At 46.5% G+C, this 72,089-nt stretch overlaps 3 protein-coding genes, 1 non-coding gene and 1 pseudogene across 4 annotated transcripts; 3 read left to right on the top strand and 2 right to left on the bottom strand.

The window, feature by feature from the left end:
* Window positions 1-4,224: 4,224 nt before the first annotated feature.
* On the top strand, window positions 4,225-5,217 carry LOC103634805 (16.9 kDa class I heat shock protein 1). Its single transcript, XM_008657394.3, has one exon. The coding sequence runs from the start codon at window positions 4,373-4,375 to the stop codon at window positions 4,838-4,840; it is 468 nt and encodes a 155-aa protein (XP_008655616.1). The 5' UTR covers window positions 4,225-4,372; the 3' UTR covers window positions 4,841-5,217.
* Window positions 5,218-45,105: 39,888 nt separating this feature from the next.
* Window positions 45,106-45,177, bottom strand: TRNAD-GUC (transfer RNA aspartic acid (anticodon GUC)). The gene has a single exon. It is a non-coding gene; the product is annotated as a tRNA-Asp (tRNA).
* Window positions 45,178-45,288: 111 nt separating this feature from the next.
* LOC103636759 (16.9 kDa class I heat shock protein 1-like) lies at window positions 45,289-46,784 on the top strand (annotated as a pseudogene).
* A 2,021-nt stretch (window positions 46,785-48,805) lies between these two features.
* Window positions 48,806-54,271, bottom strand: LOC103636757 (RNA-binding protein CP29B, chloroplastic). The gene is given in 8 exon segments (XM_008659087.2): window positions 48,806-49,002; window positions 49,005-49,281; window positions 52,113-52,165; window positions 52,407-52,445; window positions 52,637-52,711; window positions 52,784-52,891; window positions 53,252-53,467; window positions 54,142-54,271. Coding segments are annotated over 8 exon segments (1,095 nt in total).
* A 3,527-nt stretch (window positions 54,272-57,798) lies between these two features.
* On the top strand, window positions 57,799-58,665 carry LOC100284548 (calmodulin-related protein 2, touch-induced). The gene has a single exon (NM_001157443.2). It carries the CDS (start codon window positions 57,925-57,927, stop codon window positions 58,540-58,542), a length of 618 nt encoding a protein of 205 aa, NP_001150915.2. The 5' UTR covers window positions 57,799-57,924; the 3' UTR covers window positions 58,543-58,665.
* Window positions 58,666-72,089: the final 13,424 nt, after the last annotated feature.

Raw genomic sequence — 72,089 nt, 5'->3', positions numbered from 1 at the left:
GATGGGAGGGGAGCTCACCTCGGGGTTCAAATCCGGTGATCACCGTCTCCAAAACCTAGGGCACCACGGGGAGAGAGAGAGGTGGAGGACAGGAGGTTGCTGCGTGGGAAAATCAAATGAGAGAAAGGGAGAGAAGGGAGGGGGCGCAAGGGAGACACGGGCGCTAGGGGCGCGCCGGGCTGGGCCGGACAGGGCAGGGTCGGACCGGGCTGGGCTGGGTCGAGGGCCGGGACAGAAGCCCACCACACACGCGACCACAGATCGGACTCCAATCGCGAACCGAAATCCGAAACGAGGCGAGACGAACACGCGATTAAACACGACATCAGACAAAAGAAATATGCTTCAGCATGATGCAACACCCATGACAACTTAGGTTTTTGTTTACACGTAATACGGACACCAGTCGCTACACTGCTTTGAAATTGGGAAGAAGGAGCGAAACGGGAAGAGAAAAAGAGAGTAACACTTGAATTTGGTGAGTAAAAAGAAGAAAAAAATTCTACCCCCAAATTCAGGGCGTTACATCATCGAAATAAATGTTCCCACACTTGCTACAAGGGTATCTAACGTCGATACCGGTCTCCGACCTACCAAAAGCACGATCGAGAAATTTGTGTCCCTTGGCAACTCACTCACTAGAGGGAGCCCCTCTCTTCTTCTAACCTTCATACATCCATCGATGGTTCTCAACCATATTAGATGCGAAATATTAACTTAAATGAGTCATGCACAAACCGTCTGTTATTATGAAAAAATCATGTCCCTTTATCTATAGAAAAGGATAGGTACTAAACTCACCCAAGGGTGATCGACAGAGCATGGACTTATGATGACAAACCATGAGTCCAAATGAATTTCGGTAACATAACCCCCTTATTCTACATTTGCACGCCTAAAAATGTTGCAATAGAGAATAATGAGGTTATGCTGTTGAAATTTCGTTCGAGCTCATGGCTTATCACAAATACATGCTCTGTCGGACACTGTTCAATAAAAAGGGTAATTTTAGACAAACACACCTCATATGTGATATGTGTCGTATGTGTGTCGATCAAAAAGGATAACACACATCTTCCGTTTCTTAACACTACGATATAATCATTAATCGATGTCTTATAATAGCTAAGAGCATTTCTAACAACATCCAATTATTTAACCTCCAGTATCTTTAAATTAGTAGCTCCCTAACACTATTTGAGATCTAAACTAAAACCATTCTTGAACAGCTCCCCAAAAAAATTAAACTTCCATCTGGTATGGCGCATGCAGCAACGCACGGTGAATTTGTTGCATTTGTCCCAACCGTGCATGCATAGGGTGGAAAACGAAAAAAAAGCAGCGATAGGGGCATTCTCAGTTTCTCACGCTCCCGCTGGCGTATATTTGCATTGGGAGCATTAGAATCTGTTGGACATAGTTTTTTATATTATTTCCCAAAATAAGGTTTTAGGATTACTGATTAGAAGCTGTTGGACATAGTTTTTTATATTATTTCCCAAAATAAGGTTTTAGGATTACTGATTAGAAGCTGTTGCATATGCTCCAATTAGAGCAATAATTAACTACCAATGATATTTTAAACTTTCTCGGTTCATTTTATTTCTCACGTTTTAGTTCAAAAAATAAATTAATGAACGACAAATATTCGATAATGGAGATAATACTAATTATCGTAATTATCTTAATAAAGTTGGTGTAAAAGACCTACTAATGTCTTATTTTTTATGGTTTATTAATTACCATCAAAAATAACAAATTTAAATAATTTAAACAGTTGACTACAGGCTAAAAATAATCTAATTAAATACATTAATCATATATAAGCTATCGGAAATAAGTAATAAACAATCATACATTTTTCTGTACAATATTTTGCATATAACAACTTCAACAAATACATATAGAGACTATGCAAGTGCCCTTACTTGATCTTGAGGAGGGGACAACGATGTTGAAGGAGCGCAGTGGGGGTACCTAGCGGCAGGAGCGCCCACTACGGTCAATGGAGGAGTGTCAGCGGTAGGACGTGACTGCGGTGGGGGCCGACAGGCGCCAATGGAGCCGGGGCGACTGAGCGTAGGCCTGGGCAAAAAGAACCGGAATCGAGGAACCGAACCGAAATAACCGAGAACCGGAACCGAACTAACCGAACCGAAGGAACCGTTATGAAATTCGGTTTTGGTTTTTTAGAACCGAAATAAATGAGATATTTTCGGTTCTGCACTCCAAAGAACCGAAAAACCCAAAAGTATTAGATTCAATTTGTTACATGTGTTTGTAACTTCGGATGTTGTGTTATCGACTTATGTTGAACCTCTAATCATCCATGTATTATCTATGAAATTATGGTCATTGTGCACTTGTCGTTGTTTGTGGGGAGATGTTGAAATTTCTCACAAAAGTTATCGTTATTTAGAATTTTAGAGTGGCTGTTACAGTTCGATTAGAACCGAGGAACCGAACCGAAGAACCGAATGCCCAGTCCTAACTGAGCGACTGGCAGCGGCGGTAGCGCGGGGGCATGCGGACAGCCGGACAGCGGCGAGCCGGCGACGGGCAGGGCAAAGGGCGCGCCAGCGAGAGAGGCCAAATGACAGCTGAAACGACGTCCGTGAATAGGAACTCCCCATATTTTTTATGGCTGTTAGAAAGACCATCGGACATCTGTTAAATTAATGTTAAGACCCAACAGCTGCCCTAAAAGCCATCGGAAGTAATATGACTGTCCAATTTTGCTTCTTTGTGTATAGATGTATATTTAGGTCGGACCTGATGGACTGGTCCGAAGCACGAAAAAAAACACGAGTTAGGTATAGCACTGTCTGAAATATTTTAGTGTCGAGCCGGGTTTGAACCGAGGTCGCAATCCATGGGCGGGCACGAGCACGGCCCGTTTAAGACAGACACAGAATGACTCAGGGCCCCTTTGGCAGGGCTCTGGCTTCTCCAAAAACGGCTTTGGCTCTGGCTCACGAGGTGAAACCACTTCTTTAGATGAGCCAAAGTCATTCTGAAAAATCATTTGACAAAACGGCTTATAGGTTGTTTTTCAGAAAGACCCTTGTATAGTTTATCTCTCCTGTACGTGGCTAGGGATTGAGGGCAGGACCAAAAAAATAATTTGGACTGGTGGGAGGGCTATTGTGCAAAAAAGACGTGAGCTGAAGCCGGGTGAGCCACTTTTTTTGGCTCATGCCCTCTAGTTCATTTTGGAAAAGCACTTCACTCGTGAAGCCATTTGAAAAAGAGGTGTTTGGCACAACTTTTGCATGAGCCAGAGCCGAAGCTAAAAAATAAGCCCTACCAAAGGGGCCCTCATATAGAGACATGGAAAGGTCCATATATTTATTAAAACACACTTCATTCCACAATTTCATATACTTGATAAAGAACATAAAGCTAGAGATAATGCTAGTTAGATGTTTTTGTAGCTTTGAATTAAAGTATGTGATGTAAATTTACTTTTGTTATGAACATTAGATAATGAACTAAATTTACGAACTTTGTATAGAGCTGATTATACTCTTTTTCCTTCTAACAAAATGATTTGTAAACGAGGTAGTCATTGCACAGCTCTGGTAACTTAATACAAATATTAAGTTTAGTTTTGGTCAAATTTATTTGTCTTATCTTGATTTGTTTTATTAAATTTATTTTGAATTTAGGGTTCTGATGTGAATTTCGAGCCAAAAATTGAATTTTTGGTCCTGATATGAATTTCAGGCTTTTATAATTTCAGGCCGCCCGAAATAAGCCCGACACGTTTAGTCAATTACGTGACGGACCGTGGGCCAGCCCGACGCAGCCCAAAATTCAAACAATACGAACCTTTTTGGGCTTGGGCCAGGCCGGGCTCGGCCCGAATGTACACATGTACCTCTGTGTGTATGTGTACGTATGTATACATGTGTAATGAAAGCTAATATATCACACTCACAATATATATGAGTACTACAAAGTTTCCAAAGACCCTCGGATGGATAATTCAGAATTTAATCGAAACGAAAGAAAAGCAATCGTGTGAATCGTCCAGCTCCAGGAAGATTTCTCTGGAATGGAAGTGGGCCCTTCGTAGTTCTCGAAGCAATAATTGGACAGCACGCACTACAGCAGTGGAGAATTGGAGATAGCTCGAGACGTCTCAGGAATGGGTTGTGGATGGAGGATCGGTCCTATAAATAACCTGCCACGCACAGATTGCTGCAACCCACACCACCAAGGAGAAATTGCAAAGCTCTATACCTGACCTGCCACTAGCGAAGCATACTTCGTCGACGTCGAGCACACTCTTGCAATTAATCCACCGAGTTCGGTTTAGTGTTTTACTCTCAGACGTACGCATAAATATAGCATAGCATCGACAATAATAATGTCGCTCGTGAGTCGGCGCAGCAGCAACGTGTTGGACCCCTTCTCCCTCGACCTCTGGTGGGACCCCTTCGACATGTTCCGCTCCATCGTCCCGTCGGCGGCCTCCTCCGGGGGTTCCGAGACCGCCGCCTTCGCCAACGCCCGCGTGGACTGGAAGGAGACGCCCGAGGCGCACGTGTTCAAGGCCGACCTCCCCGGCGTCAAGAAGGAGGAGGTCAAGGTCGAGGTGGAGGACGGCAACGTGCTCGTCATCAGCGGCAAGCGCAGCAGGGAGGAGGAGGACAAGAACGACAAGTGGCACCGCGTCGAGCGCAGCAGCGGCCAGTTCGTGCGGCGCTTCCGCCTGCCTGAGAACGCCAAGGTGGACGAGGTGAAGGCGGGCCTCGAGAACGGCGTGCTCACGGTCACCGTGCCTAAGACGGAGGTGAAGAAGCCCGAGGTGAAGGCTATCGAGATCTCTGGTTGAGCGTCCGTTGGACGTCGATTGGAGCCCCGTTGTACTGCTACTGGTCCGTGGATGTCCTGCATGTTGCGCTTGTTAAGGATAAAATGATTTCGTCCACGTCAGCAATCCGGAGGAAGAAACACACTTAATATCAAAGGTGGAGATTAACAAGATCGACGGTCATTAGTTAATAGGATTAGTGTTAATAATATTCCTTTATGTAAATCCTGTTTCCGAACAGGCACCTTTTCCCTCTCTCCTACGACGAGGAAACCGTCTTTAGCGAACGGACAAGTTTTCTGTCGTTTCACTATGTATAAATACACACCATCATTGAATGAAAAAGTTACGCATCATTTGCTTCAGTCCCTTCTTTTTCTAACACGTTATCAGCACCCGCTCTCGCCACCCGCTCTCGCCAGAAGAAGAACAGACGAACAGGGAAAGAAGAACGGAAAATGCAAACACAAACTCAACCTCCGGGCTATGAAGAACTTGCACATGATGGAACTAATTATCCCGCATGGGCAACAGATATCAAAATTGTTCTTGCCTCCAAAGGAATTCTAAATGCAATCTCTGCACCTCAACTAAATGAGGAACCTATTGATGATAAAACCAAGTTTACTGCATTATTACTCTTAAGGCAATCCATACATCCAGATCTTAAAAGAGAATATCTGTTAGAGGAAAACCCTCAAACATTATGGAATGCACTTAAAGAACGTTATGAACACCAAAAGGAATTGGTACTTCCAACAGCTGAACATGAATGGAATCACCTGCGCTTACAAGATTTTAAATCTATCGGTGAATACAATCATGCAGTTCATAACATATGCACTAAACTACGTTTTTGTGAAAAAGAACCATCTGATGAGGAGAAAATTCGCAAAACACTAAATACGATGCATCCTGCGGACAGAGTTCTTTGTAACCAATATCGCAAGGAAAACCACATAGTTTATGCCAAGCTTATTCACTCATTAGATCAGGCAGAAAGAAATGATGAACTTCTATTAAAGAACCATCATATGCGCCCGATTGGTGCAACCCCTCTGCCTGAAGTCCATAATGTTCAGAATAAAGCTTCAAGACATAAAAAGACTTTTGCATTTCCACCTGGAAATCAAAAGAACTCAACTAGTGGTCAACATCGTAATCGTGTTTTTCACAAAAACCATAAACAACATGTACACAAGAAAGTCCGTGGAGATAAACAATCCCATGGAAATAAGCCAAAACATTGTTACAAGTGTGGTTGTAATACTCACTTTGCGGCTACTTGTCGTACACCAAAGCACTTGGTTGATCTTTATATGAAATATTCCAAAGAGAGCAAGAACAAGAAGACACGATATGAAGCACACTTCAATCAGGCAAATGAGGAAAATAAGCAGGATGGTTGCTCGCTTGAGATTCCTAAGGAGTCACCGACCAACAATGTTCCTACTCAGCCAGAAAATCTTCTCGACGACATGATCGTTGATTACAATGTCAACGACATGATTTGAGACTTTTAGATCACATATCTAATAAGATCTCATGCCCAGTTTGTGTAAACATTTGTGTTGTAATAACTAAGATGTTTTTAGTATAGTATATTTATTGTAAGAACATATAAGTATTGTATTGTTACACTTTGTTGCATGTAATATTTTATATACATGTATGTATATTTAGTATATGAAATGAATAAAGAATTATATTCAAAATTCTTGTTCTTTATATAGATGTCAACCGAAGACAATCCAACAGAAGAGGAATTATGTCTTGTGGATAGTTGCACCACAAACACTATACTCACAGAAATAAAATATTTTCAAACTATCAAAAGAAAAGAAGGAAATGTTTTAACAATAGCCGGTAGAGATGCTTTGATAGTTGGTTCTGGACGAGCCATTATCACTCTACCAATGGGCACGCAGATTATAATCGAGGATGCATTATTGTACCCCGATTCAACGCGTACCTTGTTGAGTTATAAAGATATCCGTAAGAATGGTATTCATGTGGAAACACATGCCGAAAATAAAGAAGAATTTCTTATACTTACCAAACTAACTGGATATGGCAAACAAATATGCGAAAAAATTCCATCTCTAGATTCTGGATTGTATTATACATACATCAAACCTATAAAACATATTACATATAAAGTAATCTTTCAAAATGTCGATGCCTTCAAAATTTGGCATGATCGACTTGGGCATCCTGGCATAGGGATGATGAGAAAGATTATAAGCAATTCTATCGGTCATGATTTAAACGAAGCAAAATTTCCCCAATCTTCGGATTATGTATGCACTGCCTGCGCTACTGGGAAATTAATTTTGAGGCCATCAAATCTTAAAATCAGAACCGAACCACTTCAATTCCTTGAAAGAATTCAAGGTGATATTTGTGGACCAATCGAACCTAGTTCAGGACCATTCAGATACTTTATGGTTTTGATTGACGCATCTACAAGATGGTCACATGTGTGCTTATTATCCACACGAAACCATGCATTTGCTAAAATAATGTCTCAAATCATTAGACTCAAAGCAAATCACCCTGAACATAGGATTAAATCAATTCGATTGGATAATGCAGCTGAATTTTCCTCCCATGCTTTCAATGATTATTGCATGGCTTTGGGAATTGACGTACAACATTCCATTCCATATGTCCATACTCAAAATGGTTTGGCTGAATCATTGATTAAGAGAATCAAACTAATTGCTCGTCCATTACTGATAAATTGCTCTTTGCCTTCGTCATGTTGGGGTCATGCGGTTTTACACGCTGCTGACTTAATCCAACTACGACCAACTGCATATCATGATTATTCTCCCATACAATTAGTACGAGGTGATCCACCAAGAATTTCCCACCTGCGTAAATTCGGTTGTGCTGTATACATACCGATCTCACCACCACAGCAAACCGCTATGGGCCCCCACAGAAAAATAGGGATCTATGTGGGTTATCAATCTCCGTCGATTATTAAATACTTAGAACCTCTAACAGGGGATCTATTTACAGCCCGGTTTGCTGATTCAATATTTAATGAGGAACATTTCCCGGCATTAGGGGGAGAATTAGTGTACCAAAAAGAATGCCGCGAAATAAATTGGGATACAAATAGAATCTCTTCCTCAGATCCACGTACAAATGAAACTGAACTTCAAGTTCAAAAGATAATTGGTTTGCAAAATTTTGCAAATCAACTGCCAGATGCATTTACTGATTATAAAGGAGTTATTAAATCTTTAATTCCTGCAAGGAATGCTACTGCCCGAGTGGAGGTACCAAAGAAAACCACCTCAACCCCTAATACAGGCAAGAGGGGGAGAGACATGGCTACAAAGCAAAATCAATCTGTTGAAAAACAGAGAAAGATAGTAAATGCACGTCAATCTAAAATTAGTAAAAGTGGAATAAATCCACAGCCCTTTTCAAGTGCACATATTAATGAACAAGGGCCATCGGAAAACACAAGGATCATTGATAAGGGAAATCTTGATGAATCTTTGAAAATAAATGAACTTGCCACAAACTACATCGAAACTGGAAAATCATATGATAGAAAGTCTACTATTGTCGACATATATTTTTCTGAACAAATTGCTGATATTATAAATGATCCAGATCCTAAATCCATGGTTGAGTGCAAAAAGCGCTCGGACTGGAATCAGTGGAAAGAAGCAATACAAACAGAAATTGCCTCGCTTTATAAAAGAAAAGTATTCTCGGAAGTCATGTCAACACCTCGTGGTGTCTTCCCTGTTGGATACAAATGGGTCTTCATTCGAAAACGAAATGAGAAAAATGAAGTGGTGAGATACAAAGCAAGGCTAGTAGCACAAGGTTTTTCTCAAAAACCTGGAATAGATTATACAGAAACCTATTCCCCAGTGATGAGTGGCATCACTTTCCGATATTTAATATCTCTGGCAGTACAAAATCGTCTATCTATGCAGTTGATGGACGTCGTGACCGCATACCTATATGGGTCATTAGATTCAGATATATACATGAAGGTTCCGGATGGAATAAATGTACCGGATCCAAAGGCAAATCGTAACATGTATTGTGTAAAATTGCAAAAGTCATTGTATGGCTTAAAACAATCAGGGCGTATGTGGTACAAACGCTTAAGTATTTTCCTTTCTAAAAAGGGATACACTAATAATGATGATTGTCCATGTGTTTTCATTAAGAAATCCACATCAGGTTTTTGCATCATATCAGTATATGTTGATGACCTTAACATCATTGGAAGTGATATTGATATAAATGAAGCACGTCATCATCTAAAGACGGAATTTGAAATGAAAGATTTGGGTAAAACCAAATTTTGCTTGGGTTTACAACTTGAGCATTTGCCCTCTGGCATATTCGTATATCAAGAAGCCTATGTCCAAAAAATATTGGAGAAATTTAATATGGATAATTCATATCCCTCCAAAACTCCTATGGTTGTGAGATCTCTTGACATGGAGAAAGACCCATTCCGACCTAGAGAGGAGAAAGAAGAGATTTTGGGTTCAAATTACCCATATCTAAGTGCAATTGGTGCGCTTATGTATTTAGCAAATAGTACCCGGCCGGACATTGCATTTGCAGTGAATCTACTTGCAAGATACAGCGCTGCTCCTACTAAACGTCATTGGGCAGGAGTAAAACATATCCTTAGATATCTCAATGGTACAAGAGATTTTGGTCTTTTTTACGCAAGAGGCCAAGACTCGACTTTAATTGGATATACAGATGCTGGCTATCTTTCAGATCCTCACAATGCCAGATCTCAAACAGGCTTTGTTTATTTATATGGTGGAACAGCTATCTCTTGGAAATCAACCAAACAAACTTTGGTAGCCACTTCCACAAATCATTCTGAAATAATTGCTTTATATGAAGCTTCCAAAGAATGTGTATGGCTTCGTAGAATGATTAATCATATACTACAATCTTGTGGTATAGGTTCAATAGAATCACCTACCATTATCTATGAAGATAATGCAGCTTGTGTTATTCAGATGGAAACTGGTTATATTAAGAGCAATATCACTAAGCATATAGCTCCAAAATTATTTTTCCCTCATGAATTACAAAAGGATGGAGAAATAAATATTTTGCAGACTAAATCATGCGACAATCTCGCAGATTTATTCACTAAGTCCCTACCTTACTCCACATTTTCAAAATATGTTGAAGGTATAGGTATGAGAAGACTTAGAGACCTGCAAAATTCAGGAGGAGTAACTCTCACTGATACATAACAAGTTCACATCATATTGCACTCTTTTCTTTATGTGGTTTTTCTCTCACAAAGAGTTTTTATCATATAAAGTTTTTAATGAGACAATATTAATACAAGCGTATACCATATCACTCTTAATTTTCCCACAGGGTTTTTGTAAGGTGATATGAGGTATAGTAGAAATTTTAAAATGCAGGATTTTCATTTGATGGACTCAATCAAGGGGGAGTGTTAAGGATAAAATGATTTCGTCCACGTCAGCAATCCGGAGGAAGAAACACACTTAATATCAAAGGTGGAGATTAACAAGATCGACGGTCATTAGTTAATAGGATTAGTGTTAATAATATTCCTTTATGTAAATCCTGTTTCCGAACAGGCACCTTTTCCCTCTCTCCTACGACGAGGAAACCGTCTTTAGCGAACGGACAAGTTTTCTGTCGTTTCACTATGTATAAATACACACCATCATTGAATGAAAAAGTTACGCATCATTTGCTTCAGTCCCTTCTTTTTCTAACAGCGCTGCAGCGGAGGATGTTCGCTGCGTCTTCTACGCATTTGCTCTGTTTGTGCTGTGGTCGTCTTCCCCGTATATGGTTTGTGTATTGTCCCTTATCGATAATAATAAATAAAATCAGGCTTTACGTCTATTTACTGTTGTTAAGTATAGAAAAATGTGAAGTTTTAGGTGGACTAAAACAACTCTATCTTGATCCTTCAGGTTGGATCGGTCAAGTCTTCTCTTCTGTCTTCTTGACTCCTGCCCTTTTCATCACATTTATCCATACGATCCTATTCTTGCATCTGAACGTTCGTTCCTATTCTCTTCGAAGCCCTCGAGCCAGTTCATCACAATGTCCTGCTCCTGTTCCTGATGTCTCGCCCGCACGATCCCACCCTCCTTCCCGGTGCAGCGGTGCTTGTCTTGCGCGTCATCGTTGCCATGTTGGGTAGCTCAACAAACTCGGTCTCGTTCGTCATGATAATTTAACCCATCTCCAGTGATCAACGAACTTAGCAAACCAGCAAACCTTAGCTGAAAGCTGGAGACGTCGACCTAGGACCTGTTTGTTTCAGCTCATATATTATATAATCTAGATTATAATCTAAATTATAATCTAGATATATTATAATCTACATATAATTATTTGGTAGTCTAGATTATACAAATGTAGATTATTCATAAAGAGAGCAGTACCCTTGTTTGTTTATTTGAGGTGAGGAAAGAATAACGGCATATATTGTCGGTGTTTTGGGTCCGACCGCACACCCGGGGTTGCCCCTCAAGGTGTTTTAGGAGTAGGACGGTGTCGCCGACTGTAGCTAAATAGTTCGTGCCAGATGCACGAGGAACGATGGACAGTGTTTACAGGTTCGGGTCGCTTTGAGATGCGTAACACCCTACGTCCTGGCGAGTATGCTTTATGTGATGGGTTACAAAAGAGTTCCCTAAGGCTAGAATGTGGAAAACTGGGGTGGGTGGCTGAGTAGTGAGTTCGATCGTCTTGAAGGGGTGCCCCTAGGCCTTATATATTCGACCGTGAGGCAATACAAGCTGATATGATAACAATGTGCACCTAAAAGATAGTGAACTGTTTGAGCCTATCTTCCTATGATTTTCCCGACTTATCCTCGCCTGGTTCCGTTGTACGGGGCTCCAGCGCGGGAAAGTCGGATCTTCTGTTGTGGTCACTTGCTCGACGTTGTGGAGCCATCCGGGCTTGCACCGACCCGGCCTTACGTCGATCTGCTTTACTGATTGTTCCTCCCCAGGCCCATGAAGGAGTGACCTTACGATCTATCGGGCCCTTGGGCTTTTCGTGAGGTCTTTTATCCTTCTAGTGGACCCGGAGGATATCTGTCCCCCACAAGCCCCCGATCTTTGGGTTGATTTTGAGATAATCGGCCCAAAGATCCTAGGTCCAACTTGCGAGCTTCGTTTACGATAAGAAATGCTTCTCGGGCAGTTTGGTAAAAACAATTTCTTACTGTCTCCTTCTGTTTTGCTTCACTCGAAATCTGGAGTTTTGCCTCATACTCATGCCTTGGAGATCGGCATTTCGTATTACAGGACCTTGAATTTCATTGGGTGCACCGGATGGGTGTAGCCCCCCGAGCTTCGAGTGGATTTTGGATAATAATCCACTCGAAGGTCTTCATCAGAAATCATTTTTATTTCCCACTTGCACTTTGGTTGGAGGTCAGCCTTGTCTTTAATCTTGCCTTATGCCTTAGAAGTCGGCATTATCTTGGCTTAAAATGGTGATCCATGGGATGCACCGAAGGTGCACCCAATGGGTGTAGCCCCCGAGCTTTGAGTGGATTTTTGAAAACAATCCTCTCGAAGGTCTTTATTTCATGTCCTTTTGCCGAGAGTCATATTTTCTTTTTTTCGAATGCCTTAGAAGTCAGCATTATGTCATCGATATTATGCTTTAGAGGTCAGCATGTGTTTTGTCTTTTGCAGCCGAGCTCGTGATCCGTCCATATCTTGCTAGGTGGTGCAATTTATTTGCTCTGCAACTGATTGGACATTTGATGGACCTTCCCTGGCTAGTCTTCACGTCGCTTCTGTCGGTCAGATTTTGTACTTCACCGGCTATATTTGGCTTTCCTTTGATCCTTACTGATATCTCATTTTTGTCTTGAGGTATTCATTGCATGCCCTGCACAGATGTGATAGTTTTGAAAAATATACTGATAATTCCTGGGCGTCCCCCCCAATGGGTGTGGGCAAGGGACGGCTTGGTACGCTGAGTGTTTTAGCCGGCTGCTTCTGAGTAGTAATGTGATGTGACGGCGGGTGTAATCATATCGCCCGCGCGGTTGACTGGAGTCCAAATGGGTGTTGCGTTGCGTGAAACGGTGTCAGCTGTCTGACGCATCTTCAGACGGGTTGAAGTGTATATTGAATATTTTGCGACTGTTCAGTGACCGTGGTAGGAGGTGAGCGGTTGCCTTCTTCTTCTATAAATAGTGCCTCTGCCTCTCTGGTTTTTTCACATCTCTTGTTGTTCTCCACTGCTTGCTTTCTTCCTCTCCTTCCATTTCCACCATGGGCAAGAGCAACAAACGCAAGCGTGAGCCGACTCCTCCCTCGGAGGATTTCGGCGACTCGGAATACTCGGAGGAGGAGTTCTCCTCCGAGTCCGAGGGGACTCTGGCTCCCATCTCTCCCCCAGCGTCGTCTGACGACTCAGACGACTCATAGGGGCTTGCCGCGGAGGTCTGGACTTATATCCGGGCCGTCGAGCGCTCCGGGCTCGCGGGCTCGGATGAGTCGGAGTACTCCTCGGACGAGGAGGACTCGTCCGAGGAGGACAGTGGCGGCGAAGACGACGACGACGACGATGATGATGATGGTGACGGCGGTGATGACAGTGACGGCGACGGCAGGGGCGGCAGGGGCGGCAACGGCGGCAGCAGGGGTGGCGACGGCGGCAGCAGCAGGGGCGACAACCGCGGCGGCAGTAGGGGCGGCAACGGCGGCAGCAGCAGCAAGGGCAGCAACAGGGCTAGCGGCTAGATGCCACTGGTTCTTAGATATTAGTATAGATTAGAAGTAGTATAGTGAAATAATGTAGTATAGTTAGTAGTAGAATGTAGTATAGTAGTGGTAGAAATGTAGTGTAGTAGTAGAATGTAGTATAGTAGTGGTAGAAATGTAGTGTAGTAGTAGAATGTAGTATAGTAGTAGCAATAGGGAAGTATCAACTCATAATGAGTTGATTTGTAATTTCTGAAACTTCCCTTAATGAAGGATGTTGTTCTTCTGTCTGTTATGTTTGTGGCATAACATAGAGTTCTTGAATCATTCCTCCGCTCGCCTTGTTTGCGAAGTTGATTCCTTTGGAATAGTAATTAAATAACTCGGGCATCGTATCGACACTTTTAGGGGTGATGGCCGAGATATTATTGTCAATATTTACGCATTTGAAATGGCGTCCGAGTGATGACGAAGCCGTGTCTGCGTCGGAATGACTGATGATCGCGTCGGCGCTTTTAGAGGTAACGGCCGAGTGACTTATGACGACGTCAGCGTTTTAGAGATAACCGCCGAGCGACTGAAGACGACGTCGGCGTTTTAGAGGTAACTGCCGAGTGACTTGAAGACGACGTCGGAGTTTTGGAGATAACTGCCAAGCGACTGGTGGTAACATCGGTGTTTTAGAAATAACAGCCGAGTTAGAACGGGCTGCGTTGGCCACTTTGAGGACAATAGCCGAGTGATGATGTGGCATACTGGTGTTTTAGAAGTAACCGCCGGGTGATGACATGGCATGCTGGCGTTTTTAGAAGCAACTGCCGGGTGACTGGGCGCTTTTTGGAAACGGTATCTGACTCAGGAATATCCCATAAGTGTTGCGCTTTCAACCGCCTCTGCTTTTCGCGCCCTAGTTCTTGCTTTCCTGCCTTCAGATCCTTTCTGTCCTTTTGAAATTTGTCTCCCGTTCGGTTCGCTAGTGGAGTTGAGATGGCGCCCAAGCGAAAGGCCTCGAGTTCATCCGCTGCGGTGATTCCCCCCATCGACCCCAACAGCCAGTTGCCTTTTGCAGGTAACCACATGTCTGTCGTTTCTGAACCCGACCTTCTCCACCTCGTGTCCATCGGGGTTCTTCCTCTGAAGGAGCTCTGTTCTTGGTGGATTTGCCATGGGGTCACTGTTCCAATAAAGGATACCCACGAATCTGTGATTTACGTTCCTTTTCTTCTTCGCGGTCTCGCTCTTCCTATTTCTCCCTTTTTCTGCGGCCTCCTTGATTTCTATCGTCTTAATTTGACCCATCTGAATCCCAATTCCATTCTGCAAATTTCCATTTACGTTCATTTATGCGAAGCTTTTCTTGGAGTGCTGCCACATTTTGGATTGTGGAAGTACTTGTATCACTGTCGCCCTGGGATGGCCGGGGGGCAGCATCAGCTGGTTGGGGGTGCTAGTTTGGAGATGCGTCGTGGGAGGAAGGCTGAATATCTTGAAATCCCTCTCAAGGATAGTATCAAGGGATGGCGCTTGGAATGGTTTATTGTTGAGAACCACGGAAAATCTCTCCCCCCACGGTCAGGGAGACAGCCGGATGTTCGCACTTCGAGTTGGACCGAGTCTCCTACAGACCAGGAGGTGGCTGAGGCAGTGGCTTTGCTGGCTGAAGTTGGACTGATGAAGGAGAGGGGTTTGACTGCAGAGGCTGTGGTTGCTGATTTTATTTTCAAAAACATCCAACCGTTGAAGGATAGGGCATACCCAACCTACTTGTACCGAGGTTTAGCTGACTCGACCCGGGTCACCAATAGAAGAATTCCCGCTGTAGACTTGGTGAGCCGGCTTGAAATGATACTTAGAGGTAAGGTGTCCAATGTTGGTGCCCCTATCGCATACTCGGCCTGGAACCTGCCTCCTTCCAAGGCTTTTACCCATTTTGTGTCGAATCCTCCAGTTACTGACAGCGGTTTGGGCCTTAGAGTACGACCCTCTGTCGAAGAAGTTAGTGCTTTGGTTGCTTCGATTGGAGAAATTCCCGATGATGAACGGCAAGTCCACTTTGAGGTGCCTTTGGATCCTAGTGATGCAGAAATAAATGCTATGCTTGATATGTTGGCTGAAGACTCTTCTGATGCTGCTCCTGCTGGGACATTGGCAGTGGTGCCTCTCCCGGAAGCTGGTACAACCTTGGATGTTCAGAGGCCTATCAGTGTTCGCCCGAGACGTCCTTGCCGAGCCAATCAACTTGATCCTTTTGCTGATGAGCAGAAAAAGAAAAAGAGACGTCTTCGGCGAGTATCTAGTTTGGATCGGGACGCTGGTCCTTCGGTTCCTGCTGCTGAGGAAGTTCCCGTGCCTGAGTTTACTGACGCTGACCCCAATGGGTGTGCTCCATCTGTTGCTGACCCCAATGGGGGTGCTTCATCTGTCGCTGATCCCAATAGGGGTGTTACCTGTGTTGCTGATGAAAACGACAGGGAGGAAGAAAATGAGGTCCCTCTAACTCGGAAGAACAGTCGGCAGTATGTCGCCAGTGGGGAAAGTAGTGGAGTTCTTTCTCCTGCTTTGTCTACCCTCATTGGTCTACAAGAATTGTCCCTGGCGAACTTTGATCAGACTCTTGAAGATATGGTTCCAGAGGATCTGTTATCAGAGCCGGCGGATGATGGTGTGATGGAGGTTTGTGCTGATGTGTTCGACGCTGGGTTGGGGTCATCTCGGGCAGCGTCCCGCGCCTCATCGACCTTAGAGCGCGGTCTTGAGGGTCAGGAGACTGACTTGGATCGTCTTGGTCTTATGGAAATAACTGAAGGACCCTCAGCCTTGGAGGTGGCTACTGCAGAGAACTTGGTCCTCGAGGATGGTGTTGACACTTACCCAGCCCCCGAGGGTGTTGTCGGGGATGACTCGGCTCGGGTGGGAAGCGCAAGTCATTGCCCAGCCCCCGAGGGTACTGCCGAAGATGATCCGGCTCAAGTGGGTAGCACAAACTATGGCCCAGCCCCCGAGGGTGTCCAAGCGGGGTCTCCTTCTTGTACCTCCATGGATGTTCATGCGGGATCTCCTCCACACTCTGGTTGTATGGTGGTAGCCCAAGCTTTGATCCAGGGAGTCGCTTTAGAGGCTAGCGTTCCCACTGACCAAGTTTTGGGCTCTGTTGATGGGGCTGAGTTGGTTCCTGCTGGTTCATTGCGAGCTGCTTCGGGTGGCGACCCTGCGCCGAGTCATCAATTGATCTCCCACAATTTGGGAGTCCCTTCGTTCTTCTCCAACCTCCAGGTATTGTGATATATTATAGCCTGGCTTTTACACCGTACGGACTGCTGTCATTACATTCAACTGTTTTTCATATCAGGCCTTAGTGGACGGCATGGCTAGTTAGCTGAGGTTGCAAGGTGCTTCCGTTCCAGAAGGAGCTTCGTCTCTGGCATGTTGGAATCCGGTGTTGCTTCAACATCGTGTTTCTGATTTAGAAGCAACAAATGCTGGTTAGCGCTTTTTTGCTTCTCTTCGTCTACCTTATCAAACTGCTTTACATTTTGACCCTTTTTGCTTGATTGTCTCTCGCCAGGTATGGTTCGGCAAATTTCCGTTCTTGAAGAAAAACATTCTCAAGGTCAGGCCGAAATGGTCCGGCGGTGTTCTGATTTTGAGGAAAAGTATTCTCAAAGCCAGACTGAGCTGGCCCAGGTCTCTGCTGCTTTAAATGACGCTAAGACGCTGAATTCTACTCTTCGCGCTCAGCTTGATTCTGAAAAGGTGACTTATGAAACTGTGTCTTGTATTGCTGTGTTCTTATTGCTTGCTTGATGTTTGAAGGAGTTGATTCTTGTTTGTAGGAAGAAAAACGTGCCCTTTTTGCCTCTCGTGACAATCTTGACAGACTGTATCGTGATTCTAGCAACTCGTTGACCATCCTGGAGAGGAGTCATCGCTTCACTATGGAAGAGTTAGACAACCATCGCTGTACGCTGCAGGAATCCATGGATGACGTGATCCGTCTCCGGCAGTTGATATCGGCTAAGGATGCTGTTATCAAAGAAATCCGTGCTTCCAAGAAATCCATCACCCAGGAGCTAGAGACCGCTTAGTTGGCTGCCAAAGTTGCTGAAGAAACTTCCATTACTCTGAGGGCCCAGCGCGATAGAGCCATGGATAAAGCCATCCGCGCGGGGCGAATCTTGATGAGGAGACCCGGCGTGGTTGTCCCTGATGATATAAGGGCTGACGTGAACGCTGCTCCTGATTCCTCAAGTCGCCCTTCTTCGTCGGTTGCTCCTGAGAAAGACATTGCAAATGAAAGGGAATTAGGCTTACACCTAGTCCCTAATTAATTTTGGTGGTTGAATTGCCCAACACAAATAATTGGACTAACTAGTTTACTCAAGTGTATAGATTATACAGGTATAAAAGGTTCACACTCAGCCAATAAAAAGATCAAGTTTTGGATTCAACAAAGGAGCAAAGAGTCAACCGAAGGCACCTCTGGTCTGGAGGCACCGGACTGTCCGGTGTACACCGGACAGTGTCCGGTGCACCAGAGGACTCCAACTCGAACTCGCTACCTTCGGGAATTTTTCAGGCCAGCGCGCTATAATTCACCGGACTGTCCGGTGTACACCGGACAGTGTCCGGTGCGCCAAGGAAGAGCGGCCTCAGGAACTCGCCGGCTTCGGGAATCTCCAACGGCTAGTCCGCTATAATTCACCGGACATGTCCGGTGTGCACCGGACTGTCCGGTGCAACTCCGGAGCAACGGCTATTCGGCGCCAACGGCTACCTGCGACGCATTTATTGCGCGCTCTGCGCCCGCAGAAGACAGGCGCGCCCATACTGGCGCACCGGACAAGGAACAGTGCATGTCCGGTGTGCACCGGACATCCAGGCGGGCCTACAAGTCAGGAGCTCCAACGGTCAGAATCCAACGGCAGTGATGACGTGGCGGGGGCACCGGACATGTCCGGTGTGCACCGGACTGTCCGGTGCGCCATCAAACATACAACCTCCCAACGACCACTTTTGGTGGTTGGGGCTATAAATACCCCAACCACCCCCACATTCATTGCATCCAAGTTTTCCACTTCTCAACCACTTACAAGAGCTAGGCATTCAATTCTAGACACACCGAAGAGATCAAATCCTCTCCAATTCCACAAAAGGCTTAGTGATTAGCGAGAGAGATTTGCCGTGTTCTTTTGAGCTCTTGCGCTTGGATTGCTTCTTTTCTTTCTCATTTGCTCTTGTGATCAACACTCAATTGTAATCAAGGCAAGAGGCACCAATTGTGTGGTGGCCCTTGCGGGGAAGTTTTATTCCCGGCTTTGATTTGAGAAGAGAAGCTCACTCGGTCCGAGGGACCGTTTGAGAGAGGGAAGGGTTGAAAGAGACCCGGCCTTTGTGGCCTCCTCAACAGGGAGTAGGTTTGCGAGAACCGAACCTCGGTAAAACAAATCCGCGTGTCACACTCTTCATTTGCTTGCGATTTGTTTTGCGCCCTCTCTCGCGGACTCGTTTACATTTCTAACCCTAACCCGGCTTGTAGTTGTGATTATTTTTGAGAATTTCAGTTTTGCCCTATTCACCCCCCCTCTAGGCGACTTTCAATTGGTATCAGAGGACGGTGCTTCATTAGAGCCTAACCGCTCGAAGTGATGTCGGGAGATCACGCCAAGAAGGAGATGGAGACCGGCGAAAAGCCCACTACAAGCCACGGGAGCACTTCATCGGAAGAGTCCCACACCAAGAGGAAGGAGAAGAAGAAGAGCTCCTCCAACAAAGGGAAGGAGAAGAAATCTTCTTCTCACCACAAAGAGAAGAAGGAGAGATCTTCCTCTCACAAGCCACATCGGAGTGGGGACAAGCACAAGAGGATGAGGAAAGTGGTCTACTACGAGACCGACACTTCATCAACATCGACCTCCGGCTCCGATGCGCCCTCCGTAACTTCTAAATGCCAAGAGCGTAAGAAGTTTAGTAAGATCCCCTTACACTATCCTCGTACATCTAGGCATACTCCATTACTTTCCGTTCCATTAGGCAAACCGCCAACCTTTGACGGTGAAGATTATGCTAGGTGGAGTGATTTAATGAAATTTCATCTAACCTCACTCCACAAAAGTATATGGAATGTTGTTGAGTTTGGAGCACAGGTACCATCCGTAGGTGATGAGGATTATGATGAGGACGAAGTGGCCCAAATCGAGCACTTCAACTCCCAAGCCACAACCATACTCTTGGCCTCTCTAAATAGAGAGGAATACAACAAGGTGCAAGGGTTGAAGAATGCAAAGGAAATTTGGGACCTCCTCAAGACCGCGCACGAGGGTGATGAACTAACAAAGATCACCAAGCGGGAAACGATCGAGGGGGAGCTCGGTCGCTTTCGACTTCGCCAAGGGGAAGAGCCACAAGACATGTACAACCGGCTCAAGACTTTGGTGAACCAAGTGCGCAACCTCGGGAGCAAGAAGTGGGATGACCACGAGGTGGTTAAGGTTATTCTTAGATCACTCATTTTCCTTAACCCCACTCAAGTTCAATTAATTCGTGGTAATCCTAGATACACTCAAATGACCCCCGAGGAAGTTATCGGGAATTTTGTGAGCTTTGAATGTATGATCAAGGGCTCCAAAAAGATCAACGAGCTTGATGAACCCTCCACGTCCGAAGCACAACCGGTGGCATTTAAGGCGACGGAGGAGAAGAAGGAGGAGTCTACACCGAGTAGACAACCAATTGACGCCTCCAAGCTCGACAATGAGGAAATGGCTTTAATCATCAAAAGCTTTCGCCAAATCCTCAAGCAACGGAAGGGGAAGGATTACAAATCCCGTTCCAAGAAGGTTTGCTACAAGTGTGGTAAGCCCGGTCACTTTATAGCTAAATGTCCATTATCAAGTGACAGTGACAGGGACAACGACAAGAAGGGCAAGAGAAGAGAAAAGAAGAGGTACCACAAGAGGAGGGGCGGCGATGCCCACGTGTGCCGCGAGTGGGACTCCGACGAGAGCTCCACCAAGTCCTCCTCCGACGAGGACGCCGCCAACATCGCCGTCACCAAGGCGCTTCTCTTCCCCAACGTCGGCCACAAGTGCCTCATGGCAAAGGACGGCAAAAGGAAGAAGGTAAAATCAAGATCCTCCACTAAATATGAAACCTCTAGTGATGAGGATAATGCTAGTGATGAGGAGGATAACTTGCTTACCCTTTTTGCCAATCTTAACATGGAACAAAAGGAAAAATTAAATGAATTGATTAGTGCTATTCATGAAAAAGATGACCTTTTGGATTCCCAAGAGGATTTTCTAATTAAAGAAAACAAGAAACATGTTAAGGTTAAAAATGCTTATGCTCTAGAAGTAGAAAAATGTCAAAAACTATCTAGTGAGCTAAGCACTTGTCATGACACCATTAACAACCTTAGAAATGAAAATGCTACATTAATTGCTAAGGTTGATTCTCATGTTTGTATTGATTCAATTCCCGATCTTAGAAATGATAATGATGATTTGCTTGCTAAGATTAAGGAATTGAATGATTCTCTTGCTAGCCTTAGAGTAGAAAATGAAAATTTGATTGCTAAGGCTAAAGATTTTGATGTTTGCAATTCTATTATTTCCGACCTTAGAACTAAGAATGATATGTTACATGCTAAGGTTGTTGAATTAAAATCTTGCAAACCCTCTACATCTAATGTTGAGCATGTTTCTATTTGTACTAGATGTAGAGATGTTGATATCAATGCTATTCATGATCACATGTCTTTAATTAAACAACAAAATGATCATATAGCATTATTAGATGCTAAAATTGCCGAGCATAACTTGGAAAATGAAAAGTTTAAATTTGCTAGAAGTATGCTCTATAATGGGAGACGCCCGGGCATCAAGGATGGCATTGGCTTCCAAAGGGGAGACAATGTCAAACTTAATGCCCCTCCTAAAAATTTGTCTAACTTTGTTAAGGGCAAAGCTCCCATGCCTCAGGATAACGAGGGTTACATTTTGTACCCTGCCGGTTATCCCGAGAGCAAAATTAGGAGAATTCACTCTAGGAAGTCTCACTCTGGTCCTAATCATGCTTTTATGTATAAGGGTGAGACATCTAGCTCTAGGCAACCAACCCGTGCCAAGTTGCCTGGAAAGAAAACTCCTAATGCATCAAATGATCATGCTATTTCATTCAAAACTTTTGATGCATCATATGTGCTTACTAACAAATCCGGCAAGGTAGTTGCCAAGTTTGTTGGGGGCAAACACAAGGGCTCCAAGACTTGTGTTTGGGTACCCAAAGTTCTTGTGTCTAATGCCAAAGGACCCAAAACCGTTTGGGTACCTAAAGTCAAGAACTAAAATTGTTTTGTAGGTTTATGCATCCGAGGGCTCAAGTTGGATACTCGACAGCGGGTGCACAAACCACATGACAGGGGAGAAGAAGATGTTCTCCTCATATGAGAAAAACCAAGATCCCCAAAGAGCGATCACATTCGGGGATGGAAATCAAGGTTTGGTCAAAGTTTGGGTAAAATTGCTATTTCACCTGACCATTCCATTTCCAATGTTTTTCTTGTTGATTCATTAGATTACAATTTGCTTTCCGTTTCTCAATTATGTCAAATGGGCTACAACTGTCTATTTACTGATGTAGGTGTTACTGTCTTTAGAAGAAATGATGATTCAATAGCATTTAAGGGAGTGTTAGAGGGTCAGCTGTACTTGGTAGATTTTGATAGAGCTGAACTCGACACCTGCTTAATTGCTAAGACTAACATGGGTTGGCTCTGGCACCGCCGACTAGCCCATGTTGGGATGAAGAATCTTCATAAGCTTCTAAAGGGAGAACACATTTTAGGATTAACAAATGTTCATTTTGAGAAAGACAGGATTTGTAGCGCATGCCAAGCCGGGAAGCAAGTTGGAACCCAACATCCACACAAGAACATCATGACGACCGACAGGCCGCTTGAGCTACTCCACATGGATCTATTCGGCCCGATTGCTTACATAAGCATCGGCGGGAGTAAATATTGTCTTGTAATAGTGGATGATTATTCTCGCTTCACTTGGGTGTTCTTTTTGCAGGAAAAATCTCATACCCAAGAGACCTTAAAGGGATTCTTGAGACGGGCTCAAAATGAGTTCGGCTTAAGGATCAAGAAAATTAGAAGCGACAACGGGACGGAGTTCAAGAACTCTCAAATTGAAGGCTTCCTTGAGGAGGAGGGCATCAAGCATGAGTTCTCTTCTCCCTACACCCCACAACAAAATGGTGTAGTGGAGAGGAAGAATCGAACTCTATTGGACATGGCAAGAACCATGCTTGATGAGTACAAGACTTCGGATCAGTTTTGGGCCGAGGCGGTCAACACCGCTTGCTACGCCATCAACCGGTTGTATCTACACCGAATCCTCAAGAAGACATCATATGAACTCCTAACCGGTAAAAAGCCCAATATTTCATATTTTAGAGTTTTTGGTAGCAAATGCTTTATTCTTGTTAAGAAAAGTAGAAAATCTAAATTTGCTCCTAAAACTGTAGAAGGCTTTTTACTAGGATATGACTCAAACACAAGGGCATATAGAGTCTTTAACAAGTCCTCAGGACTAGTTGAAGTTTCTTGTGACGTTGTGTTTGATGAGACTAACGGCTCTCAAATAGAGCAAGTTGATCTTGATGAGATAGGTGAAGAACAGGCTCCATGCATAGCGTTAAGGAACATGTCCATTGGGGATGTGTGTCCTAAGGAATCCGAAGAGCCTCCACAAGCACAAGATCAACCATCCTCCTCCACTCAAGCATCTCCACCAACTCAAAATGAGGATGAGGCTCAAGTTGATGAAGTAGAAGATCAAGCAAATGAGCCACCTCAAGATGACGGCAATGATCAAGGGGGAGATGCAAATGATCAAGACAAGGAGGATGAAGAGCAAAGGCCGCCACACCCAAGAGTCCACCAAGCAATCCAACGAGATCACCCCGTCGACACCATCCTCGGCGACATTCATAAGGGGGTAACTACTAGATCTCGTATTGCACATTTTTGTGAACATTACTCTTTTGTTTCCTCTATTGAGCCACACAGGGTAGAGGAAGCACTACAAGATTCGGATTGGGTGGTGGCAATGCAAGAGGAGCTCAACAACTTCACTAGGAATAAGGTATGGCATTTGGTTCCGCGTCCTAATCAAAATGTTGTAGGAACCAAATGGGTCTTCCGCAACAAGCAAGATGAGCATGGTGTGGTGACAAGGAACAAAGCTCGACTTGTGGCCAAGGGATACTCCCAAGTCGAAGGTTTGGATTTCGGTGAAACCTATGCACCCATAGCTAGGCTTGAGTCAATTCGCATATTATTAGCCTATGCTACTTACCATGGCTTTAAGCTTTATCAAATGGACGTGAAAAGTGCCTTCCTCAATGGACCAATCAAGGAAGAGGTCTATGTTGAGCAACCTCCCGGCTTTGAAGACAGTGAGTATCCTAACCATGTCTATAAGCTCTCTAAGGCGCTTTATGGGCTCAAGCAAGCCCCAAGAGCATGGTATGAATGCCTTAGAGATTTTCTTATTGCTAATGGCTTCAAGGTCGGAAAGGCCGATCCTACACTCTTTACTAAAACTCTTGAAAATGACTTGTTTGTATGCCAAATTTATGTTGATGATATTATATTTGGGTCTACTAACAAGTCTACATGTGAAGAGTTTAGTAGGATCATGACACAAAAGTTCGAGATGTCTATGATGGGGGAGTTGAAGTATTTCTTAGGATTCCAAGTGAAGCAACTCCAAGAGGGCACCTTCATTAGCCAAACGAAGTACACTCAAGACATTCTAAACAAGTTTGGGATGAAGGATGCCAAGACCATCAAGACACCCATGGGAACCAATGGGCATCTCGACCTCGACACGGGAGGTAAGTCCGTGGATCAAAAGGTATACCGGTCGATGATAGGTTCTTTACTCTATTTATGTGCATCTCGACCAGATATTATGCTTTCCGTATGCATGTGTGCAAGATTCCAAGCCGACCCTAAGGAAGCTCACCTTACGGCCGTAAAATGAATCTTGAGATATTTGGCTTATACTCCTAAGTTTGGGCTTTGGTATCCTAGGGGATCCACATTTGATTTGATTGGTTATTCGGATGCCGATTGGGCGGGGTGCAAAATCAATAGGAAGAGCACATCAGGGACCTGCCAGTTCTTGGGAAGATCCTTGGTGTCTTGGGCTTCAAAGAAGCAAAATTCGGTCGCTCTTTCCACCGCCGAAGCCGAGTATATTGCCGCAGGCCATTGTTGCACGCAATTGCTTTGGATGAGGCAAACCCTGCGGGACTACGGTTACAAATTAACCAAAGTCCCTTTGCTATGTGATAATGAGAGTGCAATCAAGATGGCGGATAATCCCGTCGAGCATAGTCGCACTAAACACATAGCCATTCGGTATCATTTTCTTAGGGATCACCAACAAAAGGGAGATATCGAGATTTCGTACATTAATACTAAAGATCAATTAGCCGATATCTTTACCAAGCCTCTTGATGAACAATTTTTAACAAACTTAGGCATGAGCTCAATATTCTTGATTCTAGGAACTTCTTTTGTTAAATTGTACACATTGCTCTTCTATATACCTTTGATCATGTCTCTTTCATATGCTATGACTAATATGTTTTTCAAATCTATTTCAAACCAAGTCATAGGTGTATTGAAAGGGAATTGGAGTCTTCGACGAAGACAAAGGCTTCCACTCCGTAACTCATCCTTCGCCGTCGCTCCAAGAGACTCTCCATCTTTGAGGGAGAGAGCAAAAGGACGTCGTCTTTGGTATAATCTTAACTCATTTATTTATAACCAAAGGGGATGATAGCACTTCGAGGGCTCTAATGCTTCCGTTTTTGGCGATCCATGCCAAAGGGGGAGAACGTAAGGGCCCAAAGCAAAAGGACCGCACCACCACCAATTTCAAAAACTTCGTGTTTCCAAGAATATTATCAATTAGTATCCTATTGTGTTCAAAAGGGGGAGAAAGTAGTATTTCAAAAAAAAGGATATATCAAAACCCTCTTGAACACTAAGAGGAGGATCTCATTTAGGGGGAGTTTTGTTTAGTCAAAGGAAAAGCACTTGAAACAGGGGGAGAAAATTTCAAATCTTGAAAATGCTTCTCAAAATCTTATTCATTTGCCTTTGACCATTTGCAAAAGAACTTTGAAAAAGATTTACAAAAGAGTTTGCAAAAACAAAACATGTGGTGCAAGCATGGTCCAAAATGTTAAATAAGAAAGAAACGATCCATGCATATCTTGTAAGTATTTAGATTGGCTCAATTCCAAGCAACATTTACACTTACATTATGCAAACTAGTTCAGTTATGCACTTCTATATTTGCTTTGGTTTGTGTTGGCATCAATCATCAAAAAGGGGGAGATTGAAAGGGAATTAGGCTTACACCTAGTCCCTAATTAATTTTGGTGGTTGAATTGCCCAACACAAATAATTGGACTAACTAGTTTACTCAAGTGTATAGATTATACAGGTATAAAAGGTTCACACTCAGCCAATAAAAAGATCAAGTTTTGGATTCAACAAAGGAGCAAAGAGTCAACCGAAGGCACCTCTGGTCTGGAGGCACCGGACTGTCCGGTGTACACCGGACAGTGTCCGGTGCACCAGAGGACTCCAACTCGAACTCGCTACCTTCGGGAATTTCTCAGGCTAGCGCGCTATAATTCACCGGACTGTCCGGTGTACACCGGACAGTGTCCGCTGCGCCAAGGAAGAGCGGCCTCAGGAACTCGCCGGCTTCGGGAATCTCCAACGGCTAGTCCGCTATAATTCACCGGACATGTCCGGTGTGCACCGGACTGTCCGGTGCAACTCCGGAGCAACGGCTATTCGGCGCCAACGGCTACCTGCGACGCATTTATTGCGCGCTCTGCGCGCGCAGAAGACAGGCGCGCCCATACTGGCGCACCGGACAAGGAACAGTGCATGTCCGGTGTGCACCGGACATCCAGGCGGGCCTACAAGTCAGGAGCTCCAACGGTCAGAATCCAACGGCAGTGATGACGTGGCGGGGGCACCGGACATGTCCGGTGTGCACCGGACTGTCCGGTGCGCCATCAAACAGACAGCCTCCCAACGGCCACTTTTGGTGGTTGGGGCTATAAATACCCCAACCACCCCCACATTCATTGCATCCAAGTTTTCCACTTCTCAACCACTTACAAGAGCTAGGCATTCAATTCTAGACACACCGAAGAGATCAAATCCTCTCCAATTCCACAAAAGGCTTAGTGATTAGTGAGAGAGATTTGCCATGTTCTTTTGAGCTCTTGCGCTTGGATTGCTTCTTTTCTTTCTCATTTGCTCTTGTGATCAACACTCAATTGTAATCAAGGCAAGAGGCACCAATTGTGTGGTGGCCCTTGCGGGGAAGTTTTATTCCCGGCTTTGATTTGAGAAGAGAAGCTCACTCGGTCCGAGGGACCGTTTGAGAGAGGGAAGGGTTGAAAGAGACCCGGCCTTTGTGGCCTCCTCAACGGGGAGTAGGTTTGCGAGAACCGAACCTCGGTAAAACAAATCCGCGTGTCACACTCTTCATTTGCTTGCGATTTGTTTTGCGCCCTCTCTCGCGGACTCGTTTACATTTCTAACCCTAACCCGGCTTGTAGTTGTGATTATTTTTGAGAATTTCAGTTTCGCCCTATTCACCCCCCCTCTAGGCGACTTTCACAAAATAGAGAAATATTTGCGTGCTTTGAGCGCGGGGTTATCACGATCGGATATTTTGTTAGAAGACTTCAGTTCGGTATTTGAATGATACTATTGCTCTCCTGTTGTTTTAGAATTCAGCAGTACGTGAATTTGCTAGAGTAAAATGCTGTGTGATGATTCTGAAACTCATCTATGGGATATAGAGGTCACCCCTATTCATGAGTAATCGTAAGCATGTGGGATCGCCTTAAGTCGCTGGTGACTTAAATCGATTGCTTCTGTCAATAGGGCATAGTGGTTGCCCCAAGGTAAGTAAGCGTGAGCATGTTGCACTGTTTTAAGTCGTTGCCGACTTAAGCCGATTGCTCCGTTAGCAGGGCATAGTGGTCACCCTGAGGTAAGTAAGCGTGAGCATGTTGCACCGTTTTAAGTCGTTGCCGACTTAAGCCGATTGCTCCGTTAGCAGGGCATAGTGGTCACCCCGAGTTAAGTAAGTGTGAGCATGTTGCACCGTTTTAAGTCGTTGCCGACTTAAGCCGATTGCTCCGTTAGCAGGGCATAGTGGTCACCCCGAGTTAAGTAAGAATGTCAGTCGATCATGAACAAACTGAGTATTCCTGAAGCCTTTCTTTATTGATGACATATTTCCCGCTTTACAGAGTACATTATCGTCCCGATAGCTTTTGAAATACGACTAGGGGTAAAACTTCCTGAGGTGCTCTATATTCCAGGAGTTCCCAATTTCTGTGCCGTCCATTTGAGTGAGGCGATATGATCCCGGTCGAGTGACTTCTGCTAATATGAATGGTCCTTCCCATGAGGGCGACAACTTGTGTCGTCCCTCCCCCGTTAGAATTCGGCGGAGGACGAGATCTCCCACTAAAAAGGCTCGTTGTCGCACGGCTTTGTCGTGATAGCGTCTTAGAGTTTGCTGGTATCGTGCTGATTGAATTACTGTGTTCAGCCGTTCTTCTTCGAGTACATCAATGTCCTCCAGCCTAGTAGCTTCGGCTTCTGCTATGCTTTCGAAGATCAACCTCGGCGCCCCAAACTTGAGATCAGCGGGTAGCACCGCCTCTGACCCATAGACCATGAAGAAAGGGATGTTTCCGTGCAGAGCTCGGCTAGGTTGGGTTCTTAGGCTCCAAACGACGTAGGGCAATTCCCTTATCCATTTTCCTGCAAACTTTTCATTTTTATCGAAGACCTTTTTTCTGAGTGCCTCCAATATCATCCCGTTAGCTCGTTCAACCTGCCCGTTGGCTCTTGGGTGCGCTACCGAAGCATACTTGATCTGAATGCCTTTTTGCTCACAAAAATCGAAGAACTCTGAACTTGTGAAGTTGGATCCTAGGTCGGTTATGATGTTGTTCGGTATCCCGAACCTGAATATTATGTCTTGTATGAATTCCACGGCCTTGGCTGAGGTTAAAGAAGCAATGGGTTTGAACTCTATCCATTTAATGAATTTTTCGACTGCTACCAGTACATGAGTGTATCCTCCTTGAGCTTTCTTGAAGGGTCCAATCATATCCAGTCCCCAGCATGCGAAGGGCCAAGTTACTGGTATGGTCTGCAGTTGCTGTGCTGGTAGATGTTGTTGCTTTGACAAGTATTGGCAAGCTTCGCACCTCTGAACTAACTCGGCTGCGTCACTTTTCGCTGTTGGCCAATAGAATCCTGACCTGAAGACCTTCCCGACTAGCGTCTTGGATGCTGTGTGTATTCCACATTGCCCAGCGTGGACCTCATCTAGAAGTCGCTTCCCAGTAGATGACAGAATGCACTTCATGAGGACGCCCGATGCACCCCTTCTATATAATGTCTCCCCAATGAGTGTGTAGTGGGCTGACTGTCTGGTGATGCGCTCGGCTGCGTTTTTGTCATCTGGTTCCTCTTCATTCTTTATATATCTGATGATCGGCCTTCTCCAGTCATCGAGTCTGACTCTGGTTGATCCACGATATTACACTCTTCTGCCTGATCCATTGAGATGCTCGGTTGTGGTATTTCTTGCACAAAGACTCCAGGTGGGACCTGAGTTCGACTAGATCCTAGCTTGGACAGTATATCGGCTGCTGTGTTCCGATCTCTTTCTACGTGATGAAATTCCAGACCTTCAAATTTATCTTCTAGTTTTCGGACGGCAGTGCAGTACTTTCCCATTGAATCGCTTGAACAATCTCATTCTTTGTTTATCTGGCTTATGACCACCAACGAATCTCCGTACACCATCAGTCTCTTGATGCCTAGTGATATAGCAATGTTCAGTCCATGAATTAGGGCTTCATACTCGGCTGCATTGTTGGAGGCTGGAAATAACAACTGGAGGGCATATATGAGGTGCTCGCCTCCAGGTGCGGTGAAGAGAATTACCGCGCCTGCTCCCTGCAGCCTCAGCGAGCCATCAAAATACATCTGCCATACTTCTGCAGTTTCAGGGTTGTCTGGTACTTGTTGTTCAGTCCATTCTGATATGAAGTCAACCAGCGCTTGAGTTTTGATGGCGGTGCAAGGTCGAAACTCGATGTCATGAGATCCCAGTTCACAGGCCCACTTGGCTATTCGGCCAATGGCTTCCTTGTTGTGAAGGATATCCCCTATCGGAAAACCAGTGACTACTATGACTTTGTGGTCGTCAAAGTAGTGACATAGCTTGCGGGCAGTTAGAAGTACTGCATATAATAGCTTCTGAACTTGAGGATACTTTTTCTTTAAGGGACCTAGAACTTCACTGATGAAATAAACAGGATGTTGCACTGGGTAGGCGTGTCCTTCTTCGGCTCGCTCGACTACCAACGCGGTGCTTACCACGTGAGTCGTGCAAGAGATATACAACAACAGATCTTCAGCGGGTTGAGTCGACGTGGCTCGCCGTGGTGGCTTCAGTACTGGCGGCGTTGTCAAGAATTTTTTCAGTGCATCTAGGGCTTCCTGTGCTTCTGAAGTCCACTGAAACTTATCCACCTTCTTGAGTAGCTTGTAAAATGGTAAACCTTTTTCTCCCAGTCTGGATATAAATCTGCTCAGAGCTGCCATGCATCCGGTAAGTCGCTGAACCTTCTTTTGTGATCGCGGTGCCTCCATTTTCATGATAGCTTCAATCTTATCCGGATTAGCTTCAATTCCCCGGTGGCTGACAATAAATCCGAGTAGCTTTCCTGCTGGTACCCCAAAGACATATTTTTCGGGATTAAGCTTCCATCGATATCGCCGCAGACTGTTGAAAACCAGTTGTAAGTCTTCGATGAAGTTTTCTGAGTTCTCCGTTTTGATTACCACATCATCTACGTAGGCTTCCACACGCTTGCCCCAGTGATCGGCTAAGCATGTTTGAATGGCTCTTTGATTAGTCGCTCCAGCGTTTTTGAGGCCAAACGACATGGAGGTATAACAGAAAGCACCGAATGGAGTGATGAACGATGTTTTTTCCTCGTCTTCCTTTGCCAAACTAATATGATGGTATCCGGAGTAGCAGTCCAAGAAAGACAGCACAGAACATCCAGCGGTGGAGTCTACCACCTGATCTATCCTAGGGAGCCCGAAGGGATCCTTTGGACAATGTTTGTTGAGATCCGTATAGTCGACGCACATGCGCCAATCCACTCTATTCTTTTTTAGTACAAGAACAGGGTTGGCTAACCACTCGGGATGTAATACCTCTCTAATGAACCCAGCCGCGACCAAGCGGGCCAGCTCAGCGCGAATGGCCTCTCTCTTGTCGGGCGTGAAACGACGTAGTTTTTGCCGGATCGGCCTTGCCTGGGGATAGACCTTCAGTTTGTGCTCGGCCAGTTCTCTCGGGACTCCCGGCATATCCGCAGGTTGCCATACGAATACGTCTCGGTTATCTTGCAGAAACTGGACGAGCGCGCCTTCCTATTTATCGTCCAGGCTGGAGCTGATGATGGCAGTCTTGCGCTCATCAGCGAATCCAAGATTGATTCTTTTAGTTTCTTCAATCGGCCGTATAGAGGTCGCGGCTTGAGCTTCATTCGCTGGTGCAGCAAGGTTTTCCTTAGGCTTAGAGTTTGCCTGCGTTGAAGAAGTCGCCAACGGTTTGGTGGTGAGGGCCGCCTGGATGGCTACTCGGAAACACTCTGTGGCGCCTTGGAAGTCAGCGCGCACAGTTATGATTCCTTGCGGCCCCAGCATCTTCAATATCATGTACGTGTAATGCGGAATGGCCATGAATTTTGCCAATCCCGGCCTCCCGATGATGGCGTTGTACCCGCAGTCGAAGTTCGCCACTTCGAACCTCAGGAACTCGATTCTGTAGTTCTCCGGAGTTCCGAAGGTGACGGGCATGTAGATGTGGCCCAGCGGGTATTCCCCTTCAGTCGGCACGATACCGAAGAAAGGATTGTTTGACTCGTGGAGCTCTTTGAGGTGAATTCCCAAGCCTTGGAGTGTCCGGGGCAAGGTGACGTTGATGCTGCTCCCCCCGTCCACCAACACCTTCTTCACCCTGCTCTCTCGGATCACCGGATCGATGAGGAGCGGGTATTTGCCTGGGTGGTCGAAGTTGAGCCATTGATCTGCCCAAGTGAAGGTGATCGGGTGCTCCGACCATCGGTACGGAGCGGGAGGACCGGTGGTCGCCATCAATATCTGGCGATCGTTGAGCTTTTGTAGTCTTCTGTTCTCCCGCGATCCGTGCCCGCCAAAGATGACGTTGACCTCCCTGTCAACGCGCGGGAAGGCTCCTCCTCCTCCCTCCTCCTGCCGTTGGGGTTGTCGTGGTTCTTCTGGTCCTCCCCGCGGTGGAGGAGGAGGTAGAGGTTGGAAGGGTCGGCCGTGTTCGATGGAGTGTTTGAAATCCCTGCAATTCCGAAGAGTGTGGCGCATGTCCTTGTGGTATGGGTACTGGGCGTCGAGGATGTCGTCCAGCGTGCGCTCGCCTCCGCGGGGTCCTCCCCGGGCGCGAGAGGCAGGTGGTCCGGCGGCGTGCACTTCTTCGCGCGGTCTCTTCTCCCAGCGTTTGTCGGGTTGCTGGTTCGCGTCGCGTCGTGGTGCTACCGATGTGGGCTTCGCTCCCCCGATGAGGTCTTGAGCTCGTTCGTCGGCGGTGATGTAGAGGTCGGCTTCCCGGAACAGCTGTTCGGAGGTAGTCGGCGCTTTCTGCAATATGGCCCGGACGAAGGCCGAGTCATTGGACCCCCTGTAGAAGTCCTCGATCACGGCCGCCTCCGTGACCTCGGGGATACGATTTCTCATGGTCTGGAACATTTTGAGGTACGAACGGAGAGTTTCGTTCCCCGGGCGCTTGACGGATTTGAGGTCCCATGGTTGCGCTGGTTTGTCGGAGAGGGACTGAAAGTTGGCGGTGAAGCGTCGACTGAAGTCGCTCCAGTCGTCGATGCAGTGTCGGGGTAGATGTCGCAGCCATTGTAGTGCGTCTTGTCCGAGGACAATGGGTAAGTACGCGGTCATCACGTCCTCGGACACTCCGGCGGCTCGAGCGGTGATGGTGTAGACGGCCAGCCAACCTCCTGGATCCTGCTTAGGTTCATATTTGTCGACATTGGATACCTTGAAGTTAGGGGGCCACTAAATGGCCCTAAGGCGTGGAGTAAGGGCAGACACTCCACATGTGTCCTCCTGTCGTCGGGGATGATGTTTGTCCCGGGGAGGGGAGTAGTTGTCGTGGTCCCTCGATCGTCCCCGGGTAGTACCACCAGTCGAGGCCGTTGCCGACTCAGTTCTGGCGGCATGACTCCAAGCTGGGATGTCGTGATCTCTGTCGTACTCCTCTCGGCGGCAGATCTCGTTCTCATGTCGTCGTTCACGCGAAGCATTGATGGAGCTTCGCGCATCTCGGCGACTGTTGATGGTGTGTCGCAGATCGTTCGGCGGATGAGCGAGAGGTAGAAGATGGTTGGCTGCTTGGGTGAACAATCGTCGATAGCCTTCGGCATCGGGAGTCCGAGGGAGTCCATCTGAAAGGGAATTAGGCTTACACCTAAGTCCTAAATAATTTTGGTGATTGAATTGCTCAACATAAATCTTTGGACTAACTAGTTTGCCCAAGTGTATAGATTATACAGGTGTAAAAGGTTCACACTCAGCCAATAAAAAGACCAAGTTTTGGATTCAATAAAGGAGCAAAGGGGCAACCGAGGGCACCCCTGGTCTGGCGCACCGGACTGTCCGGTGTGCCACCGGACAGTGAACAGTACCTGTCCGGTGCACCAGGGGACTCAGACTCAAACTCTTCACCCTCGGGATTTCTCGGAAGCCGGCGCGCTATAATTCACCGGACTGTCCGGTGTGCACCGGACATGTCCGGTGCTCCAAGGAAGCGCGGTCTCCGGAACTCGCCAGCCTCGGGTTCGCGTGGCAGTCGCTCCGCTAAAATTCACCGGACTGTCCGGTGTGCACCGGACTGTCCGGTGTACCAGCGGAGCAACGGCTCTCTACGGCCCCAACGGCTCCCTGCGGTGCATTCAATGCGCGCGCAGCGCGCGCAGATGTCAGACAGGCCCATACCGGTGCACCGGACATCAAATAGTACATGTCCGGTGTGCACCGGACACCCAGGCGGGCCCACAAGTCAGAAGCTCCAACGGTCAGAATCCAACGGCAGTGATGACGTGGCAGGGGCACCGGACTGTCCGGTGTGCACCGGACTGTCCAGTGCGCCATCGAGCAGACGCCTCCAGCCAACGGTCAAGTTTGGTGGTTGGGGCTATAAATACCCCAACCACCCCACCATTCATTGCATCCAAGTTTTCCACTTCTCAACTACTACAAGAGCTCTAGCATTCAATTCTAGACACACTAAAGAGATCAAATCCTCTCCAATTCCACACAAAACCCTAGTGACTAGTGAGAGTGATTTGCCGTGTTCATTTGAGCTCTTGCGCTTGGATTGCTTCTTTTCTTTCTCACTTGTTCTTGAGATCACAACTCCATTGTAATCAAGGCAAGAGGCACCAATTGTTTGGTGGCCCTTGCGGGGAAGTTTTGTTCCCGGCTTTGATTTGAGAAGAGAAGCTCACTCGGTCCGAGGGACCGTTTGAGAGAGGGAAGGGTTGAAAGAGACCCGGCCTTTGTGGCCTCCTCAACGGGGAGTAGGTTTGCAAGAACCGAACCCCGGTAAAACAAATCTCCGTGTCTCACTTGCTTATTCGCTTGGGATTTGTTTTTGCGCCCTCTCTCGCGGACTCGTTTATATTTCTAACGCTAACCCGGCTTGTAGTTGTGTTTATATTTGTAAATTTCAGTTTCGCCCTATTCACCCCCCCTCTAGGCGACTATCAATTGGTATCAAAGGCCGGTGCTTCATTAGAGCCTAACCGCTCGAAGTGATGTCGGGAGATCACGCCAAGAAGGAGATGGAGACCGGCGAAAAGCCCACTACAAGCCACGGGAGCACTTCATCGGAAGAGTCCCGCACCAAAAGGAGGGAGAAGAAGAAAAGCTCCTCCAACAAAGGGAAGGAGAAGAAATCTTCTTCTCACCACAAAGAGAAGAAGGAAAAATCTTCTTCCCACAAGCCGCATCGGAAAGGCGACAAGCACAAGAGGATGAGGAAGGTGGTCTACTACGAGACCGACACTTCATCAACATCGACCTCCGACTCCGATGCGCCCTCCGTCACTTCTAAGCGCCAAGAGCGCAAGAAGTATAGTAAGATCCCCCTACGCTACCCTCGCATTTCCAAACATACACCTTTACTTTCTGTCCCACTAGGCAAACCACCAACTTTTGATGGTGAAGATTACGCTAGGTGGAGCGATTTAATGCGATTTCATCTAATCTCGCTCCACAAAAGCATATGGGATGTTGTTGAGTTTGGTGCGCAGGTACCATCCGTAGGGGATGAGAACTATGATGAGGATGAGGTAGCCCAAATCGAGCACTTCAACTCACAAGCCACAACAATTCTCCTCACCTCACTAAGTAAAGAGGAATATAACAAAGTACAAGGGTTGAAGAACGCCAAGGAGGTTTGGGATGTACTCAAAACTGCGCACGAGGGAGATGAGCTCACCAAGATCACCAAGCGGGAAACGATCGAGGGGGAGCTCGGTCGGTTCCGGCTTCACAAAGGGGAGGAGCCACAACACATGTACAACCGGCTCAAGACTTTGGTAAACCAAGTGCGCAACCTCGGGAGCAAGAAGTGGGACGACCACGAAGTGGTAAATGTTATTTTAAGATCTCTCATTTTTCTAAATCCCACTCAAGTTCAATTGATTCGTGGTAATCCTAGATATACTAAAATGACCCCCGAGGAAGTTATCGGGCATTTTGTAAGTTTTGAGTGCATGATAGAAGGCTCGAGGAAAATCAACGAGCTTGGTGACCCATCCGAAGCTCATCCCGTTACATTCAAGGCGACGGAAGAAAAGAAGGAGGAGTCTACACCAAGTCGACAACCAATAGACGCCTCCAAGCTTGACAATGAGGAGATGGCGCTCGTCATCAAGAGCTTCCGCCAAATCCTCAAACAAAGGAGGGGGAAAGACTACAAGTCCCGCTCCAAGAAGGTTTGCTACAAATGTGGTAAGCCCGGTCATTTTATTGCTAAATGTCCTATGTCTAGTGACAGTGACCGAGGCGACGACAAGAAGGGGAGAAGAAAGGAGAAGAAGAGGTACTACAGGAAGAAGGGCGGCGATGCCCATGTTTGTCGCGAATGGGACTCCGACGAGAGCTCAAGCGACTCCTCCGACGACGAGGACGCCGCCAACATCGCCGTCACCAAGGGACTTCTCTTCCCCAACGTCGGCCACAAGTGCCTCATGGCAAAGGACGGCAAAAAGAAGAAGGTTAAATCCAACTCCTCCACTAAATATGAATCGTCTAGTGATGATAATGCTAGTGATGAGGAGGATAATTTGCGTATTCTCTTTGCCAATCTTAACATGGAGCAAAAAGAAAAACTAAATGAATTGATTAGTGCTATTCATGAAAAGGATGACCTTTTGGACTCCCAAGAGGATTGTCTAATTAAAGAAAACAAGAAACATGTTAAGGTTAAAAAGGCTTATGCTCTAGAAGTAGAAAAATGTGAAAAATTGTCTAGTGAGCTAAGCACATGCCGTGAGATGATTGACAACCTTAGAAATGAAAATGCTATTTTAAATGCTAAGGTTGATTCACATGTTTGTAATGTTTCAATTCCCAATCTTAGAGATGATAATATTGACTTGCTTGCTAAGATTGATGAATTGAGTGCATCTCTTGCTAGCCTTAGATTAGAGAATGAAAATTTAATTGCTAAGGCTAAAGATTTTGATGTTTGCAATGCTACTATTTCCGACCTTAGAACTAAGAATGAAATGTTGCATGCTAAGGTTGTAGAACTTAAATCTTGCAAACCCTCTACGTCTAATATTGAGCATGTTTCTATTTGCACTAGATGTAGAGATATTGATGTTAATGCTATTCTTGATCATATGGCTTTAATTAAACAACAAAATGATCATATAGCAAAACTAGATGCTAAAATTGCCGAGCACAACTTAGAAAATGAAAAATTTAAATTTGCTAGAAGTATGCTCTATAATGGGAGACGCCCTGGCATCAAGGATGGCATTGGCTTCCAAAGGGGAGACAATGTCAAACTTAATGCCCCTCCAAAGAACTTATCTAACTTTGTTAAGGGCAAGGCTCCCATGCCTCAGGATAACGAGGGTTACATTTTGTACCCTGCCGGCTATCCTGAGAGCAAAATTAGAAAGATTCATTCTAGGAAGTCTCACTCTGGCCCTAATCATGCTTATATGTATAAGGGTGAGACATCTAGCTCTAGGCAACCAACCCATGCTAAGTTGCCTAAGAAGAAAATTCCTAATGCATCAAATGATCATGGCATTTCATTTAAAACTTTTGATGCATCTTATGTGCTTACTAGCAAATCCGGCAAGGTAGTTGCCAAATTTGTTGGGGGCAAACACAAGGGTTCCAAGACTTGTGTTTGGGTACCCAAAGTTCTTGTGTCTAATGCCAAAGGACCCAAAACCGTTTGGGTACCTAAAGTCAAGAACTAAAATTGTTTTGTAGGTTTATGCATCCGGGGGCTCAAGTTGGATACTCGACAGCGGGTGCACAAACCACATGACAGGGGAGAAAAGGATGTTCTCCTCATATGAGAAAAACCAAGATCCCCAACGAGCTATCACATTCGGGGATGGAAATCAAGGTTTGGTCAAAGGTTTGGGTAAAATTGCTATTTCACCTGACCATTCCATTTCCAATGTTTTTCTTGTTGATTCATTGGATTACAACTTGCTTTCTGTTTCCCAATTATGTCAAATGGGCTACAACTGTCTATTCACTGATGTAGGTGTCACTGTCTTTAGAAGAAGTGATGATTCAATAGCATTTAAGGGTGGGTTAGAGGGTCAGCTATACTTAGTAGATTTTGATAGAGCTGAGCTCGACACATGCTTAATTGCTAAGACTAACATGGGTTGGCTCTGGCACCGCCGACTAGCCCATGTTGGGATGAAGAATCTTCATAAGCTTCTAAAGGGAGAGCACATTTTAGGATTAACAAATGTTCATTTTGAGAAAGACAGGATTTGTAGCGCATGCCAGGCGGGAAAGCAAGTTGGAGTCCATCATCCACACAAGAACATCATGACGACCGACAGGCCGCTTGAGCTACTCCACATGGATCTATTCGGCCCGATTGCTTACATAAGCATCGGCGGGAGTAAGTATTGTCTTGTAATAGTGGATGATTATTCTCGCTTCACTTGGGTATTCTTTTTACAGGAAAAATCTCAAACCCAAGAAACTTTAAAAGGATTCTTGAGACGGGCTCAAAATGAGTTCGGCTTAAGGATCAAGAAAATAAGAAGCGACAATGGGACGGAGTTCAAGAACTCTCAAATTGAAGGCTTCCTTGAGGAGGAAGGCATCAAGCATGAGTTCTCTTCTCCCTACACACCTCAACAAAATGGTGTAGTGGAGAGGAAGAATCGAACTCTTTTGGACATGGCAAGAACCATGCTTGATGAGTACAAGACACCGGACCGGTTTTGGGCCGAAGCGGTCAACACCGCCTGCTACGCCATCAATCGGTTATATCTTCACCGAATCCTCAAGAAGACATCCTATGAACTCCTAACCGGTAAAAAGCCCAACATTTCATATTTTAGAGTTTTTGGTAGCAAATGCTTTATTCTTGTTAAAAGAGGTAGAAAATCTAAATTTGCTCCTAAAACTGTAGAAGGTTTTTTACTTGGTTATGACTCAAACACAAGGGCATATAGGGTCTTTAACAAGTCCAGTGGACTAGTTGAAGTCTCATGTGACGTTGTGTTTGATGAAACTAACGGCTCTCAAGTAGAGCAAGTTGATCTTGATGAGATAGGTAATGAAGAAGCTCCATGCATCGCGCTAAGGAACATGTCCATTGGGGATGTGTGCCCTAAGGAATCCGAAGAGCCTCCAAATGCACAAGATCAACCATCCTCCTCCATGCAAGCATCTCCACCAACCCAAAATGAGGATGAGGCTCAAGATGATGAAGGGCAAAATCAACAAGATGAGCCACCTCAAGATAATGGCAATGATCAAGGGGGAGATGAAAATAATCAAGAAAAGGAGGATGAGGAAGAACCAAGACCACCACACCCAAGAGTCCACCAAGCAATCCAACGAGATCACCCCGTCGACACCATCCTCGGCGATATTCATAAGGGGGTAACCACTAGATCTCGTGTTGCTCATTTTTGTGAACATTACTCTTTTGTTTCCTCTATTGAGCCACACAGGGTAGAGGAAGCACTTCAAGATTCGGATTGGGTGGTGGCGATGCAAGAGGAGCTCAACAATTTCACGAGGAACGAGGTATGGCATTTAGTTCCACGTCCTAACCAAAATGTTGTAGGAACCAAATGGGTTTTCCGCAACAAGCAAGATGAGCATGGTGTGGTGACAAGGAACAAAGCTCGACTCGTGGCCAAAGGGTATTCACAAGTCGAAGGTTTGGATTTCGGTGAAACCTATGCACCCGTAGCTAGGCTTGAGTCAATTCGCATATTATTGGCCTATGCTACTTACCATGGCTTTAAGCTCTATCAAATGGACGTGAAGAGTGCCTTCCTCAACGGACCGATCAAGGAAGAGGTCTATGTTGAGCAACCACCCGGCTTTGAAGACAGTGAGTATCCTAACCATGTTTATAGGCTCTCTAAGGCGCTTTATGGGCTCAAGCAAGCCCCAAGAGCATGGTATGAATGCCTAAGAGATTTCCTTATTACTAACGGCTTCAAAGTCGGCAAGGCCGATCCTACACTCTTTACTAAAACTCTTAAAAATGACTTGTTTGTATGCCAAATTTATGTTGATGATATTATATTTGGGTCTACTAACGAGTCTACATGTGAAGAGTTTAGTAGGATCATGACACAGAAATTCGAGATGTCGATGATGGGGGAGTTGAAGTATTTTCTAGGATTCCAAGTCAAGCAACTCCAAGAGGGCACCTTCATTAGCCAAACGAAGTACACTCAAGACATTCTAACCAAGTTTGGGATGAAGGATGCCAAACCCATCAAGACACCCATGGGAACAAATGGGCATCTCGACCTCGACACGGGAGGTAAGTCCGTGGATCAAAAGGTATACCGGTCGATGATTGGTTCATTGCTTTATTTATGTGCATCTCGACCGGACATTATGCTTTCCGTTTGCATGTGTGCAAGATTCCAATCCGACCCTAAGGAATCACACCTTACGGCCGTAAAACGAATCTTGAGATATTTGGCTTATACTCCTAAGTTTGGGCTTTGGTACCCTCGGGGATCCACATTTGATTTGATTGGTTATTCGGATGCCGATTGGGCGGGGTGCAAAATTAATAGGAAGAGCACATCGGGGACTTGTCAGTTCTTGGGAAGATCCTTGGTGTCTTGGGCTTCAAAGAAGCAAAATTCGGTCGCTCTTTCCACCGCCGAAGCCGAGTACATTGCCGCAGGTCATTGTTGCGCGCAATTGCTTTGGATGAGGCAAACCCTGCGGGACTACGGTTACAAATTAACCAAAGTCCCTTTGCTATGTGATAATGAGAGTGCAATCAAAATGGCCGACAATCCCGTCGAGCATAGCCGCACTAAGCACATAGCCATTCGGTATCATTTTCTTAGGGATCACCAACAAAAGGGGGATATCGAGATTTCTTACATTAATACTAAAGATCAATTAGCCGATATCTTTACCAAGCCACTTGATGAACAATCTTTTACCAGACTTAGGCATGAGCTCAATATTCTTGATTCTAGAAATTTCTTTTGCTAGCTTGCACACATAGCTCATTTGAATACCTTTGATCATATCTCTTTTATATGCTATGACTAATGTGTTTTCAAGTCTATTTCAAACCAAGTCATAGGTATATTGAAAGGGAATTGGAGTCTTCGGCGAAGAAAAAGGCTTCCACTCCGTAACTCATACTTCGCCATCACTCCGAGCAGCTCTCTATTCTTTGGGGGAGAAATGAGCATCAAAGAAAAGGACTTCATCCTTGGGGGAGAGAGTAAAAGCTCAAAAGCAAAAGGACCGAATTTCGTCTTTGGTATAATCTTAAATCATTTACTTATGACCAAAGGGGAAGAAATTACTTCGAGGGCTCTAATGATTCCGTTTTTGGCGATTCATGCCAAAAAGGGGGAGAAATGAGCCCAAAGCAAAAGGACCGCACCACCACCAGATTCAAAAACTTAGTGCTTTTCAAAAGTATTTATCATTTGGTATCCTATTGTGTTCAAAAGGGGGAGAAAGTAGTATTTCAAAAATGGTATATCAAAACCCTCTTGAACACTAAGAGGTGGATCTCTTTTAGGGGGAGTTTTGTTTAGTCAAAGGAAAAGCATTTGAAACAGGGGGAGAAAATTTCAAATCTTGAAAATGCTTTACAAACTCTTATTCATTTACCTTTGACTATTTGCAAAAGATCTTTGAAATGGATTTACAAAAGGAATTTGCAAAACAAAACATGTGGTGCAAGCGTGGTCCAAAATACTAAATAAGAAAGAAACATTCCTTGCATATCTTGTAAGTAGTTATATTGGCTTAATTCCAAGCAACCTTTACACTTACATTATGCAAACTAGTTCAATTATGCACTTCTCTATTTGCTTTGGTTTGTGTTGGCATCAATCACCAAAAAGGGGGAGATTGAAAGGGAATTAGGCTTACACCTAAGTCCTAAATAATTTTGGTGATTGAATTGCTCAACATAAATCTTTGGACTAACTAGTTTGCCCAAGTGTATAGATTATACAGGTGTAAAAGGTTCACACTCAGCCAATAAAAAGACCAAGTTTTGGATTCAATAAAGGAGCAAAGGGGCAACCGAGGGCACCCCTGGTCTGGCGCACCGGACTGTCCGGTGTGCCACCGGACAGTGAACAGTACCTGTCCGGTGCACCAGGGGACTCAGACTCAAACTCTTCACCCTCGGGATTTCTCGGAAGCCGGCGCGCTATAATTCACCGGACTGTCCGGTGTGCACCGGACATGTCCGGTGCTCCAAGGAAGCGCGGTCTCCGGAACTCGCCAGCCTCGGGTTCGCGTGGCAGTCGCTCCGCTAAAATTCACCGGACTGTCCGGTGTGCACCGGACTGTCCGGTGTACCAGCGGAGCAACGGCTCTCTTCGGCCCCAACGGCTCCCTGCGGTGCATTCAATGCGCGCGCAGCGCGCGCAGACGTCAGACAGGCCCATACCGGTGCACCGGACATCAAACAGTACATGTCCGGTGTGCACCGGACACCCAGGCGGGCCCACAAGTCAGAAGCTCCAACGGTCAGAATCCAACGGCAGTGATGACGTGGCAGGGGCACCGGACTGTCCGGTGTGCACCGGACTGTCCGGTGCGCCATCGAGCAGACGCCTCCAGCCAACGGTCAAGTTTGGTGGTTGGGGCTATAAATACCCCAACCACCCCACCATTCATTGCATCCAAGTTTTCCACTTCTCAACTACTACAAGAGCTCTAGCATTCAATTCTAGACACACTAAAGAGATCAAATCCTCTCCAATTCCACACAAAACCCTAGTGACTAGTGAGAGTGATTTGTCGTGTTCATTTGAGCTCTTGCGCTTGGATTGCTTCTTTTCTTTCTCACTTGTTCTTGAGATCACAACTCCATTGTAATCAAGGCAAGAGGCACCAATTGTGTGGTGGCCCTTGCGGGGAAGTTTTGTTCCCGGCTTTGATTTGAGAAGAGAAGCTCACTCGGTCCGAGGGACCGTTTGAGAGAGGGAAGGGTTGAAAGAGACCCGGCCTTTGTGGCCTCCTCAACGGGGAGTAGGTTTGCAAGAACCGAACCCCGGTAAAACAAATCTCCGTGTCTCACTTGCTTATTCGCTTGGGATTTGTTTTTGCGCCCTCTCTCGCGGACTCGTTTATATTTCTAACGCTAACCCGGCTTGTAGTTGTGTTTATATTTGTAAATTTCAGTTTCGCCCTATTCACCCCCCCTCTAGGCGACTATCACCATCAGCTATCCGAGCTAGTACTCCTCCGACTTCACTCGGCGTGTTCATGGCTTGGGCGAAGTCGGGATTCAGGTTATGCCCGAAAAGTGGATTTTCCCGGCGTTGCCTCGCATCCTGCTCGGCTTGCTCCTGAACTCGTCGGCGATCGCGTCGTCTGGAGTTCCTTCGTTCTCTGAAGACGCGTTCCTCCGGAGTTTCTCCTATCTCTGAGACCTCATCCCGTGAGACAGGCTGCTCCGGATCCCGCTCTCCGGCTTGGTGATGTCGTCGGACGTTTTGGCGCTGATTTCTTCGTCGACGGGACTCCCGCTGAGGTGGTTCTTCTCCGGGTGCGGTCGGCTCATCGTCGGATACGGGGGGCGACTCCACTCTTCCGATGAAAAGAACGTCGGGGTAGAATGGTGCGGCTGTCGTGGCGATCTTCTTTCCATTCTCCTTTGAGGGCGGAGGCACGGAAAGGACAACTTGCTTCCTCCCAGTCTCTTTCTTTCTTGCGATCTGTGTCCATTCTTTCGTCGGGAAAGTAGACTGTGGAGTTCTCCGGGTCAACGGGCCCTCGGTCCCTGGCTTGCTGAAGGTGCTCTCTTTTCGGAGCGCTGGAGGTTGCGCTTTTTCCTTCCTTACTCCGACATTCTCGGAGTTTGTTGGAGGAGATTTCTTCTTTGGCGGATCTGCGATGCGATGTAGAGTTCCTTCTTCGTCTGCCACGGATGAGATTGTTCCAAAGCAGAACACAGACCCGGGGCGGAGGGTGATCTTGCTGTGGAAGGTGACGGCCATTGAGCTAGCTTAGATCGTCGACACACCCCCTACCTGGCGCGCCAGCTGTCGGTGTTTTGGGTCCGACCGCACACCCGGGGTTGCCCCTCAAGGTGTTTTAGGAGTAGGACGGTGTCACCGACTGTAGCTAAATGGTTCGTGCCAGATGCACGAGGAACGATGGACAGTGTTTATAGGTTCAGGCCGCTTTGAGATGCGTAACACCCTACGTCCTGGCGAGTATGCTTTATGTGATGGGTTACAAAGGAGTTCCCTAAAGCTAGAACGTGGAAAACTGGGGTGGGTGGCTGAGTAGTGAGTTCGATCGTCTTGAAGGGGTGCCCCCTAGGCCTTATATATTCGACCGTGAGGCAATACAAGCTGATATGATAACAATGTGCACCTAAAAGATAGTGAACTGTTTGAGCCTATCTTCCTATGATTTTCCCGACTTATCCTTGCCTGGTTCCGTTGTACGGGGCTCCAGCGCGGGAAAGTTGGATCTTCTGTTGTGGTCACTTGCTCGACGTTGTGGAGCCATCCGGGCTTGCACCGACCCGGCCTTACGTCGATCTGCTTTACTGATTGTTCCTCCCCAGGCCCATGAAGGAGTGACCTTACGATCTATCAGGCCCTTGGGCTTTTCGTGAGGTCTTTTATCCTTCTAGTGGACCCGGGGGATATCTGTCCCCCACATATATTGTAATTTCTATTTATATAACCATGAGTAGTGAGTCTTTTACCAAAATAATCTCAAATAAGCTACTCTTGAGGAGATTATGAGATTATCATAATCTAGGCTTTAGATTATATAATCTGAACTAATAATCTAGGTGTTTGTTTATCTGTTGGATTATTTGCGCTGAATTATATAATCTATAGATATTATAATCCGAAACAAACAGGGTCTTATCTTATTCTTTTTCCGACGCCTCCATGCTTTGAGGAGATCGACGTTAAGTATACAATACTTCGATTCGGTTAGCTAGAACTTAGTAAAATGTCAGCATGTTTGTTTATGGGGTTATCAAACTAGCCTGAATAGGATAGAAATGCATATGCAAGGGAGAGGAATAAAAAAACACTAGAATTTTGTAGTGAGAGCTAGTTTGTCAACATTATTTTTTATGGGATTAGAAAATTAACTAATTTCTCTTAGAAAAATGAAAAACCCTTGAAAAATAGTATTCCCAAATTAGCACTAACAGGTGTCTGCATGCACTGCAGAAGAAACACATGGCACCAAACACACGAGGTTCGAGTGGGATGTTGTTTTTTCTTTTGTACAGTTTTTTTTTACAAAATCAAACGTGAAGTAAAGTTTTTATGTTTTTCCAGCAACCAAAAGGATGATAAATACGCACTGGAGCCCCATGCATACTGTACCCAATTTTTTTGTTATTAATTATGACGATGGAACGGCCAATGTTTTCTTTTCAGCGTGCCTCGGCTTCCTATGTGCGCCAATGCTCAGCGAATCGGCAGCCCACTAGCGGACATGCCCAGTCCATGAAAAGTGTAGGCAAAGAGACAAGAATCGACATCGTACACAAAACCGGAGCCCCGTTAAATAATTAATTTACAAAAAAGTAAAAAAAGACTTATTAAAAAAATCGCCGTTGCCGGGGATCGAACCCGGGTCACCCGCGTGACAGGCGGGAATACTCACCACTATACTACAACGACCGTGTTGTTTGCTTTGTTGATACTGTCATTGTTATCTATTAGAGCTCTACGTTTCGGACGATTTCTTGGGAACCTTTTTCAATGTTCTCAATTCATACAGAATTGCAAATGATGGCATGTATGTTTACCTCTTTTGCATGCTCGCTAGCGCTGCTGCATTTTTTTGGTTTTGACTTGAACTCGTCTTTAAGCCATCCACAGGTTCACTCTCACTCGCTCAGCACTCAACAACGCACCCAACACACGACAATGTCGCTCGTGACTCGTGAGGCGCCGTCTTCCGCTCCCTCATCCCGTCCATCGTCGCGTCGTCGGGTGACCGTGACGTCGCCGCCTTCACCAGCGCACGCGTGGACTGGAAGGAGACGCCCGAGGCGCACGTGTTCAAGGCCGACCTCCCTGGCGTGAAGAAAAGAGGAGGTCAAGGTGGAGGGCGGCAACGTGATGGTCATCAGCGGGCAGCGCGGCAGGGAGCAGGAGGACAATTAAGGACGACGGGTGGCACTGGCACTGGCACCGCGTCGAGCGCGGCAGCGGCCGGTTCGCGAGGCGCTTCCGGCTGCCGGAGAACATTTTTTATATCATTTTAATTTCATAAATTAACATTATAATGATAACATATAACAAATAATTAATCATAAAAATCGTGATCTCAAATATATCCATAACAATATGAGTCATGAGAACATAAAACATATAAATCATATAAATATAATAAGCATATAAACTGACTGAACAGTTGCAAATAAACAGATACCAACGTAAACAACATAACTGTAAAATTAAAAAAGATTGGTATGGTATTCTAATAATATGAACAAACATTAGAAATATCATGATATGATATGACAGAACAGTTTGGATAATATATGGCTACATACGAAACAGTAAAGATGGACAACATATATAATCTGCAGAACGTAAAACAGTAAGGAGCTGTACTGATCATACCCTGCCATGCGCTCCGAGGATCCAGATCCTTGTCCAGCTTCTCTTGTTATGTCGCCAGTCGCCAGAAGAAGAAGATGTTTTGGGCAGTCGCGTAGACGCTCCCCCCAAAACCTAATTGCCGATCCCCCGTGCAAGGTCTTCGGAGGCACCTGCCCTCTCGCCTCTCTGTGAGCGCAGAGCTACGAGATGGAAACACCCACACTTGCGGCGCGCATGCAGCTTAAGGACAAGGGTCTCACATGCAACTGAACTGAAAGGTTTAACACGAAGTTGAAACACCCGCGGTTAATGAGTGCTAAAAATTAACACACCACGCCCGAAGTGCTAAAAAATTAACACGCCACGCTCGAGTCCGGCCGGCGGCGACGCGCGCGCGTGGCACGGCTTTGTCTATTTCTTGACTTCTCAAATTAAGTAGAATAATTCCCACCATGTAAGTTAAGTCAAAAGATCCTTAGACTTTCAATATGATACTATTAGTATTCTTCAATATTACACAACATAGAGTTTATTTAATAAATGGTCCAAGCCTATAAAAGATCCAACAGGAACAGTTGTAAGCCGGGCTGGAGAACGGCGTGCTCACGGTCACCGTGCCTAGGGCCGAGGTCAAGAAACCCGAGGCCGAGGTGAAGAGCGTCGAGATCTCTGGTTAAGCCAGCGCGCGACCACATGGGCGGGCGCTGGATGTGATGAAGATGTGGCAGACTGTTTCGTGCGACTACTGCCTGCTACGTAGTAGGAGTATTTCCTTTGGGCTTTGGTTGAGTTATCTGTAATCTCCATGCCTATTTGTGTTAAAGACTATATATATATACAAAAAAGGTAAATAAAGGACCTTATTATGTACTACCTTTCCAGAAAACCACGAGATCGCCTTGTTCCTATTTTTATACGCTAACCATCCTCAAAACCTCTCTATTAGTACACCTCGGATCCACTAACAGAGCTGCCACTGACAGAGCTGCCGTATCTAAATTTACTTTTTTTGAATGATGAACTATCTCAAACCCATATAGAGATTAACTTAGCAGGGACCTGGCCCTTAGTTTTGTCAAAAAAACAAAAACAAAATCTGGCGCCGTACATCACGCGGACCATGCCTAGCAACAGACGGATGGAGACAGCCAGACAGGGCAGGGCATAGGCCACCTGCCTCCCTGAAGCAGCACCCAGTACTACTGCCTGCCAGTGTCAAGTTGATATTACGTCGTCCAAAGTTCTAAATATATATATTTTTTTAAAAAAAGTTTAAAATGCAAAAAGAAAATCGAACGCTTCGAGTGGTCCTGCGCGGGCGGGTGCCTTGGTGGTGTACTGGTGTGTCCCCGTAGCCGTACCGTGGCACGCCGGATACTCTAGCAAGTGCTCGCAACGGCGTCCTTGTCCGTCAGTTAAGGCTAGGACCAGGCCGTACCTGAGAGGGTGCAGTGGTATCGGAGTATAGGTATACACTAGGTATGTGCCCGTGCGTTGCTACGGTTTCTATAAATCATATAGCAAAGAATTTACAACTGTTTACATGATAAACTTACAATATTTAACAACTCATCATAGCTCTACTTTGAAATGTACAACACAGATCTGAGAAAGAACAATTACATATATAGGATTCTCAATGTTAAACTGTATGTAATCTTTTGTCATTACATCTCCAAAAACATCATGGCAGCTCCTTGCCGGTAGCAGGCCTTACCCGAATTCAGGTGCAGATACATTCTATAACAAGCAAAGCCTTCTTTCCATCACCTAGGTGAAGCCAGTTAAGGCACCAGTTTGGCCGTTTGGAAACAATGTAGGGTCAAGCTTACGAACTTTCAAGGCCTGCAATAAACAAGACAATATCAAGTTTTTATTTTTGTTGTCGCCACACCCGAGAAATTACCACTTGATTTAGAAAAGTCATTTGCCATATTTATTATTTTAAAACCAGTAAAAGTTGGATACAACACACAACTGAGAGAAACAAGTTGGAGACAGGAGCACTTTCAGTATAAATCAACATGTTTAAATCCGAAGAAAAGGAATCTGAAGCAGCTAATGTAACATACTTTTTTAGTACAAAAACTCAATTGGCTAGCACGAACAGTAAAAGTAACTTAATATAAGTTGAACTAAGAAAAAGGCTAACTAAATCAAGACAAATGTGGATGATGAAGGGCAATTAAAATGCTGCTAATAAATAATAACATTATCATCATTTTCTCCAATGGATGATTCATCACTTGCTTTCAGAAGAGGTAACAAGACACATATTTTTCTTGTAGTTGTAGGTGTGTTCAAGCAGATTATAATAGTTAACCCATTGCTTCCCAAAAAAGAACACAAATGCAAACACTAACTTGCCATCCAATCTCGTATCACATGCATAAGCTTAATTAGGACCAGGATCGTTAAACATAGTGACAAAATCCATATTTTAACAACCAAATAGCATGTCAAGTAAACATGCAGGATCCAAGCACCAAGCACTATGACCAAGTAATATGCCTAGCAAGCAGGAAACGCTAATAAACAAGGCAGTAATATTGTCTACAACAAAGCAACTGATTTCTCATGATACATGTCGACTCTAACTACAGAATAACGAAGTTCTAGACACAATAACAAGTCTTATAATAGTAGATAGACTTTCATACCTTGATGGCACATACTTCTCGATCAAGAACTAAGACCATCAGGAAGGACCTGATCGATCAAGGCCATAACGGTCGTCGCCCCGATAGCTACCGCCATCTCGACTATTACCAGAGTATCGGTCACCGCCACGATCAGAACCATAACAACCTCCACTGCCACCATACCTGTCATCCCTACTACCATATTTGTCCCCTCTCCCATTGTCCCCAAATGGGTAGTCTCTAGCAAAATGATAGGGTTCCCACACTTGAAGCAGTCACCACCACCTCGCAGTGCACACCGACCACCATAGTTACAACCATGGTCATAACGAGATCCAAGCTCACAGTCATAATAACGGTCACCATTACGGTCTCTACCAGGTCCATGTGGCCGAGCTTTATCGACAGTGATGTTGCTCCCGTCCAAGTACAGTCCATTCGTTGCCTCAATAGCATCTTCCATGGCTTGCTTCTCATTAAAATTTACAAAGCCTAAACCACGAGAACGACCAGAAAATTTGTCAAGAACCACCTGCATATCACCAAAAAAAAACAAAATTAAAGCAAACATAAATAAGAAACCATGCAAGATAACAAAAGAAAAAAAAGAAAAAAAATGTAGTTAGAATGGATGTATGCTCAAAGACATAGTGTATAAGTTATTTGACCATTCAACGACAAAAATATTGCCTAGAGAATCCAAGCAGACATGAATAGAACATCATAAATATCTTTGACTTTTTTGGATATAGAGTACGAAGAAATGATGTGTCTGAGCAAATCAATTAGATTTAAGATTCTTTGGTGACAAAAAATGTAGTATACTAATATTCAATGTAACACAAAAGGAAATGGTTGACATGTAAAAAGAAAAAAACATCCTAAGCAACAGTTGTCAATACAATCTATGGAAAGTAACACCACAACACAGTTTTAAGAGGGAATATATTACCTATTTTGGAAATTTCAAGCAAAGAGTGATGGAAGAAGCATGTTGTGAGAATATTGCAAAGGGAGAAAATATAGCTCTTATAAAATTTCAAGCAAAGGATGACAGAAGAAGCATATTGTGATATTGCGAAATTTAACCCATCGTCAACTTGTGACACTCCTAGGGGAAGGCTTTGCCCGAAGAATATTTAAAGGGCACTTCATTGCCAAATGAGACGTGTCACATTTCCTGTAAATTCGAAATGGATAAACATCATCCCTCAAAAGAACACATGACAAAGAATGCATAGTAAGTTCAAAAGGAAAATTTGATTTCAAAATAGCAAAATGTGTCAGTATACACTACAATTTATAAATACAGAACACATTAGCATACAACAAAATTTTACTTACAACGACTCCCTTAACATTGAACTTGAAACCCTTTGATATCTTGTTATGAGTGACAAGTACATCAGTGATTTGTGGTATATAATGCCCTGCGAATAAGACTCTGTAATGCTGAGATAGGCACATCGGACACTGTGCATAACAAGATGATTAGTGATGATGCAGAACAAGATGATGCTCATCACAACACCTTCCTCTCCAACTGTTGGTCTACCCTTCTCACCAAATCCATTTGCATTTGAAGTGAGGAAGTTTAACAAAGTGTCATAATTCAGAGAAATTAGACATGAAAGTTATAGAAGAATAATCGAATTTTGAAATAGAATCTCACAATGGCTTTACTATAAGGAGCAGCTTCTATGCCTTTTTCATAGTTTCGACAGCTTTGGCCAACGCAGGACAAAAGTACCCTAGCAATACAATTGTTAGAAAACAACAAATGCATAAAAATTTTGGTCTGTACCATGAAACCAACTCAACATCAGCAGCACTGATCTTATCCGGTCTGCAAACATAATCTTCCAATTTAGCCTCGTCACTCAAATTCATCTTAGTAGTACATACCTGATTTCAAACAGTAGCCAGCAAAACAATTGAGAAAAAAATGATCCCAGTGACAAATACGAAAAATCAAGTCAAAACATATAAAGAAGAAAACAATTTAGTTTGCATTGACCGCAAATCCTTGACAGACCATGTGACATTATCACAATTGAGCATGCACATATGTGCAAAAAAAAGTTGGCAATTTGTATGCAATATGACATGGTTGAAAATTTTAATTAATTACCAAATAAAGAAATTTGAGCAGCTTAATTAATAGTTATTTGCATGAGATGAAAAAGACCTTAATAGCAATACCTGAAGCAATCCATGGAAGTTTCATCATATGCGAATGCAATATATTATACAACACTTCAGTAAATTAATAAATATGCAAGTCATGCTACTTCGCAAGAACCCAATATAATGCCTATCAATTAGTTCACAGTTTCACACAAAAAGACAACTTACTTGGAACACAAGCCTCTTCTACCGCCAATCGGGAAGAGGGAACTCAACTTTCCTGTCAAGTCTACCTGGCCGCAACAAAGTAGGATCTAGAGTATCTGCCCTATTAGTTGCCATTACAACCTTCACATTCAGTCATTCACTGTTTGATCAAATCCATCCATCTGCAATAAACACGGGTAAATTATTAAAAAATTCAAGAAGGCTCCAGCATCTAAGAATTTGCAACTTAGCAATATGCCAAAGTTAGCTTTCCAAGACCTTAGTTATTATTTTTATAATATTATAGTTTCTACCTCTCATGTGAACATAAACAACTATGCATGTTGGGGTGAAAATATGTCCTTACGATTTTAATTCCAAAACAGAGCCTTTCCTTATACTTCCTGGTGTGAAAAGGTTTTCTTTGAAATACCATATTTTATAACATAAAATAGGAAATCTATTATAATTTCTAGGAACACCACAACAATCCAAAATCCCCATTTACTTGATTAAGTAGCTCCTATTTAGTTGAAACAAAAAAACTCACCAGATCGAGCTCATTCTGTACTACAAAGCATAGTACTTACATGCAGTCTAGCTACATCAGCAGCAGCAACAATGTTGCATCAGCCAGCAATTCCAATCAGGCTGAATATAGGCGTCGACGTAGATGTATGGAGTAGCAAATTGAAGACATAATGTACAGGCATGCTTTTACTGAATAATTAGGCAGTATGGCCAACAATATTAGGTACATGCTTACTGTAGCAAAGATTAGCAGAAGGCCCGCTAACTGTAAATACTTAGATATGAAATTATGGATACGATGAAGCCCCACAAAAAAACATATATGTCTATTGATAAATTCAGAACCAGCATGCATAGCTTCGCTTCATACTTTTGCAGTCGATGCACCATCAGTATACAGAAAGCCCGAAGCCCAGCCCAAAGCATGTTTTTTGGCCCGGTCCAGCTCGCTTTTATATGGATTCGGGCGAAACAGTGAAATCACCGCTCCCATATTACCTCTGTAAGTTTACAGCTAACTAAAGATGCATCAATCAGATTCAGTACGCTTGCTGCACAGGCAAAGTGAGATGACATGCACGCTGAGAATATAATCAGCTGCCAGGCATGACACTGTGCATAACAAGTGAAATTTGGTATTTCAAAGAAAACCTTTTCATATCAAATATGGGACATCGAGTTTGATTTCCTAACATAAACAAGATGATTATGGAATGCTCCAAAATATAAGGGAAATTTGCAAATACCCCTAAAAGTCACCGAGTTTGATTTCCCTTCCATATCAAATAAGACTCTGGAATGTTGTGATTGTGGGGTAGGTTGCGTTCTCATCTGGCGAATAGGCAAACTGAGTAACATTAAATACATTGATTATGGAGAAGGTTACTAATCAATAGGAAAATAAAAAAGCCGCCTTTCAAGTCACATGGAGTTTGATATGGAAGGGAAATCAAACTCGGTGACTTTTAGGGATATTTGCAAATTTCCCTTATATTTTGGATAATCAAGCATCAAGAACTGACCAGGAAGAGATGTGCCTGAGGACAAACCATCAAGAAGATCCACAACTTGAGGTGTAACAGCGACAGATTTAGTCTCTGCAGCATGGTGTCAGATAAATAAGCAGAAATGACAGAAACTAAAAAAATAGATTGTCTATACAGACATACCTATGCCAGGAAGGCTAAAGTTTGCCGTTGGTGGTCCATTTTGTATAGAAGATGAACCAATAGATAGAAGATCCATCAGAATGTCAGTGCTTGTAGACGGAGCGCCGCCTAGACACAAGACCAGACCAAACTCATAAGCAACATTTCAACTAACAATGTCGCTACAACCAGAGCATAAATGTATAATCAACAGATGTTAACCGTCTGAAACAAGATGCACTCGACCATGTTTAATCCTATTTATAGAACAACAAGGTATGCACTACTGGCATAAGTTAATACCAAACTTGGAGTATGTGTTCAGAAATAAGCATGTTGCATTAGTGGCATAAAATAAAACCAAATGTGTACTGTGTCATGTGCCAAGAAATAATAAACATAATGATAAAGCATGACGTGCTTTGCGTGAGCAAACCAACAAGCAGCAGAAGCAAATCAATAAGAAAGCAAAATAACTTAGTCTAAGACCTATAGGAGACGAATCAGTCAAGCCAATGCCCAACAGATCCTGTAGAAAATCATTAGGTGCTGTTGTAGGGGCTGAGGTAGTCACTGGAGCATCATCAGAACTCAAATCAAGCAAATCAGCTAAAGGAGTTGCAGGCTTTCCAACACCATTAGGAAGCTTAAATGGGCCTCCAGAAGTGACTGCTGGAGCAGAATTTACAGATGGAACTGCAGCCTCTGATACATTATAGTTTGAGAAGCATCTATTATAAACCAATCACTTGAAGCCTCCCCTCCCTGTCCAAAGTCTGATGTACTGAGGTATCAAGATATCACCTCAAATATGGATGTGCACAAGATATTTCTCCATCTAAGTATGACATAGATATGGGTGTGCAATTAGTTAATGGATCTTGGGTAGAACAAGGGAACAAGTATGATTTTGTCAGATATGAGTAAAAATCCTTGAGCCTGCACAGAAATGTTGCATCTCAAGCTAATTAGCCATTCAGAGTCTGTGTGGATATGGTGCTCCTCGAGCTAGTTAGCCATTCAGTCTCACCATTTTATTGATTCACTGCCATCCCTAAACCTTTTGGCTTGATCCATTTCCTATATTGAAGCATTCACAATTAAGCCAAACTGATAGCATGGTTTTGGCCTCCAAACAACAATGACATAAAATGCACGACAACACACTTTTACTTGCTCACGACTGAATGTATTGAATTGTCAGGTTGCCAATGGCCCCAGTGAATGACAGAACGAGCTTGACCATCCCCATCAAAGTTGTGTTCACATTACGCCATTAAGCTCAGATCAAAACAAATATCAGCAGCTGACGTCTAGTGGAAGAGGTTCGATTGACAATCGAATAGCCTATACACTGATTGAACATCTACACAAGCAACGAGCAAAGGCGAGCAAGGGCGCCACATGCCCACATCGTTCCGAGCAACGGCGCGCCGCGAACTCATCTGGAGAGCACTGCAATTCAGCGCCGCCAGCCAGCTCTACACGAAGAGCAAGTGAAGCAAACATGGACAATCTGGTAGCATCCAACGGAACCCCAGTTGCGCGATCGAGCTATCCTAACCCAGTTCGATCAAACGGCGATGGAAGGAGAAGAGAGGCTCAATGGGTGTACCTGCCGTGGAGTTGGAATCGCTTGGGTCCATCACGACGCCGACGGAAGGACGACGGATCCGGAAGGGCGACGGTGTCGCGCCGTCAGGGCGAGGGAGGAGCACGCGGGCCTGCCCTGCTTCCTGTTCGGGGAGTCCATGGGCGGGGCCATCTGCCTGCTCATCCACCTCTGCACACGGTTGGATGAGTGGCGGGGGCGGTCCTCGTCGCTCTCATGTGCAGGATCTCCGACCGGATCCGCCCGTCGTGGTCGCTGCCGGAGATTCTCACCTTCGTCCTACGTGCTCCTACATGCAGACCTCGGATAGCCCGATCCGATCTGCTGCGTTTGGGGGCGGCGAGGAAGCAGGTGGGGCTTCTAGGGTTCGGGTGGCGGGCGTCTCATGGGGTAGAGAGAGCGCCTTCCATGTAGGATCACGTAGGAGCGGATTTTGGGGACTGCGGAGTTGCGGCGGATACGGGGCGTTGCTGGCGCTGAGCTTTGAGGGCGCGTCCAATTTGCGGACTGCGGGCGCGATGGGCGGCTGTGCTCGACGACGGCTGTGCTCGGGCGCGGGGAGGGGACTGCGGGGCCCTCAAAAGTCAAAGCGGTGAGGGCGCGATGGTGAGGTCAGGCGCGGGGCGGGCGCGGGGAGGGGACTGCGGGCGCGGCGAGGACTGCGGGGCGGCTGTGCTCGGCGGCGGGGAATGCGGGGCGGCTGACTGCGGGGCGGGGCGGCGCAGGGCGGGGACCGCGGGCGCGATGGCAGAACGCGGGCTGTGCACGCCTATAGTCCTAACATATAGAGTAGTAGAGATTAGGGTCATCCGTTCCAGTATGGTCCAAGACCGAAAAGTTCCATGTTATTTGAATTTCGGTCTAGTTCGGCTCGTTTGAATTTTGGGTCGTGCCAAGCCGCCATAGGCCTAGCCCTCGGCACACAGTCCGGCACGTAATTTCTTAAACGTGTCGGGCTCATTTCGGGCGGCCCAAATTTCAATTTTTGGCCCAAAATTCACATCAAGGTCCGAAATCTATTTTTTGGCCCGAAATTCAGTTTTGCCCCAAAATTAATTCAAAACAAATTTAATAAAACAAATAAAAGATAAGACAAATAAATTTGACTAAAAGCAAACATAATATTTGTATTAAGTTACCAGAGCTATGCAATGACTACCTCATTTACAAATCATTTTGTTAGAAGAAAAAAGAGTATAATCAACTTTATATAAAGTTCGTAAGTTCAGTTCATTATCTAATGTTCATAAAAAAAGTAAAATTATATCACATATTCTAATTCAAAGCTACAAAAAACATCTAACTAGCATTATCTCTAGCTACAAAAGTGTGGAGTGAAGTGTTGTTTTAATAAATATATGGGCCTTTTCGTGCCTCTATATGAGCCATTTCGTGCCTACCTTAAACAGGTCGTGCTCGTGCCCGCCTATAGGCCACGACCTCGGCCCAAACCCGGTTTGATATATCGGGTCGTGCCGGCCCGACACTAAAATATTTTGAGTCGTGTCGTGCCTGGGCCGTGCTTTTTTTCGTGCTTCGGGTCGGCCCATCTGACCCGGCCCAAATGTGCATCTATATACCGGGGAAACAGTGGGCCCTAGCTACTGGTAGCACGTTTTTCCGTTAAGCCTATCCAATCTAGACATAAATATGGAAAGAATGAAACACTATCGATCAGTCTCGTTTAGATTTTTATACTTGTCGAATACTCCCTCCCTTGCGTGCCGGCTACAACAGGGGCACCCCCACGCCTGCAGCGCGGCCCCTAGCCGCCCATCCCCTCCTCTCTCTCCCTTCGGCGTGGCGTGCAGGTGGCCGCCCCCTTCGCTCTCCCTCCGTCTTGTAGCCGTGGGCTCTATTCTAATTGTTAGTAGATGAAAAAACGATAGTAAATAAAAAGTAGTTATAGAAAATGATGTTTTATGGTTACAGTGTGGTATAGAAGGAGAATTTAGATTAAACTATGTCATGTTGGTTATGCTACAATACAGAGGGTTATGTGGGTTAAATATATTTAATTGTTTTTAGTGTTTCTTGAAGAAGTGTTATGTAAATAATTCAGATTCTCAATGTATGTTCAGTACAAAAATCTCTGTATGGTTTTTGTATTATTTCAATCAATGTTGATAACCTGAATCTCATAGATTACGGTAAGGGTATTGAGGAGGGTAGTGTCTACCTCAAGATAGACTCTGGAATGGAATACTTGAGAAAACCATGTTTTGTTTGGTCCTATAAAATGATAATTTCCCCAAAGCAATGTTTGTACACCAGTTGACCTTTTAATAAGAAGGTCCTTGAGATATGTAATATAACTAAAGCTCACCCGTTAAACACCTCGATAGTTGTAAGATCCATTCAAAAGGATATTATTCCATTTAGACCAGAGAGGGATGATGAGAAATAACTATGACCTGATGTTGTTTTACCTCAGCGCCATTGGAAAAATGATGTATCTTGCAAATTGCATTTACAGTGAATTCGCTAGCTAAACACAATGCGAACCCAACTACAAGACATTGGACATGTGTCCAGACTGTACTAAAATACCTCAAAGTCACTCAAGATCTTAGACATTTTTTCCCAGAGAATCCGTACCAAACTTTGGTGGATTGTATAGATGTCGGATGTCAGAAAATATTCATAATGCTAGATCTCAGATCGCCTTTGTGCTTCTCTATGGTGGTACTTTCGTATCCTAGCAATCTGACACACTAGCACCTATATCTACTAACCACTCAGAGATAGTCGTATTATACGAAGCTACACGTGAATATGCTTGGCTACGATGAATGACTAATCACATTTAAAAGTCATGTGATTTTAACACTCCAAAATACCTACATAGTTATCTACGAAGATAATGCAACGTATGTTGCACATATCACATATGAAAATTTGATATATTAAGAAAGATATGACTAAATATATTTCTCTTAAATTTTCTCGTCCTCATAAATTCCAGAATAAGGACAAGACGTCAAGTCTTGTGATAATATTTCTAATTTATTCACTAAATTCTAATCGATGCGACCACGTGCCTTGCGGACCCATGAGGATATGAGTATGACGCTTTTGGTAGTACGTACTACGTACTGACGTGGGCGGTAAATTCAGGCTGCCCGCCTCCTCGACGCGCTTCTGCTTTTCCGGGAAGCTGCCGGCTGGAGCAAGGAGACACGCCGAGATCCGCACCGGCCGCGCGGCCTCTCCACCGGCCGTACATGTGGCTCGGCCGCGGCGCGATGCCTGGCAGATTCGCCGACCGAGGCAGGCGCCACGAGACCCCATCTGGCAGTCGTCACGTACGTACGACTACGAGAAAAGTCGGCGCCCTGCCACTGCGTGTCAAAACCGCGTCGTCGCCAGCGGCTATTAATACCTCCGGCGAGACCACTCGCCGTTACAACCATCAGGACGCGGACGCGGCTCACATCAAACACCCCCTTCAGCTGTGCTCGGTGCTCACTGCCGCAAAACCACAACCACACAGGGAAGCGCCCAGCGCCCAGCACCCTTTCAAATCACCACATCCACGCTCCTCCGTTCCATGGCCATGTCGAGCAGCGCCAGCAAGAAGCAAGCCCAGGCCCAGGCCCAGAAGGCCGGGCGGAGGCCCCCGGCGGTGTCGTCGGCCGCGGCCGCGGACGCGGACGCGGAGATGCAGAGGGTGTTCTCGCGCATCGACGCGGACGGCGACGGGCGGATCTCGCCGTCGGAGCTGGCGGCGGTGTCGCGCGCCATCTCCCCGCCGGCGAGCTCCTCGCACGGGCGGCGCGAGGTGGCGGCCATGATGGACGAGCTGGACACGGACCGCGACGGCTTCGTGGACCTGGGCGAGTTCAGGGCGTTCCACGCGCGCGGCGTTGGCGGCGGCGGGGACGACGGCGACGACGCGGAGCTCCGCGCCGCCTTCGCCGTGTACGACGCCGACGGCGACGGGCGCATCACGGCGGCCGAGCTGGGCAGCGTGCTCGCCCGCATCGGCGAGGGGTGCAGCGCCGAGGAGTGCCGCCGGATGATCGCCGGCGTCGACGCCGACGGCGACGGCTGCGTCGGGTTCGAGGAGTTCAAGATCATGATGCGCGGCCCCCAGCCCCAGCCCCAGCCTCAGCCTCAGGCCGGCGCCGGAGTGACAGCCGTGCCGGACAAGGCCAAGAAGGAGTGACGGGTGTAGGTGTAGGTGTACTCATCTGGGCATCAGTCGGGGGGAAGGGATCGAGTTCCTCTGCCTCTTCTGTTGCTTTCACCTAGTCTGGACTGGAGGAATGGAAATACTCAACTTCCTGCATAAGACTACTTATTATCTACAGTATTATTATGTATATTGTGGCGTGTCCGATTTCCTGAGCCAGATCACACCCGTCTTGTTTGACTTCTCACTTCTCCAAGCCGTTCCCACAGCTCACATGTGTGCAATTTCGCTGCGATTCGATGGTTCTGGTCAGAGGATTAGCGCGGAAGCAAACACGGCAATCTAGGGACAGAAAAAAAGAGTTCTTCAGACACGAGTTTTTCTCTGAACCTTCTTCTGCTTTCCTGTGATTTCCCTGTTCCAGATTTCGGTGAGCTTTCGTTTGATCTTTGACAGCCTGTAGTGACCAGCAATATGCGTTCGCCATCCCGAGAGCAAAGTGGTCGTGGCCGTGGGTGACTGACCGCGGCACTGAAGCATCACATTCTGTGGCTTTGTGAGCAGTTGCTGCCTTGCTGGTCTTGATCTCCACGGACCACGGCAAGTCGCAGTCGGCAACGCCCTTCGGAACCATCCAGCCCCTCTTTCGGATCACGCAGAGTGCAGACGAAGATCTTCGCTTGTTCAGCCCGTCATCTAAAGCTCAGATCTTCAGAGATATAGTATCAGTTTGATCTGTCCAAGCTCACTTTCTCTTCTTGGGGTCGACCGAAGTTTCAAATCAAATGGACTCCCACGATCATAATCGAAGAGACAAAAAAAAGATACGCAGAATGTGGATATACTGGTCAAAAGCTAATTAATTGGACGGTGCTCACCACAGGGCAAGAGAGAGAGAGAGCTTGGCACAATCGCCACCGGTTCGTGTATCCCTGTGAGACCCGTGGCCGGAGTAGCGCCAACTCCGACGTGAGCACCCCAGGTGGCTGCCTCCGAGGGAAGGACAAGCGCAGGTAATAGAAATTCTGTTTGGTGGTTGTTTTTCTTCTCTATCTTGTCTGCTGATTAACAGATGATTCAGGGTTTAAGTACACCCTCCTTACAAGGCCAGACGGCCCAAACCCTTGGCCCAATAGGCCTAATCACAAACAAAACTTTAATTACACAGATTACTCCTCCGCTCAACCTTCTCCTCTTTCAGCCTTCCACTTGCTCATGTGCAGATCCCATGTTCCTGACATCTTCCCCCCTTCAAAAGTTGATTGCCCCCAATCAAGAGCATCAGTAAAACGTCTCTTCAGAACCTCATAATCTTTCCAAGTTGTTGCGTCTGCAGGTAGATTCGACCAAGCCACTCGAATCTGAACCACCGGTTTGTTACCCTTTCGAACCATTCGCCTCTCCACAATTTGAACAGGATAAACCTGTACTTGAGACAAATCCACCAATTGCGAAATATCTGAAAACACCGGAGTAAAATTAGGTGTAGACGGCTTCAGCTGTGAAACGTGGAAAACCGGATGCACCAAAGCTGTAGCCGGCAACTCCAACTTGTATGCCATTGACCCTATACGCTGAACCACCTTAAAGGATCCAAAGAACTTGAAAGCGAGCTTCGGGTGAGCTCGACTGACCACCGAATTTTGAACATAAGGCTGGAGTTTGAGTAAGACCCGATCACCAACTTGAAACACACGCTCCACCCGATGCTTATCAGCTTGCACCTTCATGCGGTTCTGAGCTGCAGCCAATTTCTCTCTGAACACAGAAGAGTAAGCCAACCGATCCTGAATCAAGCTCTCCACTGTAGAATCAAGTCCTGCAACAATCGGTGCAGCCGCAAACACTGGATCGTAGCCATACAAAGCTTTAAAAGGTGAGCACCCTAAAGCAGTGTGATATTGTTGGAACTTGTCCTTCTCAGGTTGTAGCCGTGAGCAGCAGGAGGGCGGGGCGAAGGTGAGCGGCGGCGACGAGGGCGCGACGCCATCCTGGCGGCCGGCGTCGAGCACGGAAGCACGGGAAAACGAGAGCAGTTGCCAAGGCCTGAAGAGATTAATTCAATCTCCAGCTCCCCCCTATTTCCATTTGATACATCAGTACATATACTGGACAAAGGAAAGGATAACTTCCTAGAGTTTGAACTAATGACAACCGACGCACTACAAACTGATACAAACTGACTCGACGCTCCCATGTTTACGTCGCACGCGATCTAGCCACGTTGCCGTCGCTGATACACCTTGCCGACCATAACATCTCTCGCCTCCTCGGAAAACAGCTCGTCCTCGAGCTGGAATGTAGGATACTCAGAACGAAAAGAGTCGACTGGTTCCCAAGTTGCTTCGCCTGAGTTCATGCCAGCCCACTGGACCAGAACGTGCCATGCTCCGCGGCGAAGACTAGCACGCAGCACACGTTCCGGTTGAGGAAGCAGGCGGCCATCCTGGAGCGGTGGAAGATGTGGTGTGTTTGCAGGAGGCGTTCCACGGAATGGCTTCAGGACTCCGACGTGGAACACGTCATGGATGCGAGCCCCAACAGGGAGCTCGAGCTTGTATGTGACGGCGCCAATGCGTTCCAGGATCTTGTATGGCCCTGCGTACCGTGGACCCAACTTTCCGCGGTTGCCTGGCAGGAGTGTTTGTGTTGGCCGGTGAAGCACGCGAAGCCATACCCAGTCGCCCACCTGGAACTCCAAGTCTCTGTGGTGAGCATCATAGTGGTGGCGAGCGTACTCTTGAGCCTGCTGTAGGCGACCACGGACGTCGTTGAGGAAAGCGTCGCGGTCGAGCAACAGCGTGTCCACCATGTCCGTTCTCGCGGTGCCGGCCGTGTAGGGGATCAAAGTTGGCAGAGCACGGCTGTACACGACCTGGAATGGCGTAGCGCGAAGAGCGGAGTGGAATGCCGTGTTGTAGTTGTACTCCGCCCATGGCAGCCAGTCGAGCCACGCTCGGGGTCGATCACCGGTAGCGCATCGCAGGTACATGGCTATCATCTTGTTTGTCGCCTCGGACTGCCCGTCTATCTGGGGGTGGAACGCCGTGCTCATCTTCAGCTTGACGCCCGCTAGCTTGAACAGGTCCCTCCAGACGTGGCCGGTGAACACCGGATCGCGGTCGCTGACGATGGACTCCGGGAAGCCGTGTAGGCGTACGACGTCGTGGAAGAAGGCGCGCGCCACGGACGAAGCAGTGTAGGGGTGCTCGAGTGGAATGAAGTGGGCATATTTCGACAGACGATCAACCACGGTGAGTATCACGCTCTTGCCATGTACCTTGGGGAGTGCTTCGATGAAGTCGATGGAGATATCCGCCCAAATGCGCGACGGGACGGGGAGAGGCTGAAGCAGACCCGCCGGATGAAGCGCCTCGGTCTTGTTGCGCTGGCAAACAGTGCATGTGCGAACGTAGTCGTGGACGAGGTGGCGATCACGGTCGACGCTGAAGTCGTTCCGGAGTCGGTGCAGAGTCTTCTGGATGCCTTCATGACCCGACGTGTGAGCCAGCTCCAGGATCACCGGGATCAGGTTGGAAGATGGCGAGACATGGAGCTTCCCGTGGTGCAGGATCAGTCCATCTTGGATGCGCCATGTGTCATCGTGGTGGCCGTCGAGGATCGCCTGGCGCAACGCCGCGAGCTCCGGCGTAGTCTCGATCTCACGCCGGAGGGCATCGTAGAAGTTGAACGTGGGCGTGGAGATTGCGTGCATCGCCAACTCCTCGCTGTCACGGCGAGACAGCGCGTCGGTGACTGTGTTGAGGCGGCCCGGTCTGTACTCCACCCTGAAATCAAACCCAAACAATTTGCTAATCCATTGGTGCTGTGGGATTGTTGACAGACGTTGGTCGAGCATAAACTTGAGCGCATAGTGGTCTGTGCGAACAACAAAATGGCGTCCCCAGAGATACGGCCTCCAGTGTCGCACAGCTTGGACTAGACCAATCAGTTCGCGTTCATATGCTGCCACCTTCAAGTGCCTTTGTGCAAATTGCCTGCTGAAGAAGGCGATTGGTCCATCACCTTGGTGAAGCACGACCCCAAAACCAGACCCGGAGGCATCACAATCCACAAAAAATTCAGCTGCGAAGTTTGGAAGCTGGAGCACTGGTGCTGTTGTGAGGGCTTCCTTGAGTGAGGAGAACGCTGATGTGGCCGCAGGGGACCAGAGGAAAGCGTCCTTCTTGAGTAGCTGCGTGAGTGGGGCAGCAATAGCCCCAAAATCTTTGATGAAACGCCTGTAGTAACCGGCGAGCCCTAGGAAGCCTCGCAGACCACGGGCGGAGCGTGGCTGCGGCCATGACGCTACGGACTGCACCTTGGCTACATCCATGGCGACACCATCTTCAGATATCACATGCCCCAAGTATGAAACTTTTGATGTGGCGAATGAACACTTGGGCCGTTTCACATGTAGGTTGTTGGCGCGCAGAGTGTCCAAGACTGCACGGACATGCTGCATATGCTCGGTGAAGCTTCTGCTATATATGAGGATGTCGTCGAAGAAGACGAGGACGCAGCGGCGAAGGAATGGTTGGAGTACCAGGTTCATGAGAGCTTGGAAGGTTGCCGGGGCGTTGGAAAGGCCGAAAGGCATGACGAGGAACTCAAAATGGCCGTGATGGGTGCGGAACGCCATTTTGGCCACGTCCTCTGGGTGTACCCGTACTTGATGGTAGCCGGAGCGCAAATCCAGCTTGGTGAAGAGCTTGGCACCATGTAGTTCATCGAGCAGCTCCTCGACCACAGGAATAGGAAACTTGTCCTTGACTGTCATCTCGTTGAGTGCGCGGTAGTCCACGCAAAAACGCCAAGAGCCATCTTGTTTCTTGACCAACAGCACTGGTGCAGAGAATGGCGAGGTACTCGGGCGGATGATCCCTTGTTCTAGCATTGTTGCGCACTGGGCCTCAAGTTCATCCTTTTGGAGCTGTGGATAGCGGTACGGTCTCACAGCTACTGGCGCCGTGTTGGGCTTCAGGTGGATTCTATGATCGCAAGCCCGTGGTGGAGGAAGTCCTGCCGGTGTGGCAAACACATCGTCGAAGGACTGGAGAAGACGCTCGAGGAGCTCTGGTTCGCTGTGGTGGATGGCGTGGAGGTGGCCGGTTGGAGCGATGTCATGGCGCGACGCGTCCAGGCCTTTCCACAGCACACGCCTCCCCTGACGCCAGAACGCGAGACAGAGATCGTTAAAATCCCAGAGAACGGGGCCCAGTGTGCGCAGGAATGCCACACCCAGCACCATGTCGTAGCAATCTAGCAGAATGGTGTAGCAGTCCATGGTGAAGTCCTCCTGGCCAATGCGTATGAGCACTTCGTGGGCAAGGCCGCGGCAAGCAACGCGGTCGCCGTTGGCCACCACGACTGTTGCGCCGCCTCCAGAATTGAAGCGGAGTCCGGCCATGGGTGCGGCGACATCGCTGATGAAGTTGTGCGTGGAGCCGGAGTCCAGGAGCGCCGTGAACTCCCGGCCGCCAATGGAGACGCGTATCTTCATGGTGTTCTCGGCGCGGACGCCAGTAACGACATGCAGGGAAATGAGTGGAGGCTGCTCTTCTGCCGAGGGGTTGTCGTCCGCTGGCGCCTCCTCGTCGAAGTCGACGACCTCGAGGTAAAACAGACGGGGGCACTTGTGGCCGCGGACGTACTGCTCATCGCAATTATAGCAAAGGCCTTGTCAACGCCGTTCGGACATCTCAGCTGGCGTCAGACGCTTGAAAGGGCGGGGTGGTACCGCCGTAGAGGGCTGGATCGTCAGCGCCGGCGTGGATGTTGGAGTAGAGGTAGCACCGCTCTGCGGTTGGGGACGAACCGGCGGCCGTGATGGTCGTGGGTTGCCGGTTGGTGGGGCTGGCATAGTGCGGCGTTCATATGCGCGCGCCAGCACCATGGCGCGCTGGAGGTCTTCTGGCGCCTGTAGTTCGACGTCGATGCGGATCGCGTCCGGTAGGCCGCCCGTGAAGAGCTGGACTTGCTACGATGGAGTCAGAGTGCCGGCGTGGGCCATCTTTGCCAAGAAGGCCTCCTGGTAGGCGTCGACGGAGCCACCGAACGGAAGCCGTGCGAGTTCCGATAGATGGTTCACTCCAACCGCAGTGCCGAAGCGTTGCTGGCAAAGGAGCTTGAACTGCGGCCAGGATACGACGCCGACGTCGCGTTCCAGCATGTAGTACCAGTGTTGGGCTACACCGGTCATGTGGAAGGAAGCAAGCCAAACCTTGTCTGTCTCACCGGTGTTTTGCGCGCGGAAGAAATGATCGCAGCGGTTGAGCCAGCCAACTGGATCTTCTTTGCCGTCGAACGTCGGAAAAGAGAGCTTGTAGAAGCGGGGAATGCCCAATCCATCCGCGTGGTCAGCGTGGATGGACGCTGCTCCCTGAGATGGGCCGCCGAGGAAGGGGATCGGGGAGGGTGAGTGTGGGAAGGGGATCTGGGTGATGGGGGTTGGGTGGTTGCCTCCTGTCGTATGAACGACGGAAGGCGTGGTGGAGGGGATCGCCGGAATGCCGCCGAATCCGGGCATGCCGTAGAGGGGCACAGACGGCGGTGCTGAACTGCCGGTGATCATGTGGGAGGCCTCCTCAGTGCCGGCGACGCGGGTAGCGAGATGGCTCAACTGGCGCTGGAGGACGTGAATGGCTGTGGTGAGGGAGTCGATTGCGGCGAGGGGAACGAACACGGCTGGCGGTGGTGGGGTGGGGTTTGTCGGCGGAGCGGAAGACATGGGCGGGGCGAGAGCGGAGGTGGTGGACGGGAAGATGGTGGTGGGAGGCGCACCCGAGGACATGATGGCTGGCAATACTGATACCGGATTGTTGGAACTTGTCCTTCTTAGGTTGTAGCCGTGAGCAGCAGGAGGGCGGGTCGAAGGTGAGCGGCGGCGACGAGGGCGCAACGCCGTCCTGGCGGCCGGTGTCGAGCACGGAAGCACGGGAAAACGAGAGCAGTTGCCAAGGGCTGAAGAGATTAATTCAATCTCCAGCTCCCCCCTATTTCCATTTGATACATCAGTACATATACTGGACAAAGGAAAGGATAACTTCCTAGAGTTTGAACTAATGACAACCGACGCACTACAAACTGATACAAACTGACTCGACGCTCCCATGTTTATGTCGCACGCGATCTAGCCACGTTGCCGTCGCTGATACACCTTGCCGACCATAACAGATATGAAGAGTTGTACCAAAATTCAGCCAATGGTAACCAAGTTCTCCACTGTTTAGGACTGTTGGAAATAGCACAACGCAAATACATCTCCAAACATTGATTAACCCTCTCGGACTGTCCATCAGACTGGGGATGATATGCTGTAGTAAGAGCCAGCTTGGTGTTTAAAGCCTGAAACAGAGACTTCCAAAAATGGCTAGTAAATATCTTATCTCTATCCGAGACCACAGATCTTGGAGTCCCATGAAGACGAACCACATTATCCAAAAACACTTTGGCAACCATAGAAGCTGAAAAAGGATGCTTTAGTGAAAAAAATGGGCATACTTAGTGAACCGATCAACCACCACCAAAATTGTGTCATACCCTTCAGACTTTGGAAGACCTTCTATAAAATCCATTGCAAGATCTTGCCAAGCTCCCTGTGGAATGGGCAAAGGTTGCAGCAAACCAGGAGAATGTATCCTTTCAGCTTTAGCCCTTTGACAAATGTCACATTGTTTCACATACTCCACCACATCAGCCTTCAAGCCCTTCCACCAAAACAAACGTCTGACACGATGATAAGTAGCTAAACTGCCCGAATGACCACCCACAGCCCCATCATGCAGAGCTGAAATGAGTTTTGTCCTTAAGGCTGAATTATTTGCAATCCATATTAAACCATCCTTTCGAATGAGACCATTTTGCAAAGAAAGCCCCTGCTCGCTAGGACTGTGAACAGCCAGCTGAGCCAATAAGTCTTGAGCCTCCATATCAGTAATATAAGAGTTCAACACATCCTGTAGCCAAACATGTTGCACTTCTGTCACAGAATGCATCACCATCGCATGGCCTACCTGAGAAAGTGCATCAACAGCAACATTCTCCTTCCCTTCTCTATACACCACTCGAAACTGCAACCCCATAAGCTTGGTCATAGCCTTTTTCTGCCACTCTGAATGAAGGATTTGATCCTCCAAAAAACTCAAAGCCTTATGATCAGTTCTAATAATAAATTCAGTATGCTGCAAGTACTGTCTCCATTTATTGACTACCAACAATAGAGCCAAAAATTCTTTCTCATAAATGGAAAGCAACTGATTCTTGGAACTTAAGGCTTTACTGAGATATGCAATAGGCCTATGATGTTGCATCAAAACTGCCCCAATTCCAGAAGCACATGCATCAGTTTCCACTTCAAAAGGTTCCTTGAACTGAGGTAAAGCTAAAACAGGTGTAGTCACCATAGCCTGCTTCAATGCTTGAAAAGCCATATCAGTTGTCGTGTCCCACACAAAAGATTTGTACTGCAGCAGCTTAGTCAAAGGTTTGGCTATCACTCCTTAATTCTTCACAAACCTTCTATAATACCCTGTGAGTCCCAAAAAACTTCTCACCTCAGTGACAGATGTAGGAGTAGGCCACCTGCTCATCACCTCAGTTTTAGAAGGATCTGCAGCAACACCCTTCTGTGAAATAATATGGCCCAAATAAGAGAGCTCAGTTTTGCCAAAATCACATTTAGTCCTTTTAAGGAAGAACTGATACTCCTTTAGTTTTGTGAACACCAACCGAATATGCTCAAGATGAGCAGTCCAAGAATCACTATAAATGAGAATATCATCTATAAAAACCATGGCAAATTTCCTGAGAAAAGGGGCCAAAATCGAGTTCATTGCACATTGGAATGTAGCCGGGGCATTTGTAAGTCCAGAAGGCATAACACGGAATTGATAATGCCCTTGATGAGTTTTAAAAGCAGTTTTATATTCCTCAGACTCTGCCATCCTGATTTGGTGGTATCCAGCTGTCAAGTCCAAGCTTGTGAAAATTTTGTACCCACCAACTCCTCCAAAATCTCTTCCACCATTGGCATAGGAAACCTGTTCTTAATAGTGAGATCATTCAGTCGTCTGTAATCAACACAAAACCGCCATGTCCCATCCTTCTTTTTCACTAAAAGAACTGGAGAGGCAAAGGGACTAGAACTAGGAATGATCAGCCCAGCTTGCAATAATGCAGTCACCTGACGCTCTATTTCATCCTTGTGAAAAGGTGAGTATCTATAGGGTTTAGAATTAACTGGCACCGCTCCTAGAACTAGTGGAATGTGATGATCAAACTGTCTAGCAGGTGGCAATTGAGTAGGAACTGTGAAAATATCAACAAACTCCTTGAACAGCCCTTGAATATCTGCATCAGCAGTCTCAGGCTGCTCCTCATGCACTTTTTCTACTAATACCAAAGACCAAACATCATTCCCTGAGATCCATTTTGCACTTGTAATGCTGAAACAAGCTCTACCTGGGATCTGGCCTGATTCCCATCACCATACAGAGTAACTTGTTGACCCTCATCCTTAAACTGCAACACTTTATTGACCTAATCACACTCCATAGGACTGTGTTGCCTTAACCACTGATAACCCAAAATAGCATCAAAAGCCCCCAAAGGTAGAATTCTCATGTCAGTGTGATAAAAATGCTCTTGTGCCCACCATTCCAAATTCTTCACCATAGCCTGGCTGATCATAGATTCCCCATTGGCCACCTTAACAGAAATAGATGGACAAGATGTCACAGCTAACCCCAACTTTTGCACCATATGCTGACTAATAAAATTGATGGAACTCCCAGAATCCACCAACATCAACATAGTCTGTTTACCCACAATAGATCGCACTCTCATGCTATAGTCATTGTCAGTACCAGAAACTGCTTGAAAAGAGAGATGACAACATAATTCCCCACTTTGATCCTCCTGTTCTAGCTGATGTAGAATCTCATCGGTCAAAATTTCAGACACCCCCTCATCCACTACTGCATTCAACTGAGCTGAACCCCTCTTTGCACATTTAGCAATATGCCCGGGCTCAAACCGTTCTCCACAAGCATAACATAAACCATTGAGACGCCTGAAGTCCCTAAGTTGTCTTTCTCGAGTAAGATCAGCACCTTGTTGCCCTTTTTCATCCCCTTTCTGAAGTGCATGTTGCTGTTTCAGATATGGCAACTGATGTTGTCCTTTACCTCGTCCTCTATCCAACACCTTCTGTTGAATCTGTGCTAGCAATATAGCACGATCCACCGTAGTGGGAACCTGAACTAGCACCACATCCTGCAGTTCAAACTTGAGGCCACGAACAAAGTGGGTAACAAAGAATGTTTCATCATATTGAGCATTATGCACTGCCACTCCATACCGATCCTGCTCAAATTCATGAACATAGTTATCCAGCGTGCCTAACTGACGCAACGAAAACAGCCTTCGCAGCGCTCTAGGATAAGCCTCGGCACCAAACTTACTGACCACAGCTTCAGCAAAGTCATGCCAACCACCCAACCCATACTTCAGTTTATGATAGTGCCACCACTGCGCAGCAATATTCTCCAAATTCATCGAAGCAATAGACACCCACATAGATGCTGGAACTTGGTAGACAGAAAAATACTCCAAGCACTTGTCCAACCAAACCACAGGATCACCCTCAGCAAATCTCGGAACACTACAAGAAACTGATAAATGTTCGTGGGTAAAATTAAGAACGTGGGTACCCACGTTCTTACTTGAGTTAAGTTCATGGGTTATGTTAAGAACGTGGGTACCCACGTTCTTAAGTTAAGTTCGTGGGTCCTGAATAAAACCGTCGAACTTAACTAGTTAGGAACGTGGGTACCCACGTTCTTAAGTTAAGTTCGTCGGGCTTGTGGACACCGTCGAACTTAATCCTGAAAACCTAGATCCAAATATCCCACGCGTGCGCGGCTCTCTCTCTCACCCTGTCTCATCCCGCTCACACGCGCTCCTCTCTCACCAGCGCTAGGCGTCACCTCCGCTGCGCCACCGCCGGCAGCCCGCGCCGCCGCCGCACCACCTCGAGCTTTAAGCAGGCGCATGCCTCGTCCGTCGTGCCCTCGTCCGCCGCACGCGGCTCACCTTCGAGGCGCTCTGCAGCAGGTACCAGCGCCAGGAGACCTCCACCGGCTTCCGCAATCGCCATGACCTCCGTGCCTCCAGCCAGATGCTCTCCGCCGGCCACTGGCTCCACCGTGAGGTCCACCTCGTCGGCAACATCCCTGGCGTCCTCGTCGGTGACGCCTTCTACTACCACGCTGAGATCTGCGTCGTCGGCCTCCTGAAAGGGAAATGTGCCCTTGGGCCATTTCTAAGTGTTTTGGTGATTTAGTGTCCAACACAAGTGTCTAAGTGTAAAAAGGTGGACAAAGTACAAACCAAGGATAAAGGTATGTTTCTCAGACTTAGTACATTGTTTTATGGACTAATGTATTGTGTCTAAGTGCTAGAAACAGGAAAAATCCGATTGGAAATGTCTTGGCTCGAGCAGCCAAGAATCTGCTGAGTCTGGGAGCACCAGACTGTCCGGTGGTGCACCGGACAGTGTCCGGTGCGCCAGGCTGGCTCGAGCGAAGTGGCCGCTCTTGGGAATTCACCGGCGACGTACGGCTAAAATTCACCGGACTGTCCGGTGTGCACCGGACTGTCCGGTGAGCCAACGGTCGGCCGGGCCAACGGTCGGCCGCGCAATCTGCGCGAGACACGTGGCTGAGCCAACGGCTAGAAGATGGCACCGGACTGTCCGATGTGCACCGTTCTTGTCCGGTGCGCCAACGGCTCCAAATCTGCCAACGGTCGGCTTCGCTAATTAAGGAAGGAAATCGGGCACCGGACAGTGTCCGGTGTGCACCGGACTGTCCGGTGCCCCCGATGACAGAAGGCAAGAATGGGCTTCCAGATTTGTGCTCAACGGCTCCTAGCTGCCTTGGGGCTATAAAAGGGACCCCTAGGCGCATGGAGGAGTATACCAAGCATCCTTTGAGCATCATTGATCACTCACACTTCATTCTTGCGCACTTGTTCGACATTCTAGTGATTTGAGCTCCGTTCTAGTGTGCTAGTCTCTTGAGCTCAAGTCTGGGTTTTGCGTGTGCGTATTCGCTGTGATCTTTGTGTCGTGTGTGAGTTGCTAATCCCTCCCTTGCTCTGTGATTCTTCGTGAACATCTTGTGTAAGGGCGAGAGGCTCCAAGCTGTGGAGATTCCTCGCAAACGGGATTAAGAGAAGCAAAGCAACACCGTGGTATTCAAGTTGGTCTTTGGACCGCTTGAGAGGGGTTGATTGCAACCCTCGTCCGTTGGGACGCCACAACGTGGAGTAGGCAAGCGTTGGTCTTGGCCGAACCACGGGATAACCACTGTGCCATCTCTGTGATTGATATCTCTTGGTTATTGTGTTGTGTTGAGATCCTTCTCTAGCCACTTGGCAAATTACTGTGCTAACAAGTAACCAAGTTTTGTGGCTTAAGTTTTTGAAGTGTTACAGGATCACCTATTCACCCCCCCTCTAGGTGCTCTCAATTGGTATCAGAGCCGTTCTCTTCAAGAAAGGGACTAACCACCCGAAGAGATGGATCCTAAGGGCAAGGGGATGGTGATCAACGACAAGGAGAAGGAGACCTTCGTCAACGAGCCCAATGATGACAGGCCCACCGACTCCGGCTTGGGCCACAAAAGAAAAGACGGGAGGAAGAAGACAAGGCGCATCAAGGAGTGGGATTCGGATTGCTCTTCGTCCGACTCCGACAATGAAGGACTCGCCGCCACCGCCTTCAACAAGTCATCCCTCTTCCCCAACGAGCGTCACACTTGCCTCATGGCAAGGGAGAAGAAAGTAAGCACTCATAATACTAGTACTTATGCTTCTTCAAGTGAGGATGAGTCTAGTGATGATGATGAGATAGATTACTCATGCTTATTCAAGGGATTAGATAGAACCAAGGTAGACAAAATTAATGAATTGATTGATGCCTTGAATGATAGGAATATACTTCTAGAAAAGCAAGAGGATTTGTTGTATGAAGAACATGATAAATTTGTAGAAGCTCAGAAATCTCTTGCTCTAGAAATTAAGAGGAATGAAATGCTCTCTAGTGAATTATCTTCTTGTCATGAAACTATTGCTAAGTTAAAAAGTTTTAATGATGATTTAAATGCTAAACTAGAAGTAGCTAGTAAATCTAATTCTTGTGTAGAAATTGTTGAAACTTGTAATAGGTGTAAAGATTTTGACATTGATGCTTGTAGTGATCATTTAGTTTCAATTTCCAAATTAAATGATGAATTAGCTAGTCTTAATGCCCAACTTAAGACTAGCAAGAATGAATTTGACAAGCTAAAATTTGCAAGGGATGCCTACACGATTGGTAGACACCCCTCAATTAAGGATGGTCTTGGCTACAAGAGGGAAGCTAAGAACTTGACAAGCCATAAGGCTCCCATCTCCACCAAGGAGAAAGGGAAGGCCCCTATGGCTAGTAGTGTGCAAAAGAACCATGTCTTTATGTACTATGATAGAAGACAACCTAGAAATGCTTATAGGAGTTGTAATGTATATAATGCCTTTGA

Source organism: Zea mays, chromosome 8, assembly GCF_902167145.1.
Source record: "Zea mays cultivar B73 chromosome 8, Zm-B73-REFERENCE-NAM-5.0, whole genome shotgun sequence".
NCBI lineage: Eukaryota > Viridiplantae > Streptophyta > Magnoliopsida > Poales > Poaceae > Zea > Zea mays.
This window is presented reverse-complemented; position numbering and strand designations above follow the sequence as displayed.

Coding starts and splice junctions, on each gene's coding strand:
- LOC103634805 (XM_008657394.3), top strand. CDS start 4,373: ATGTCGCTCGTGAGTCGGCGCAGCAGCAACGTGTTGGACCCCTTCTCC.
- LOC100284548 (NM_001157443.2), top strand. CDS start 57,925: ATGGCCATGTCGAGCAGCGCCAGCAAGAAGCAAGCCCAGGCCCAGGCC.